Raw genomic sequence first — 72,089 nt, 5'->3', positions numbered from 1 at the left:
GTATTAAAACCTCCATCTTAAATTCACATTAAAAACCTCGTTTGATTATAACCTCATTTTTTGCTTGGTTTTGACGCCCCCTGCTGGAAGGGGCAGAGTTAGGGGGTGGCCAAACATCCAAGCATTTTACTCTCTCCTTCTTCCACTGGTCCCTTTTGCAGTGACTTAAACATAACAACAATAATAATAATAATAATAATAATAATAATAATAATAATAATACTTGAAAAAATAAACCATAACCTCTAGAAAATGTAACACAAATCTCAAAATCAGGCATGTGATCAGCTAAGCGCAAAAAAGCAGGAAAATGTACTGAGCAAGTACAATTATTAATTAACATTAAATAACATGAACTAACAATTAAAACTACTTCTACAGCATTTATTAATCTTGGTTAATGTTAATTTCAACATATGTATACATATACATTGAACTGATCACAAAATTGTGTGGAATCTTAAATATTTCTTAAATTATGTCATTGTAATCATGTAATCACTAGTAAGCAAGCAACGAGAGAGGAGCTGCAAAATCCTAAAATTTTATTTCCAGGTTTAATTTATATTTTGAATAGACTCCAATTTTTAAACCCCATGATGGGGGTTTATGTTTTCGGTTTTAATCGTTTAATGTAATTTTGAGTGTGACTATGGTTTAAAGAGGGTGTACCTGTACCTGAGATGGAAATCTCAAGGAATAATCGTGGTGTTTTCCTTATTACATGACGTTTTGTTCTGAAAGCAAAAAGAAACAAATGAAACACGGAATGTTTGCTGTCATCTGCGCAGTCTAACTGAAGCAAAGTGGGTGTGTTTACTTGCGCGATTAACCAAAAGTGAAGCGCTGCCGGCTGGTGATGCACAAATGGCTTGCATGCGCTACACGAGTCTGTTGGGTATACTGCAGTCTCGTAACATTTTAACTTTTTGTTTAGCCCTCCATTCAGCTCATGAAAACACACAGTGTGATCCTGTGGAAGGATTACATCAAGATGTAGATTGGAATGCAGGTGCAGAATTTATATGAATAAAATAGTCTACTCCTCTCGCCGTTACTGGCGTGCCAGTGATTACCCTTACATTGGCACACATGCCATAGGTTGCCGACCCCTGTTGTACATGTTAACATTAGTTAATGCACTAGGAACTAACGTGAACTAACAATGAAAAAATAATATATTTATTAACCAACATTAACAAAGATTAATATATGCTGTAAAAAAAAAAAAAAACTATATCGTTAATTGTTAGTTCATGATACCTAAAGCATTAACTAATATTAACAAATAGAACTGCTGATCAGCACAAAACCAGCCAAACAGAGCGTAGAATTTAGGAAATCTCTAGCAAACCTTTGGGAAGGGATCATTTTGGATCATCTGATGCTGTCATCTTAGAGTTTTCCCGCACAGCTAGATGGCACCATTAGCTCGTGCAATACTACTGTAACTGAAGCTGTCAAGGCAGGCTGTTTTAAACGTGGAAATTGCATGCAAGGCTACATCGCGATTTCAATGTTCATTCCTTCCATAATGCTGCATTAACGGATATCACACCAATGTCTCAGAGGTCAACGTTTTTAGTTTTTAAATAGTTTTGGATGGGTTTTCCCCTCAACATGTGCTAATTGTAAGTGCTGCTTTGTCTATGCTGAACATTTTCTAATGTCTGGACTTTATCTGTAGGGTTTTATGATTATACATGCAAACGGTTTGATATACTGGCAATGAGTACTTCATATGTGGAGATAAATGTCACGATTTCACTGCACGTATCACGTCAGTAACGCTGGAATTTCAGCTTAACAATCACGATTTTTAACCTGTCTTGAACAGTGGTAACTGTTCAAAGCCGTTTTATATCCATTCATTTTATTTGTCTTGATGAATTCAAATAAACCTCTCTTACCTGAATGAAGTCCTGATGGCAAAAACCAGGAGCCTCCGTCCCGCGCGTTCTCAACAAAGTATCTGCGTGACGCACCGAAAGCACTGAACAGGATATTGTCGAGAACATATGAACACCCGAGGAGGAAATATTTTTTTATGGATTTACACAATTCACGTGGCTCACATTTTTAGGTCGAAAAAAAAAAACGGAATTCTGGATTAATCCGGAAGAATCACATCCCTGCAAAATGTTTTGATTCAACAAACGGCTTCAACAGCGATCATCAAGGACATTATTTGAGGTTCTGTACTTTCAGAATTTGGACATGAACTCCAAACTGCAAATGCAGGAACTGAATTTGGACTTTGTGCTGAGATAAGAGGTGGTATTGAAACATCTTAGCGCAGTGACCAAATTCTTAGGAAAATAGTAAATTGTGCTTTGCACCACTTCATTTACATACAATACACCCACAGTAGTGAAACACTTTCACCCACACCCATTTGCGCTTTGCGCTGGCATGAAAATTACGCTTAGAATTAGCGCTCTCACGAAAATTGGAGAAGACGTGTTGCGCTGCGCACTCACAAAAATAGTCCCTAAAATTATTTTGATTAATTGTGCTGCCCTGAATGATCGTGAAATCAGTGTTATGACCGGCTTTTAAGGAAATGTAATTGACAAATAAAAAGCTAATTAAAATGTATGCGATTTTCACAATATTGCTTAATTTTATATAGCCAGCAAAATAATTGCAATTATATCGAGGATATTCAATATATAGCCTATACCAACTTGTGATCCCAAACAGCTATTTCTGTTTTTGTCTCTTTGAAATTCTCTCCTTAGTGACTATTGACGAATTTCACTGCGACAGCACAAACTCTCCCATAACACCACAGTTTATTCAGCTCATTCACTCTTTCATTGTGATGATTTGCTCTCCTCTCTTAGATTAAAAAGCAATAAGGGACCAAAATGAACTGATTATTTCAGCATCCAGTCATGTGAACTCTGAAAGGAAAAGCTTCATGGGTAATTAAAAGTCCATCAACATGGCTCATCCTTTGAAAGACAGGAGACAAGGAAATACAAATCAGAATACAAAGAATCTCAAAAGGTCTAATGCAAATCAAATCAAAAAGTGTTAATGTTATGTTAACTTCTCGGTTCCCAATATCCCACGCTTTACTCTGAGCCATAATTGCCTTTTATGTGGTCTCTGTAGAGCAGTGACTGTGGTGGCCGAAACACGTTGTCTGACATGTGTTCCTCTTTGAATTCAGTTTTGTTTTATTAATAACATAAGTGCTTCTGGGAGGGCTGCGCACATGGAGGCCAATTGCTAAAAACAAATTTTGGTTGAATGGTGTGTTGTTGCATGCTAATTAGCCCCCCTTTTTTTTTTTTACCACCAATCGCCATGCAGATGGAAAGGCAGAGTTCTGTTTGTAATGTAATTATCTGGTGACACAGAAAGGTGTTGGGTTTTTTGTGAGAACACTTATTGAGGTTTTGTTCAGAATTCATAATGGGCCACCAGTCACACTGGTGTCAAAACAAATAAAAACTTGGGGCTGGGCACAAAAGAAGAAGCAGCATAAATAGAATTACGCATTTGTGATGTGTTTACTGTGCTAATGCATTTAGAATAGGGCTCTGAGTCCCTGTCCTCATTATGGGTGGCGGTGGGGTCAGGAAGTCAAATAGACATCGCAGATTTTGTATGTAATGATGGAGGAGGAGAGTTTAAATTCAGCAGAGGGGGAATAGTGATGACCTGTGGATACATATGAGGACCACTGCTGACCCAGACAGTTTTATAAAACAGTTTGAAAAGGCCTCAACAGAGACATTCCGTTCATAGCAATCTAGAAATAATCATGTCATAACTGAAATGTAACCACACGTGTGTGTGTGTGCGTGTGTGAGTCCTTGTTCCATACGCAGCATTCCAGCATTTAGATAATAGTCAAAATCTCATTCAGCCTCTTTTGTTTGAAGTAACACAATTAGCCAATCATGGCTGTCCTCCATTATGTGGTTTCCCCAGTTACCATGGCAACAGGGCACCTGTGAGTTGCCGTAAAATATGAAAGAAAAAATAACATCCAAATGAGTAACATTTTCTTCATGGTTTTACAAACTGCTCACACACAATATTTACATTTAAAAGTGATTTGAAGTGATTAAAGGTGATTTTTTTTTTTTCAAAAGTTAAAATATAAATTTCTCCTATGTTAGCTTAATATGCAGAGGTAACTATAAATAAGCCATTTGTACAATCACTGAGCACTTTATTAGGAACACTATGGTCCTAATAAAGTGACGTGGTCTTCTGCCGTTGTAGCCCATCCGCCTTAAGGTTCAACGTGTTGTGCATTCTGAGATGCTATTCTGCTCACTACAATTGTACAGAGTGGTTATCTGAGTTACCGTAGCATTTCTGTCAGCTCAAACCAGTCTAGCCATTCTCTGTTGATCTCTCTCATCAACAAGGCATTTCTGTCTGCAGAACTGCCGCTCATCAGATGTTTTTTTGTTTTTGGCACCATTTGGAGTAACTTCTGGAGACTGTTGTGCATGAAAATTCCAGGAGATCAGCAGTTACAGAAATACTCAAACCAGCCCATCTGGCACCAACAATCATGCCACGGTCGAATTCACAGAGATCAAATTTTTTCCCCATTCTGATGGTTGATGTGAACATTAACTGAAGCTCCTGACCTGTATCTGCATGATTTTATGCATTGCACTGCTGCCACTATTGGCTAATTATATAATCACATGAATAAGCAGGTGTACAGGTGTTTCTAATAAAGTGCTTAGTAAGTGTAGGTTGATTTCCTTGAAAAAGGTAAGTACTGTGGCTCTGTGTTGCTATTAATACATTACTCTGTTTATTTGAGCATCTAAACCAGCCCGACATAGCAACATTGGCTTTACCAGTGGCATAAGGTTGGTGTGGGACTATCTGTTTGTTCGATCAGTGGTTGATAGGGGAGTGTGCAGGAAATCAGTTTGAAAAACAGTCATTATTAGGGCCTAGGCTTGTTGTGATTATTAAATAATTGCCTGATCGTGATAATATGAGAGAACCACGATTTTTGTGCACATCAGATTCCAATCATATTTTACTGTTCAAATGAGGGAATTTTTAGCAAATAGTGAAGTGCCATGAACTTACATTTTTCGGTGCTATCGTGCAGATCATAAATGCATATAATGTGAGCACTCCAAATGAAGTCCGACCATCTCACCAGCACATGCGTGCCTCCTGTGATGGTTTGTGCCAAACTCCCTTAAAACCCCAACAACCTGCCAGAGAATTTTGCACTGGCACTCTCACATTTTCTTCAGAAAAAAACAAAATATCTTATTTTTGCAATTTCATTTGGTGATGCTAGTAGTGCAGATATTACATACTTCACCTTTCAAGAAATACATACTACTTTAAACAATACAAAACAAGAGAGGGGTTATTAATATGCAGGGAGATTTCAGCTCAAATGCAGTGATACTGTATATAGGGTCCTTTCTGCAGGAAAAGCCCTCAGACACACTCCTCCACCAGCACTGCTTTTATTAAGAATCTGGACTCCTGCTGTTGCTTTGCAGAATTTTAAACAGCCTACTAAATAAATTGTCAGTCTTGCAAAGGTTAGAGGAAGTAGCTTTTAAATGTTTCATCATGCATTTTGATTGTGGACTCAGCCATAGCTGTTGTGTACCATACATGTTAAGTCTTGGATGTGTCAAGCTCCATTTGTGCAGACACACTGAGCAGTTCCGAGAACAAGCTCTCCCTGCTGTCTGCAGGAATTGTCCCTGGGGGTACTGTGCATGCATGTGTGTTAGTCGGTAAGGTTTTACCTACATTGTGGAGACCAAATGTACCCACAAGGATAGTAAAACCTGAAATCACCTACATTGGTATTGCCGCCAATGGTCACCACAAGAAAGATGGCTTAATAAACACACTAAATTATGTCTTAATGAAAATCTAATAGTAGCAAACTCTAAGGGCTAGCAAAACTTTCTGTGCTAGCATAACAGATCTAAAAATAAATAAATATTTCCTTTTTCTTCTCATTTATCTTTATTTGCATATGTATTATGTATGTTTGCAGACTTCAGTGTCTATGTACAAACAGAAAGTGGCAAAATGTTTATCTAATCAGGATATATTTGATCGCTTGGTGTGAGAAACAGACCAAAATCTAAGTCCTTATTCGCTATAAATCTTGACATCCAAGCTGATTAGAACACAGACTTCAAGACGGTGAGGCTTGGACCCTGCATGTGGTTCCCAGTCCTCAATCCTGGTATCATTATACATCAATTAGACACTGTATTTTCATTTCCTTGTGTTGAATAATTTTTTTTAAATACATTTTAAAAGTATTTTAAAAAACTCAACCCGCAACACTTTAACTTGCATCTGCATTTTTAAAATAGCCCAACTGAGCGTGAAAACCTGGCAACACTGTATCTGGTTTGTGTACAGGTCTCCGTGCATGCGTAAAGGAGATAGTTCACCCAAAAATTTAAATTTATCTTATTATTTACTCACCTTCATGTCATCCCGAATGTGTATGACTTTCTCCTGCTGAACATAGAAAAAAGTAAAAGATGTAAAGGTGAATGTGAAAGAGGAGATTTAGTTTAAAAAAAAAGGACTTAAATATTGATCTGTTTCTCACCCACATCTATCATATTGCTTTGAATGGATTTTATGTGTCCTTTATGTGATTTCTGGAGCTTCAAAGGTCTGACCACCATTCACTTGCACTGTACGGACCTACAGAGCAGAGATATTCTTCTAAAAATCTTCTTTTGTGTTCCGCTGAAAAAAACGTCATATGATTTTGAGATGGCAATAGGTAAATGATGAGAGAATTATCATTTTTGGGTGAACTATTTCTTTAACATTATAGACCTTCTTGCTGTAATCTATGATATCTAAAGGGTGTCAGTTTATTGTGAAACTATGTTTTCTTAACAGCATGAATGGCATTAAAAGAATATTCTGGGTTCAAAATAAGTTAAGCTCAATCGACAGCATTTGTGGCATAATGTTGATTACCACAAAAATTATTTTGACTTTTTATTTTACAATTATGTCCATCCTTTTGTTTAAAAAAAAAAAAAAAGAAGAAGAAGAAGAAATCACAAGTTACAGTGAGGCACTTGCAATGGAAGTGAAGGGGGTACATTTTTGGAGGGTTTAAAGGCAGAAATGTGAAGCTTTCTGTAACATCCGAGGTTGTTACCCCTCCTACCAACCACCAGAGGGAGCCCTCTCCCGAATACTGATCGTCTTCCATTTCTTCTCTGCTCATTTCCTGTTTTCACCATGTATAAATAGCCATTCACCCCTGCGAAGTATTGCCAGTTTACCCTGCCTTACCAAGCGTTTTTCCATGGCATTTACTGTTTGTTCTCATGTTATGACCATTGCCTGTTCTACTGGATTTACTGCTTTTTGGATAACCCTTGATAAATATTCATTTATCCATTAGATTTTCAGAGACTTATTGAATCATTGTGTGGTGGCCTACATTGACGACATCCTTATCTACTCTCAAGACAAGACGGAGCATATACAGCATGTCAAGACGGTCCTATCACGTCTCCAGAAACACCAGCTTTTTGTCAAGACAGAGAAATATGAGTTTCATACCTCTCATACCACATTCCTAGGCTACAATATCAGCCACCAAGGTGTAGAAATGGATGTCTTAAAGATAACCTCAGTTACCAAATGGCCTCAACCTTCCACACTCAAGGAACTACAGCAACTATGTGAGGTCTTTTCAGGTGTGTGTCCAATCCAAGACCCCCAGAGAACTGCCCACAGGGGTTGCACCAACCACTACCAATACCTCAAAGACCATAGTCCCACCTGTCCATCGACTTCGTCACAGACCTGCCAAACTCCAACGGATACACTACCATTCCGTTAATAATTGATCGATTTTCAAAATCATGTAGACTTGTCCCTCTCAAGCGTTTACCTACTGCCATGGAAACCGCTAATGCTTTGTTCCACCAAGTATTTAGAGTCTATGGATTACCAGAGGACATAGTGTCCGATCAAGGTCCACAGTTCACGTCTCAAGTTTGGCAGGCATTCTGCAAGCAACTGGACATCAATGTGAGTCTCATCTCTGGCTATCACCCTCAAGCCAAAGGACAGGTGGAATGTTTAAATCAGGAGATTGGCAAATATCTTCGGAGCTATCGTAGCCGTGAACAGGAGAAGTGGAGCGACTTCCTGCCCTGGGCCGAATATGCACAGAATTCCCTCACTCTTACCTCTACGGGACTAACCCCCTTCCAATGTGTGCTGGGCTACCAACCCCCAATGTTCCCTTGGTCAGGAGAACCTTCTATGGTGCCAGTGGTGGACGATTGGATTAGGCGAAGCGAGAGGGTGTGGGACAGTGCACATGTCCGGCTACAGCGAGCAGTCCGAGCACAACGCTTCCAGGCTGACTGACGGAGGCACCCCCATCCCAACTATCAGCCAGGGCAGGGGGTCTGGTTGTCAATAAGGGATCTCAAGTCGCGGCTAACCCTGCAGGAAGCTCAGTCCAAAGTATGTGGGTCCTTTCAGACTTATCCTTTAAATAAACCCAGTTACTTACCGTTTAGAGCTTCCTGCTAACTATCGCATCTTCCTTCCATGTGTCCTTGCTGAAACCCGTCCACCCGGCATCTGGCTCTGGAAACACAGATTCCGAGACTCTGCCACCATTGGAGGTAGATGGAGCCCCAGCGTATATAGTCAGATCATGGACTCAAGACGACGAGGGAGCCAAATGCAATACTTGGTGGACTGGGAAGGCTACGGACCAGATGAGAGGTCATTGGTAGCTGCCAAAGACATATTGGACCCATCCCTGATCCAATAATTTCATCAAGCCCATCCTAATCGTCCAGCACCATGACCAAGGGGACGTCCCAGCAGAAGAACAACAGGAGTTGTTCATGGGGGCGAGGGGTTCTGTAACATCCGAGGTTGTTACCCCTCCTACCAACCACCAGAGGTAGCCCTCTCCTGAATACTGATCGTCTCCCATTTCTTCTCTGCTCATTTCCTGTTTTCACCATGTTTAAATCGCAAAGAAACAATGGAGGTGAATGGCTAAGTATTGCCAGTTTACCCTGCCTTACCAAGTGTTTTTCCATTGCCTTTACTGTTTGTTCTCATGTTATGACCATTGCCTGTTTTACTGGATTTACTGCTTTTTGGATAACCCTTTGTTTTGTTTGCCTGATTGGACTGATTGTTTGGTATACTGGATTTAACCACCTGCTTACCAGCTACGTCTATCTGCCTGCCGATTTGGATTGTTTGCTTGAGTTCTCTAATAAACTTCCATCTCCATGGCCAGCTCATTACACTTATCATTTTATAAAAGCACTTTCATTAATTCTTCTGTTAAAACTCATGAATTATTTAAGCAGTAAAGTTGGTTAAACCGTCATTTTAGGGTTTTAGGATTTGTTGACATTACACAATAATGGCAACAAAGTTATAGCCAATTTTACAACTTTACACAGAAAATGTTAGTAAGTGATTTTATCACACAAAAATGTTACACACATTGTTTACGTCTTGTGGCTATACTTTTGAAATAGTGAGTATTTTAACTTTTACAGATTGGCCCCATTCATTTCCATTGTAATTGCATAACTGTAACCCAGATTTTTGCTTTTTTTAAAGAAAAGGTAGGCAAGTCAAAATTAATTTTTGTGGTTATATCATGCCACAAATGCTGACGATTGAGATCAACTTTTATTGAACCCGGAATATTCCTTTAAAGGCCTAGACTTAAATGCAAGTGCTGCCACTGAAGTATAAAAAATGCAAAAAGGAGTTTTGCACACGTAAATTGTTTGGTTAAAGAATTAAATTAAAGACACTGATAATGGGTCATATTTGTGTTTTTAATGGGAAAATGGGATTGAATCTGATTATTTCTCATGCTGAATCTTTCTGTTATGGGTTTATATCTTTCTTCCCCACCTACACACACATCTCACACCCAGGTACACATGAGGACCACATGATTGCTTCAAATTAAGTGATTATTTTATTTCAGATTTATTTGTCTCTGTAAAGAGATGTCCTTTCTGCCTCGCTTCCCACCCACAAACATACAAATAGCACACATCTATACACTCACACAAATAATAATGCCATCCCATATTGCCAAGACAGATTAATGCAGCATTGCAGGCAATTATGATGCAAAAATATGACAGCCGCTTTCTAATACAAGCACATAGGTTGACAGGAGCACATGTGCATTACAGACGATATATCTGCAATCCTTTGGGGGATGTGCTTCACTGAGGCGCGTCACAGCAGTGCACTGCAACCACACAGAAAATAATAATAATAAAAAAGAACACTTAACAGAATTAAAATGAATGAGCTTCAATAGTTTCACATTTAAATGTTTTTTGGTGGTGGCTTGACCTCTCCTACACACTTCTGTTATGCTGTTTTCTCTCAGGTAAAATGAAGCAATCCATTAATTTCAATTAATTTAAATAATATATTTTACTCCCACAGATATTCCAGCCCCAAATTATATCAACATTGTCTCTTTTGTTCACCAGAGATCAAAAGAGTAGTGATGAAAAAAGACTTTGATAAACTTGTCAAAATGTCAAACTTCATACTCTTCAGTAATTTAGAGGAATTAGACCTATACACATAATTATTGCAAGTCAGATGCACACTGGAGCCACAAACATAAATAGCTCTCTTCCATTTAGTCAAAGCAGGCCATAATCAAGAATGGTCATCAATTCATCACTGGAAAATTTCTGCATGATTTGATGCTAATTAAAGATGGATGAGATTAGTCATTTATTTATGGGAGCACAGTCTAAACGTGTTTGAGAGAGAGACAGAGTGTAAAAATGAGTGAGAAAGTGATCAAAAGATTAAGTATGTGCATTCATTAAGAATTGTGATTTTGTGGTGTCACTTTCCATGGATTAAATCAAGCAAAGTCTTGGACTAAAACATGCATTAATAAAGAATTTAAAGGGATAGTTCACCCCAAAATGAAAATGCTCTCATTTACTTACCCTAATGCCATCCCAGATGTGTAGGACTTTCTTTCTTCTGCTGAACACAAATTAAGAAAAGTGAATGGTAATCATGCTTTTGAAGTTCCAAAAAGGAGGTAAAGTCTGCATAAAAGTAATTCATACGATTCCAGTGGTTTAATCTGTATCTTCTAAAGTGATCCAATAGGTTTTGGGTGAGAACAGACCAACATATAACTCCTTTCTCACTGTCCATCTTACCATTGCAGTCTCTAGGCACGATTACACTTCCTAGTGGTTGATGCATGCGCAGAGCAATAGATGGCGCTATAGGAAGTGAAATTGAGCTTGAAATCATGATCGCCAGACTGCTGTCAAGATGTACAGTGAAAAAGGAGTTACATTTTGGTCTGCTCTGACCAAAAACCAACTGGATCGCTTCAGGAGACATTGATTAAACCACTGGAGTCTGATGGATTGTGTTTATGCTGACTTTATCTGCTTTTTGGAATTTTAAAGGCCTGGTCACCATTCACTAGCATTGTATAGACCTACAGAGCTGAAATTTTCATCTAAAAATCTTTGTTTGTGTTGTGCAGAAGAAAGAAATGCATACGCATCTTAGATGGTAAGGAATGAGTAAATGATGAGATAACTTTCATTTTAGATTAACTAACCCTTTAAGCTCCATCCATGAAAATGTCAATACATATGTCATGTTAGGAACTGCATACTACCCATACTACTTTTACTGCTTAATAGTCAGAGAAATAGTAAGAGTAGTATGCCATTCCAGACAAGGCCATAGTTTGATTCTGCATTCAGCATTCTGACATCTCACCTTGATGAGCTGTTTCTTATACTATTGTTTGGAGCGTTTCTTTTGCACACTCCCCTTTGGTTCTGTCAGAATGTTTTAGCATCTTACAGCTTATATGTAAAGGGACATAATGAGGTTGAATTATGTATCAGCAGTAAAGTTACTGGGTAAGCGTGTGTCAAATAACTGTCTGTCACGTGTCAAACTAGTCTAAAATGCATGCTGTGACACACTGGGGGTTCAAGGTATGTACTTCTTAATACAATTCCAGTAATTTGGTAGTAAGGTTTTATGGTGTGTTCCATTCAACTCAGAAAGTCAGAATATCCAATGGACAACCTCAAAACTCATTTGGAAATCCACATCTTTTGCAAAGATGTGGGTATATGACATCATGCATACCAGACTGACCTCATTGTAAATTTGGCAACAGATCTAAAGTTCTTCAGCTGAAATTGGTCTGCGTTTACCGAGATTCAAAGTACATTACAAGAAAATGTACAAATGTCATTAAACTTCTTCATAAATGAGCTCACACACTTTTTTACATTTGCAAATGTTTTCAGAAATTATTTATATTTTTCACCACTTCAAACACTATGTTTACAAATTATCTATTAATATCCAGCTAATTAGTAACTAAGGTCTGTAAAAGCCACACATACACTTTTTTTTTTTTTTTTTACCGATATCTTTGCAAATAATTTATTAATTATCAGTTCATAGTTATTTAGTACCTTTATGGGCATTGTACTTTGAGCTATTGTAACAAAGTTTGGGTAAGTTTATGGTTTGTCAAATTTAGTTGTATGCTTGATACAGCCATTAATAACATACCAACAATAACAAGACTTTCTTTGGGTGCAAAACTTTGTGTTTATTGCCTCAATAACACATTTATAGTACATTGTATCCTTGATAAATTAAAATGTATCTCTCTTGAAAATTTGTCTGTTTTCTCTTCTTGATTTATGATGAAATGAATATTCTCTGTTTAAGGATAAAGTGTACCTTAAATGTGTTATTGAGGCAATAAACACAAAGTTTTGCACCCAAAGAAAGTCTTGTTATTGTTGTTGTGCGTTATTAATGTCTGAAAGCATTAATGTCTGTATCAACTTTAAATCTAAATTTAAGACTAATTTTAATAGGATTAATAGTTTTAGATTGGGTACTGCAAAAATATGAAAAATAATTAATACATGATTTCTAAAGAGGAGTAAATAGTAAAATCATGCATGCATACATACATACATACAACAACAAACAAACAGCAAAAGTGTGGCTCTTACAGAACTTAGTTACTAATTAGATGGGCATTAATAAATAATTTATAAACATGAATGGTGTGTGACGTGGTGAAAAATAATAATACTTTCTAAAGACAGTTGTAAATGTAAAAAGTGTTCAAATGTGCAAAACTGATTGTGCTTATTATAGTGATGAGAAACTGTAACTCTTATAAGTGTTAGTTCTATTGTACTGTATGTATGCTATAAAGGGGAAATACTGTATATGCAATAATCAGAGCTTTGTTAGATTTAGACAGCACATTAACATCATTCACAAGTGCAGATCACAATGTTTTCATCTGTTATTAAGAAGCCTGGGTCTCAGCTAATCCTTAAAAAAAAAAAAAAAACATATATATATATATATATATATATATATATATATATATATATATATATATATATATATTGATCACTAATGAGTGTAAGGGCAGAGCAGGATAAAAATAATAATAAAATCTGCCTTGACTCTACATGAGTTTCAGCATAATATACACCAGTAAATTAATATGGGAGTAACCTTCCTAGTTAGAGGGCAAGCACTATAAGAAGGGTTAAACACTTTGCAAGACATGATGATAAGCATTTCTAGATTTACAGTTCAGCTCAGAGGCATTTATTGCCTATTGTCAATTTAATTATTTCCCACTCTTGAATTAAATAAATTATCATCAAAAGTTTTTTTTCTGCCTAGATATTGTCACAAGTTGTGGTGGAGAGGATGACGAAGGAGAGGCGAGAGAGGTGATGTATCTATATGCAGGCTTTAATGAAGAAGATGAAGACATGAGACAACGTGGCATGCCATAAACGAAATCAACAAACGAACACAAGCTTTACACGGACAAGAACTGACAATGAATGAACAAAACTGTATTCAATAGGGCCGTTGACATGTATGTATGTGAAATGCTTATTAGGGTTTAGATGGACACATACTAACAATGTATTTTTATCAACTTTATTAAAATTTCATAAGTTAAGGTTCACTTTGAAAACTCAAGCTATTGCAGCTGTTTCACAGAAATGTAAGCCTAAAAATATCACAGGAGCAAAGCATACATCATCCAGGGACTCTCCTTAACTCTCCACTGAGGAACCTGTTTGTCTAATGAAGTTTAGAGGCTTAGAGTCATTAACAACATCAAAGGCAGAATCTGGAAATTAATAAGGCTCCTCTCTTTCTCTTAGAACTTCCTCTCTTTGAGAAACCTATTAACATGTGCCATCAAGACGTACCTGGGACATTTCAGTCAGCGCTAGTTAATGAAGTACATTACGCTGCTATTTGCAGCCCTCAATTAGCACTGTATCTCATCTACTTGGTTGTAATCTATAGATACTGCAAACCAAAATAGACCAAAGCTCCTGGATATAAAGAAAGTGTTCCACAGAAGCTTTATTTGTATGATAAATGTAAAGTATCTATGAGATAAAACATTAAAGTTCACCCAAAAATGAAAATGTTTTCATAATTTACTCACCCTCATGTTGTTACAAACCTGTATGACTTTCTTTCCTGTGTGAAACACAAATTAAGATGTTAGGAAGAATGTTAGCCTCAGTCAGATCTTTTTTTCCATACAATGAGAGTGAATGGTGACTGACACTGAAATTGTACCTAACATCACTTGTAGTATGCCAAGGAAGAAAGAAAGTCATACAGGTTTGGAATAACATAAGGGCAAGTAAATAATGACACAATTTGTATTATTATTATTATTATTATTATTATTATTATTATTTATTTATTTTATTCGTATGACATTAAGCAATTTGTAAAAGAACACAGCCAGCATTACATGGAAAGTTGTCATAAGTTAAAGATCAAGTCAGTTAGATATTGAACTGCCTCAGGAGTTGCTTCATGTAGCGCCTGGAGACCACCAATAAAGCATCTTTATTTCTGGGGTAAACTATCCCTTTAAGGAGACCTGGTTAGTCAGCATAGCTTGAGTGAGCAACCATATTTTAACTTTTATCTTACTGTCAAACCTTGGATATATATTAAAATACTCTTAGATTTCATGCACAGTATATCTCCTCATAATTTTGAGGCCTCTTCCTATAGGCCCTGTTCAGCAAATTACAAAATCTCTGTCTAGAATAAGATTTGTTGAATCAAAGGGATTGTGAGCTCCTTGTTAGGTTTTAATGTCAAAGGAAATGCTGACTTTATGTGTGTTCTGAAATCATTTGGCATACTTCATTAAACACCACTATCTGACCTACTCTTGTGAAGTCACTTCAAAGGCAACCGCAAATGCTCATTCTCTCTAATGAAGTGCTACCGAGCACACAAGCTCTGTAAAAACACCTGATATTAAACGTGAGCTGAATTACATTAATTAGGAACACCATTTCCCGACGGCTCTGCAGTATTAAGAGCTGGGTTGTATATTCCTTTGTTTGAGTGTCCTACGTCACTTTACACAACCGCTCGTTTATATTTGCGAAATAGGGATATGAAAGTGCGACATTCGGCTGGAGTTGCTGACCATCGATCACTCTCACTTGGTCGAAGGCATGCTTGAGAGTTTCGTCTCGCGACTGCTCCAGTGGGAAATCCCCTTCGGGAAATCCCCTGAGGATGGAAGGGGCTGCAGCCTCTCCCCCCCCTCACGTCATCCTGACGTGAAGCTGATGAAGACGGCCCCGGCTCCGCCTCCCTGCCAGAGCATTGCACATTTCATATCTCACCGCTTTTGTGCAGGATCCATCCGCACATATTCCCTTTAATACATTTCTAAATTCAGGCCAATTAGTCCCCAAAATCAGCGGATGGGTGAGGCGTGAACTAACCGTGGCCTATGATTTGTTCCCCAAAATTTGATCATAAGGGTCACCATGGGGTAATTGTGAATATCCCCATGCACACACTTCACCCTCACCCTTTTGGTTGTGCCCAAAGCCTCACGTTGAACCAAACGTTGGTGGATAGTGGTTTGACTACAACCCGTGTCCACCAATGCTTGGTGAGTACCCCCCTTGACTCTTACCGGTATCCGATCGGGGGCAGCCTGCGAAGTGTCGGGGACCCGGACCACCGTCCCCAACTCAATCACAGTGCATTGATCCCGGAAGTGTCCCGGATCCCCGCAACTCCAACAGACCATGCTTCCACCTGAGGGGGAGAGCGGCGGGGCACTGTAGCTGCTGTGGGCGGTGCAAACCCCCACGCGTGGGTAACTGTCTCCGGTGGCGGGACTCCTCACCTCCACGGGGCAGGAACGGGCTCTGGGAATAAAGCAGAGTGAGAGAGAAGAGGGGAGGGGGAAGAGAATGGGGAAAACATAGAGGTAGGGGAGAGAGAGTGGGAGGGCTCTTCTGCCCTCGGGTATGCCGTCATCTGGTCTTCTGCCAATTGGACTGCTTCATCCAGCGATGCTGGGCAGTGAGACTGGACCCATTCCGCCGTCCTCTCCAGTAGTCGATGGATCAGCTGCTCCAGCGCCACCTGGTCAATAATTCCCTCGACGCCGTGGTCCCACACCAGCAGCCATTTTTGGCAGGCATCTCGAAGATGTTGGGAGAAGGCAAATGGACGGCCGGACTTTTCCAATTCCATGGACTGGAAGAGCTGCCGGTACTGTTCTGGACTTCTGCCAACCCGTTGCAGTATGGTCTTCTTTAGGTCACTGTAGTCTGGTGTAGACTAGCCGCCGGCAGTTGTTGGGGCTCCCCGGACAACAAAGGAATGAGCCGGTCACAGCTGGGGCTTTCCCCTGACTTAGGAGGCTCCGGATCGCCTGCCGGTCTTCTGCCTGAGATCTGAGGATCTTGTGGAACTGACGATCTTGGTCCTGTCAGAGCTCAAGCAGGGCCTGTTGGTGGGAGTGGTGTAGGCCGGCGAGGGACTTGAGGACCTCGTCCAATGGTGAGAACTCCATGAGGCATACCATCTTTGATCTTGATTCTGGGTTTAGGCACCAGTGTAGCACAACTTCATAGCAGAAGGGAAGGAGGACACAGGGAAATGGGTTTTCCAGGCTCAGGTAAGACTTTTAATCGGCCACTTCAATGTTTTACAACTTCACAAACTCATCAGCTTCACAGGCACATAGACTCTTAAGCACATTAGCTTCACAGGCACATTGTTACTTAGACACATCAGCTTCACAAACACAACAGATTAAACGCAACAGCTTCAGGAGCACCATGGCCTTCCTTGTGCCAGACACTCTCTCCACTCTGCTGGTGGCGTGGCTGCTTATATGCCGCTCTCCCCATGCTCACTGGAATTAGAGACAGGTGTTAAACATAATCTAGCTCAGGTGCAAGCGCCCTTACCGCTTTCTCTCTCTCTGGACAGATGCTTGACCACGCCCCCGCTGCCACAATATAATGCAGAAAACAATGCTTGAATTGGTGTCATAACGTAGTTTGTCCAGCACAGCATGCTCCGACTCCATTGTTTACAGAGCTGAGCTGACAGTGGCTCTGCAGACAGGGTGGAGTTAAGCGGTGCGGAGTTAAGTGGTGTCTTCTCAGTAAGTTGCTTACTAGTTTATGAAATATATATTGGAAAGTTAATAAACAATGACCCCATCATTTTCCCTTTTTAATATAACTAATATAACATTAACCCTGTCCCTGACAACCATGTCACTGATGTGTATCATATCTGTTTGCTATGTAAGCCAGCTATAGTTTGTCAGTGCAGTCAGTAATGTTGCAGATTGAAAGGTAAGCATCAGGGCATCTTTTAGCAGCTCAGCAGACAACAGTGCGGTGGTGGTTTGTGTCTTTTGAGTGTTGATTTCACGCTACGTTGTTACCTAGTTGGTGAGATGCAATGCTGGTCCATCTTTTACTATGTGACAACGAGCTTATAGCTAACTAGCTAACCATGTAGCTACTTTCATTGCTTGTCAGCTGAGTGGAAGCTAATGTATAAACATGTATTCACCAAACTGTTTTGTTCAGGATTCGCAGTTTGGTACCCCCTTCAGCCGAACAATTCCAGTCGTTGCATTTACAAAATGTAATATTTAAAAGTCTGATTTTCCACTGTTGAAAGTTTCCCTTAACTTGTATAGCAGAATACAGTGTAACACCGCTGCCATTGTTTATTTCTTGACTCGGCAGGTGTAAATGCTTCTTGTTTTACAACCTGCCAATAATTGACTGGCATTATTAAAATAGTCAGCATTTGACTGACACTAAACAGTACTACTGATGTTTATTTAGCTATTTATTTTATTTTTATTTATTCTTTATTTTAATGGTCAGCAACTGACTGATACTGAACATACAGTATTGATTTTTATTAAGCTATAATTGTAATTTATTCTTTATTTAAATGGTCAGCCATTGACTGATACTGAACATACAGTACTGATTTTTATTTAGCTATAATTGTAATTTATTCTTTATTTAAATGGTCAGCAACTGACTGATACTGAACATACAGTACTGATTTTTATTTAGCTATAATTGTAATTTATTCTTTATTTTAATGGTCAGCAACTGACTGATACTGAACATACAGTATTGATTTTTATTAAGCTATAATTTTAATGTATTCTTTATTTAAATTGTCAGCAACTGACTGATACTGAACATACAGTACTGATTTTTATTTAGCTATAATTTTAATTTATTCTTTATTTAAATGGTCAGCAGCTGACTTATACTGAACATTCAGTACTGATGTTTATTAAGCTATTTATTGTATTTTTATTTATTTTTTATTTTCTCAGTGTTCATTTCTAGAATTTGTTGACAATGTATAATAATAATGTCAAATATTCTTTGATAAAAATATTTGTTTAGAAAGCAGCCTTCTAAGTACCTTTGCATAGTCATATTGGTGCAAAATCGGTGAACAATCCACATAGAAAAGGTCTGTTTTCATTTCAGCTCAAAGATTAGCTATATCGGCCACCATACTGGTGAATTTCCCCCCACTAAAATCAGTATCGGTCTCAAAAATCCCATATTTGTTGGGCTCTACCAATAAGCTCACAGAGTATTTTATAACACGGAAAATAAAGATAACGCTGGTTGCAGTGGATCTACAATCAATGGAAATGAAACCTGCAAATGTGTCCAATCATTTGCCAGTGATGAAGATGGTCTTTATAAAGTTCAACACGTTAGCAGCTTGTAAACGACTTCTGCAGGAAAATACATTTTCCAAACAAAAGAGTATCAAAATATGTATTAGCCTACACGAAAACACATAAAAAATGTACCATGACATTAACATGTTTTTTGGACATGTACCATTACCTAGATGCTAGAGATGTTAATACAGTGGTAGGTTATATGAATATGGTAATCATATAGCGAAGTACCATGGTATTTTTTTAATTACCTTGAAGCACCATGTAAATACAATAGTATATTAAAATGATAATCATATATCATTTTACCATGGTAGTAACATGGTATTCTTTGAAGTATTTTGAAGCACCATGCAAATACAGAATGGTGCACAAATATGGTAATTGTATATCAAAGTACCATGGTATTGCCATCAGAAATCACATTGTTATTGCCCAGATGTGCTCACACACACACACACACACACACACACACACACACACACACACACACACACACACACACACACTCACACACACACACACACAAGAAATTTGGCCTCTGATGATATATCCTGTAATTATGTGTCTACCTGCTGTATTTCTATATTGTATGGATGAATATATAGATGAACAGTATACTGTATGTATGCAGAGTTTTTATACAGGAATGTACCAATAAAATTATGTTTAAATGGGTATGGGTTTGTAGAGGTAGTAGTATAAATATGAAAAATTAAATGTAAAAATAATGACTTAAAATGTTGAACACATGGGTTTGTGTAAGTAGCATGTCTAAATATGAATTTACATGTTTGTATGTTTTTTGTTTTTGTTTTTTTTATGTGCACATACCGTACTGTATACTTGTATACTGTATTGCACTAAACTGTAATATACTGTACCATGGCTTTTATAAACGTCATATGAATACGTCTTTTCGGTGCTTTGTCTATGACGGTATACTCTGTGCATCTGTGGTAGAAAAAATATGAAGTAGCTTAAATGTAGAAAGCTACTTTTAGCATGTACAGTAGCTTGTAGTGTAACTTGCTACTTTCTCTGAAGTGTAGCTTTTAGCTTAGCTTAACTAATTTTTCTGTTGAGTAGTTTGTAGCTTAGCTTGCTATATTTTTTGAGTAGCTTGCCCAACACTGCCAAGTACATTCAAAATGTTTAATGAAATAAAAATCTAGTTAAAGATAATTACTGCATGTTTTCCAGTTTTTCCACAATACAGTGATGAAAAAGCAATATTTACCTACATATATTTTTACAAAACACTTTTTTTCTTTTCTATTTTTTTGTGAACAGGGTGTGCAAAACTACTTCACCCAGTAACATATTGGAATTCAGTTGTTATTTATTAATATTATAACCCAACAATTATTTATTGTTGTCCAGTTTGTCATTATAATATGATACAGTTTTATTATTACTTTGAGGATTTGTTGTATACAATAGTAATATATTCCTGTCTTATTTAATTTACTTTCACCTGGAGTTTATATTCTGATGCTGAGGCTTTATTTTATGTAAGCATTGTAGACAACATTCGTAACTGTAACAATAAACATACAAGGCACGGCAGCCCCTCAGCACACCAGAGCAGAAGGGGAAAAAAAACACTGCCATTTACCAAGCGCTGAAAATTTGCTTGTTGCAGGACAATCTGGAATAATGTTAAACATTGTAACAGTCACCTCTTTGCAACCTTAACTTGTTCAGAACATTAAATCTTTGTGACACCTGCACTAAAAACAATCAAGACACAGTGCAACGAATGAAACAGAACACAGGTGTCTCGGCATGCATTTTTGAAACCTGAAGCTCTTATTAATTTGACACAGCATCCAAAAATGTGCCGGTCCTCCATGAGAAACTGAAGAAACAGCGAGATGCGGTGCAGCAGGTTTACATAGGAAAACAATGGAAAAACAGAGCAGACACATGCAAAAGCGCGTTCCGTGTGAACGGCCCCTAACTCATCCATTCGCACGTATCTGTGAGTGAGAGCGCGTGTGCGAAGCAAGTTCGGATGGCCTATATTTTTTTCATAAATTACAATCCCGAGCCATACTTGGAAAAACTAACCCGTCCCGACCCCGGCGGCTTCTAACCTGAACCGCTCTAAGAGCGCTGACAACAGCGTATTCGCACATATACCCAGAACATCATGTGACCCCTCAAGTGTGTTTTGGGGAGTTTTCCTACTGGGCCGGCAATTTTGTGGTTTGCGTGGTGGTTAAAACCGCTACTGATAGCAGCCAGCTCTAAGGCGTCAGTCATGTTGAATACTTATCAACCATAAAAATATAGTTCTGGATTAGGACCATGGGCCAAAATCAATAGCATTATACGGTATTCAATTTCAACAGCACAGAGTCAGCAAGAGATAGAGAACTACTAGTTGCATTAATTTGTTCCTCCAAAACACAAACATTATCCTTAACATACCAACAAAAGGAATACGAATCTATTACCTTTAAACTGTGGTGGGAAATAGATACAGTAAACTAGTGGATAACACATGCTCTTGATAAATAGGCCTGTTTTCACTCTTCAAATGTAGTATGGAGTATTTCACGCCTACTGTATAACTCGAAGTTTTACAAGTAGGAATGTGTGCAATAGGCTCCTACCTGTTCTCAAAGAAACACTTTACCTACATTCTTGAAAAATGATTTTTAGGTTGCTCATTGTACGTATTGTGCCAGTTTCCTGGTGAAATGAGCACTAAACAAAAATACTTTTTGAGTTTTATACACAAATCACAAGTGAAAGGGCACATTATCAGTGCATAAAAACATACTTTTCTCCCTGTTCCTCAAACAATGCTATTTTATGACATCGAAACACTTTTACTATGTATTTATTCAGCAATTGAATTTTGTAAGTCACATTTGCTTTTTATGACACTATCGGTTAGGTTTAGTTATAAGTTTTAGGGTAGGGAGGAAGGTTTTGTTTATTTAAAAGTCGATAAAGCGTTAACTTCAAAAACCTGATCTGTTCATCATGTTTCATTTGCTTTTTATGACACTATCGGTTAGGTTTAGGGTAGGGAGGTAGGTTTTGTTGATTTAAATTTAGATAGAGCAATAACCTTTAAAAAAATCATCTGTTTGGGTGAAAATATTACTTGCTTTTAGCACCACACAGTGGACATTTCACTTTGGAACTGCTGGAATACGTATAAGGAACCACTTAATATCATTTTGCAAAAATGTTATTTCATGAGATTAGGCTCGCAATAACAGCTTGTTGCGAACCAATGATGAGCGTTGTTCAAATATGTTTTGCCGACCTTTTCAACAAGAGGAACAGCACATTGTGCTAGAAAAGCAAACAGAAAACCCTTGCATTGTTGTTGTTCTGAATTGTGAAATTGATGAGAGGTTGTAATTCCAGGTTTTGTAAGAAAAAAATCATGCTTTCATTGTGTGCAGTGTTGCTTTCATTGTTATTCAAAGCCCAGACTAGGCTGTGGGCAAAATTTTACAACGAAACTGAACACTAAGCACCCTTGTTTTTTCAGCCAAACCTCCTAATTAACAATAGGTAAAAACGGTGAGACAATCTATCAATTTCAAATAAAGGAGGCAGCAACAATTTTGGTATTCATGTTCAGTATGCCTTATGGCCAAGAATTTTTGAAAAGTCATCCAAGACATAAAGGTCTAAAGTGTTTTATATAAAAAGTTATGACGCTGTCTTGGAGAAAGCCCAGCAGCCATGGATTACGCCAGTCCTGCTCTCCTCTTTACAAATGCCATCTCCCCACGTCTCCCCAAAGCCTCCCCAGGAGACCAGGGTTAAACACAACTCTATTACTTGCTCCCAGGGAGGAGCAACGGATGGGGAGCACATCAATCAAGCCAACTTTGGCCCTTTAAAAACGTACTTGGATCTCTTTCACTCCAGCCTTCCTGCTCAAGGAGGTCGGCTATTGTTCAAACATCAATCGCTCACACCTGTCAGCTGGGCTGCTCTACCTCATCTCAGCTGCAATGGAGAGAGGAGGAGAGCTGGTGGAGGAAAAGGGCCGCCTGATGAAGAGGTATTTGATGGGAAGGTGGTAGCTGAAAGAGGATGAAGGGATTGTTAAACTTGGAAGTGGGGCAGATGGGAGCCTTTAGGTCCTCGGGGATTTGGCGAGATTCGGCAGAGAGAGGTTGGTAGAAGGGCATAGTAAAGTTTAGCTTAAAAATAGTTAGTACTAAAGAGGTTTGGTGTGAACAGCTTGGAAAATGTTTAGTGGTTCTGAACTGTTTCCAGAGCATAAAGTTAGAACATAGATCTCCCCAAAATCTTTTATTCTTTTTTCCAATTACCCAATCCCACATACGATAAAGGAATAGTTCATCCAAAAATGAAATTGTCTCTCTCATGTTGTTCCAAACTCATATGACTTTCTCGTTAGGCAAAATGCTAGCCTCACATTATTCACTTTAATTAAGCCTGAAAAAAAAAAAAGTGACATTTTTGTAAAATTACATGCAACCTAGTCTCATAGAATGAACTTTACTAGTTGTATGTGCCACATTCTATGTATCACTGCAAAACTAGAGGTGTTACAACAACTGTGCATTTTATTCACTTTCACACAAATCAGGAGTACATTGGCTGATTATGACTTTATAAACACTTATTTTCACTCTTTCACTCACACACTGCTATGTTATGATATCAAAACAATTTTAATCTAACGCATCATTTGAAAAAAGATACATTTTAATGCTTGTACTACCGACCCAGTTTACACACTTATTACAATGTGATTAGCTTCTGCAGTAGTTCACCTGATAGAGTGTTGGACTTTGGACTCAGAGGACCCAAGGCTCGAGCCCAGCCAAGCATGTAAGTTGAAACGTGAGCTGACAGTGTCATAGAAGTGACATGAATAGATGTGGTTGTTTCAGAAAATGTGCTTTTCATGTCGCATTTGCTTTTAGAACACTATTGGTTAGGTTTGTGTGTTGGTTTGGGGTAAGGATATCTGTTTTGTTATGACACTATTGGGTAGGTTTAGGTTAAAGTTTTAGGTTAGGGAGGAATGTTTTACTCTTTAAAACCTCCATCTAAAATTCACCATAAAAACTTTGTCGGATTATGACACAATTTCACTCGCATTTTCACCTCGCTGGACATTTCCCTGGGAAACTACAGCAAAACGTGTAATGAAGCACATCATTTCGTTTTGCAAAAATGTTGCCACAGTCACGTAATTTTCATGAGATCAGGCTTATGATATTAAATGGTTCCTCACACGTATCGCAGCAGTTCCAAAGTGAAATGTCCGCTGAGTTAAATTTTCTTCCAAACAGATGAGCTTTTTTAAGATTAATGCAATAATGAGAATAAAATAAAAAAACCTACCTCCCTACCCTAAACCTCTAACCTAAACATAATCGACAGTGTTATAAAAATCAAATGTTACAAGTGAAATTTGGATTGTGTTAAACATTACAGGGATTTACAATGCCACAAAATACTCACATCTCACTCTAAAGAGGGAGTTAAGTCTTCTTTGCAATTTTCTGTGCCTACTGGTTCCAGGCAAGAGGAGACACTGTGTGCCTGCCATAAGGGCAAATTGTCAGGCGCCTGCTGTGCCACTTAAGAGAACTGGTGATTCCCTCAGCGTGAGGTAAGAGAGATCTACTCATGGTCAGGTCAAAGATCAGAGTGGAATGCTGGGCTGAATGTATTAGAGGGAAAGATAGACAGCAGAGAGAAGGGGAGGTGGGGGGACAGATGGAGAGAAAAGGATTAAAGGAACACATAAGAAATGGCATCACTGTGGTGACCATCTAACAGTCATGATGGTGCTTGTCAAACAGGGCAGTGCATCATGTGGAGAGAAGATATCTCATTTCATCTTCATTCTCTTCTTTTCTCTATCTGATGTCATACTGAGAGGCAACACGAATCATTCCAAATAAGGGTGTTCACACAGACAGTAACATTTTGCCACATCTCACAGAAGAAAGTCATGCAGGTTTGGAAAAACATGAGGGTGAGTAAATTATGACAGAATTTCATTTTTGGGTCAACTTTCCCTTTAATATAGCCTATACGTCTTCAGACACAAGCACACATTCATACATTCACATTAACATTCATTCATTCATTTATACATCACCTTTCAACATATAACAAATATCTCACTCCACTTTCCCTCAAGTCCAAGTTCCATTCCTTCTCTTTCTACTGTTCAAATCAGAACCTTTAAAGTCATAAGCCTTTGAGGCATTGAAAGTTCATAAACACATTAAAAATAAATAAATAAATAAAACATCCTCCATCTTTGCATTGCATGGACTAATCGCAGCAGCCGGTACACTTTTGTTTTGTTAATAGGGTTCAATTAGGCCCATGGAGTGGTCTGTGCTGAGATAAGATGTCTCCAGAGCCTGGTAGGGGTGGGGGCTAAAGCAGCACTTGTAATGAATGGATGGAGCCTCTGTTGATGTGCAGCGATCATTAAGTAGCTGATAATTACATTGGGTATCTCAGTGCTGTGTGTGTGTTTGTGTGTTCAAGCTGCTGTGTGAGGCAGTGGTACACTGATGAGTTTTGGAAGGGAAGTAATCTGAGTTTCTGCATCCCCCTGATCTTTATTCAAACTCTGTACATTAATTTCTGAGCACGCCCAGTCTCCCTTCTCCTTAGCGATCCATTTTTTAGATTAATAGTAGTGCTGTCAGTTGATTAAAATATATAATTGCAATTAATCACATGATTTTTTTATGGTTAATCGTGATTAATCGCAGATTTTAAAAGTGCTGACATTTTACTCTATATATACTATATATACATACTTTTTTCCCCTGTCAAAATGCATTTAATTCCTTCTTAGAAAAGAAAAATAAATTCCAAAGATAGAAATTCACTAAAATATCACCAATTAAAGTCTAAGTGGGAGGTTCACTAATTTAAAGAACTATTCATTTCTATGCGTATTAAATCTCTTAAACTCATATCATCCACAGTATTAATCGGCCAGCAGGCTGTGGCTATCCACTTTGCTATAGCAATCGTGAACTCCAACAAGCTAACGTGCCGCAGCTTTTCCTCATCATTGTCATGCATCGTGTGTTTGACTTTTAGGTATATAATTATGAAAGGTTTGAGTTTAGATCCCCATCCTTTTAATAATTTTGCATATACTATATGCCTTTTTATACTGTAATGCATTCATACAAGCAGTGTGAAACATTTAAGTCTGTGTGTGTGTCCTGTGTGCCTTGTTGATAAAAGGTAGGCCATGCCTAGGTTATAATGTTCAATAACTAGATTACTTTCATCGAAAACCCCCTGACAAATTATTACAAATTATTAAACATATTATTATGTTCAGCTTTTTCTAGCATCCTTAATTCCTTTAATTTACTCTTTATTGCATAATATCTTAATAAATTGAAAGATTCTATGATTTATTCCGTGTTACTATTTTTGTTTTCTTTACTTTAAACCTGCACTACGTAACTTCGTGCTCTCTAGCGTCATCTGTGGTTGAAATTTAAAATTGCCAGCGATTTGCGGAAGAACACTTTACGTCCGTCATGTTTCGACACTGCTCGGATAAATTTTAAAAAGGAAAAACAGACATAATGCTCTTTTTCAGTTTTAGGCTACATTTTTTTGCATATAAAGGCAATTCTACAATTGATTGCCATTGTTCTCTTAAGTGTGTTGATATTGACAAAGATACAGACTTTAGCAGATCTAAATAATAGGGTTAAATAAACAATAACCCTACTTTGTATGTTTTTATTTTCAAAGTAAAGCTAATCAAAACCTATTTGTTAGTTGAGGATGCAAGGTCATATTTGTTCTTCAGCCAGATCTTAAGGAATGTACGGCCAGACCTAAATATAAATGTAAATTTTATTTAAATACCTCTTTTAAGGTAATTAAATACTATTTTAATGTAAATAAACACATTATTAACCTTTTTGCTCAATTCATAAAAGCATTACCCCTACCAGACAACATACTGTATCCAATTCCAAGCATTAAAGCAGGTAAACAACGAAAATAATACACAAGCTACCCTGTCTAAATTATCTAGTTGTAGACATGTTTATAGTCAATTTCCAACATGTGACTCTAATATTCACAACTAATAGCTAACCTCTGACACCTGCATACAAGTATACTAGACCCATGATTAATGTCATGACTATCTAATTGTTGTTTGCTTGAAGGCAGATCTAGAATATGTTTCATATTGCAACCTATCAGAATCTTAGAAAACCTGTAACAATTACATTTTGCATACGCTTATAAATGTTTTTTTTTTTTTTTTTTTTTTTGTTTGTTTTTTTTTCTGTGTTTTAAGTTAGTTTGCTCACTGAACTCATCTTCAGTCATCTTCAGTCTTTCTGATTGTTGCCACTGGAATTGTGGACAATGGAAAACAATTTATCTTCAGTAAAGACTTTTGAGTAGTTATTATACATTACCATATTGGGGACCAAGCTGTCACCCCCTACAGATAAGGCGACTGCAAAGTACTTTTATTTTTATATTTTGTAAAGTCCCATCTGGATTTGTTTTGTACAAAAAATCACTAGATCATTGATAAAGAATTGCTATGATGTGTTTCCGGTGTGTCTGTCAGTTTGATGACCCCGGACACTTTGCAAAGGTCCCAGCCTATTATAACCAATGTTTAGAACACACACAAAGATTATTGTCAGAATCTAATGTCAAATTGGTAAATGTGTTAATCGCATTAAAAAAAAAAATAACTCGTTAAACATTTTTAATTAATTGCATGCGTTAATGTGTAAATTTCGACAGCTCTAATGAATACTTGACACTTTTACCTTTTAGGATGTGTTCACACTTGTAGTTCAGTTCTCTTGGTTCTCTTGGTCCGGACCAAAAAAGAAAATTATACATTTAGTCCTGGTTCGCTTAGCATTCACACTGGCATTTTTAACAACGAACATAAAGATACAAAACAAAAGGCATAAGGATAAGGTCACAACCTGATTGGACATCTTTTATGACGTATATTTTCAACAAACAATGCTGGCTGCTGGGCTAAATGTGCTCGTTGGACCCACTTTCCCTTAACCTATCACTAAACACTTTGAACACGAGCATTTTTGTGCGTTTTTTCCAGTATACTGGAAATATACTTGTTGGACCAAATGTTAATAAGGAACTTTACCTCCTCATTGCTCCATGTTTGCCCTCTGCTCATTTTGTTTTACGTACACCGCTCTTACCGCTCTTTCTATGTTATCAAATCAGGTGATTTTTAGAGTTGCATCTTGTGACATCACATCCTGTCATTGGTCCATTTAGACATCTTTGGTCCATGCTGCGTTCATATATCAGTCGAACCACACCAGAGTTTGTTTGGAAGCGGACCGAGACCTACTATTCAGGTGGTCTCGGTCCGCTTGTTTGGTGCGCACCAAGGTTCGGATGGCAGTGTTCACACTTGTTCAAATGAACCGCACTAACACAGCAATCACACCAGAGTTTGTTTTAAACGAACCAAACCTGCCAAGTGTGAACACACCCTTAAAAGATTTGTTTTAATCCACCTACAGTATGGCAAGCAACCCTACTCAGTGGTAGAAAAAGTACTAAATTTCCAAACTTAAGTAAAAGTACAAATACCACACAAATGTATTACTTAAGTAAAAGTAAAAAGTACCTGATTTAAAAAAAAAAACAACTCAAATGAATCAACCTGTAATACGGTTCATGTACATGAATCCTCTGAACAAAAAGATTGACTAAAATTAATCAGACTTCCTAATGCTTCATATGAGAGGGAGAGGAAGGTTTAGGAGAGCTTCAAATACAGTACATGAATCATCCAAATGATCCAAATCATCCAAATCATCGGACTTTCTAAAGATTCATATGAAAGAGCAGTTTAGGAGAGCATGTTTGATCAGTCTTCTTGAATAGTGTGCACCTAATCAAGTTAGTGAAAGCATCAGGAATATTTTCAGATTCCAGGATATTTTACAAATGGAATTTTGTTTTTCCAGGACAGACGGCCAAGAACCGGGACGATCCCGGGAAAACATGGATGGGTGGCAACTTGACATGTGCACTCTTTACAGCACACGTAGACATAAACACACATGTGAAAGTTTGAAAGCTGCTGAAAAACAGTGCAGGGGTACGAAATTAAGTCAATACTCAGTGCTACCAGTCCTAAAGAACAAAAAGCACTCAGCAGTTTTTCATTCATCATCATTCTAAAGCAAAATCATGTGGTCAAAAACGACTACTGTAATTATTCCACAGCATCCATTCCACAGAGTCCTCAATTGTTTCTGTTTTTGTATTCTATGGCTAATATATAGTGATGAATAAATTTTGACCGTCAGGTATGTACACAACTAGGGTCAATTATATCTTTGTGTGTTTGGAATTGTGTTTAGTTCAGCATGCCTCGCTGGTCTAATACAAATTTCGTGACGAGCGCATGCACAGAGTGTCTTGTTTTCGTTCTGGCTGCTGTCAATCAAACACACTGCTTTCTGTTTATAAGCTGCTCTCTTATCGCAAATAATAAAAATACGTTTTTAATCCAGGTAACGAGAAATGAGAATGTAGCAAAGTAAAAGTTGCAACAAATTTAAATTCTCAAGAAAGAGAACATTTTGAAAAAAGCTACTTAAGGACAGTAACAAAGTATCTGTGCTTCGTAACTTTACACCACTGACCTTAGACAGGACTTCCCAGAGTACCTTTACTGATCATCTGATGGATATTGCACTGAACTGGCAAGCCCCTGGCCAAATCGCAAACTTCAGTGAGATTGTCTAAATTCATATGTAACTTGTGGGAGTCAAAATCAGCTGCAAATTAGACCAGACTTTATGCCTATACACTGTAAGTCTTGCTTTGCAAAACTATCCAATACTTAATCTGACATATATGATGCATAAGATAATCATTAGGCCTAGATATCTGATAATCCACATCGGTGTTTAGTGCTGTCTTCATTTTGGTGATTGGATGTTAAAGTTTGGTACAGGAATACTGAACCTGAAACCAGGATTTATATTTGTTACCAGAATGCAAACATTGGGCTGAGGGCAACAGCGGGGTTGCAGAAGTAAAAATGAAACTCATTTTCTACAAAGATAAATAGATTTTTAGATAATGTATAAACCTTTAAGACAGCCATACCATGAGCTCCAAGATTTTTAAGGAATGGTACCATATATGCTTCTGTAGAAGCCAAGCCAGGGTTTGCCATCTTTTCGGCATATGGGAAAAGAGTTTTAGCTCTTCAATATGGTATGGGTGGCTCCCTCATGCGTTTCACCGTCTGGCCAGGAGGTGGGGTGGGTTGGGTCACATTTGAGTGTCTTGCCTTCATTTGGACAAAATACAGGATGTTCCGGCTAATATGGAACAGTTGGCAACCCTAATGGAAACAGAAATCATGGCAACAGAGCTCAATAGCAAAGAGCTCAGGGTCAGTCTCCCTACATTCAAACTTATATATTTTTATGTCTCTGAATATTTGTCAAAAACTTAAAACCTAATCAATTACAATAAGCCAATTGTTTTACTGTATATTCTACCATATATATATTTTTTTCAGTTCAGATTAAAATTCTTTCCCTTATAAAAGAGGGAACAGACTTGTTCCTTTGTCTTTTTACTGATTTTCATGTCCTTTTTTTTATTTTTTTATTTTTATTTATTTATTTATTTATTTTTTTTTTTTTTTGGTTCAAATCAAAGTTTATAATGTTGTGATTAATCTTGGAGCTGGTTGGTTAAGTTCATGGCTTGGAACTCTTTATTGAGGATTTTTTTTTTTTTTTTTTTTTTTTTTTTTTAAATGCTTATGGAGAAAACAAATAGCAAAAATACTTCCGGAACCAAGGCAGGTTTGTATTACAAGGGCCGTCACTGGAGTGGTACCCTCAAGGGGACGTTTTTTGAACCTCTAAATAAAATTGGTAATTGTTGTTTTGGGTTCATATTATTGAGTACCTTTAAAACATTAAAATAAATAAATAAATAAATAAATAAATAAAAGTTTGTCTCTTTAAGGGTACAAATATTACAAAAACAGGGGTACCACCCCAGTGATGGCTTATTTTCTGAGAGTGCATTGTTAGAGTTGGCAATGACGTCTAATGTAATGCAGTGGATTGTGCAGGTAACAGAGGTATATGCATTTTCTGTCCTGAACCACAGTGCTATGGTAGACACAGCTAATTGAATAGTGCTGGCTAAAGGGATGAAGATAAAAAAAAAAAAAAAAAAGCATTTCAGCCAGCTACAATTAGACAGGGAAATGATGCATGAAATGGTGGGAGAGTGAATGAAGAGAAAAAGATGGAGAGAGAGAGACCGCAGCCAAACTAACTAAGATAAACAATGTTTTCAGGAGTGAACAAAGGTATGATGAAGTGGGATCTCTAGCTAAAATGAGAAAATCATGATTGAACAGAAGTTAAGGATGAGGGAAAGATGAGAAGATACTGTATGACTTTGCTGAATGTCATACTGTGTCACCAAGTTTAAAAATGTCAAGAAACTGCAGAGTAGGGTTTTAGTTAGCACCTCAAAAGACTGACAAGTTTTCATAGAGGACTTTGAACCTGAAGTGCATCTGAACTTTTCATCATCTGAATTTGTCCTTTGCTAATACTGTAGCCCTCAACATGGGAGAAGTCAAGCTTGTTTTAAGTTTGTCCCCATCATATTTCGTCCTTTACTGTACTGTGATACATCTCGAGTGAACTGTGGGGAGCTTTTAAAATGGCTTTCTGTCATCATGGCCCAGCCCTGTAACTCTGGAGATGTGTCGAGTCTTGTACAGGTACAGAAAAGGGGCTTTCTTTTGTCCTCTGCATATGAACCAATCTCCGACTGTTCTCTGATGTTGTCACACAAGTCATGCATGAGGAGATATGTTGTGCCAGCTGCAGTCACACTTTGAAAAATATCAGTAGGAATAAATGCTTTCCAAATGGCTTCGGTAGGATATACTTTATATCTGCATTTAGAATGATCTAATAAATTAAATTAATAAACAATTAGCTAAATGCTCCATGGCAAACACTTACATCTTTAAACTTTAAATCCTTTTGTTTGGGAAATCCCAAAAATATCTGAGATTCAAGGTCAGCCTTTTAGAAACAAAAAATGTCAATTCAGATTAGCAAACTGATTTTCAGATTGGTTTTAAAGCAGCATGACACAAAAGCAAAAGTTTCCCATTGCCAATGGCATTGTAAAAATATTCTATTGCGTATTTGTATGTCGCCCATGGATGATTCATTTATTCTGCTATTGATTAGTATAAGTAATATATTCTGCTATAGGAACTAGTAGCTATGTATGCCTTGTTTCAGAAATTCCCTCAATGTTTGTGTCATGCTAAGCGTGATGTGGGTGAGGAATTCCCCATATAGGGGGGACATTAAAAATAGATGGGATATATAGGAAAGCTTGGATGTACAAGGACACTAAAGGCCCCAATATACTTCCTACGACATCAAAGAACGAACGGGTGTGACCTAATTTAGAAAAAAATCTGGACAAAGATCAGTTTTTGTGTTCGTTCATAACAGCTCACCTGGGCGAACTTTTAGGAAAAATTCTTACCAGCTGCTAAACACCTTCTTACTACCATTGGTCCACATCATCAGTAGGTGTGACCTGAAGCCCCATCTACCTTGAGGCAGACAGTTAATTCTGTTTATCTTTTTCAGTCTGTCAAAATCAGTCAACAAGAACACACCAGCATGTAGAGTTATTAGCGAGCTGGTGCAAATTTACCTAGATCTGTACGATCATTCACGTAGAGAAATTTTCCAAGACCATGCTATGCGATTTTTTTTTTTTTTTCTCGTTTAATTAGTCTACAAAAGAAATCAAATCTAATCAAATTCTCTCAAGTGCCCATTCACTCATGTGCCATCTGCAGCGAAAGCCATTCACACATCTGCCCAAAAGTAAACCTTACAAAAACTTGCCGCAAATTCGTCACTGATTATTTTCACGTGCAAATGAGCTTTGCTGTAAACATGCAGCAAGTTGTACATTGTTGCCAAAGGTTTACTGCAGGTTCACCACTACCGGTGAAGAGCTGCAAATTTTTGCAGCGAATCACAAGCTATTTTGCATGTGAAAATAATGAGTGGCAAATTTGCTGCAAGTTTGTGGCTAGTTTTGTCAGAACTCTAGGTTTTTTTGTAAAGGAAACCTATCACCATTCTTTTGTCTTTATTCTGCACATTAACACTTTTATACACTCATCTTTGCTGTAGTATCAGTGTCATCATAAATTACAATAACAGACTGCAACCGGTGCATATTATGGCTGCGTATAGCATGTTAACGCATTAGCGTCATGCATTCACAATGTAAACAAGACAAATTAAATATTTTCTACAGCGTATATATTACTTTGAATCATCATTGAGTGGTTAAAACAACTTCTTTTACTGACCTCATGTGAATTATACTCATAGAATGAGACAAACAGTCTCTGATAACACATTATTTAAGGTTTTACAAGTAGCATCCTCATATTTAAATGCAGGCTACTTCTAAACACCTCCCACAACGGTGTGACAGATGTCTGAATGTTCGCAAACAGTATACTGTTGCTTGGCTGTTTAGAACTTCTTTTTACCCCTCAGCGGAGAATGAAGGAGAACTTCTCCGGAAGTATATTGGGCCTTAAAAGAATAGTTCACCCAAAAATGAAAATTATCTCAATATTCGCTTACCCTGATGCCATCCCAAGTGTGTATGACTGTCTTTTTCCAGCAGAACACAAATGAAGGTTTTTAGAATAAGAAAGAGCTCTGTCAGGTCCTTATAATGGATGTACATGGGTGACAGCACTGTTAAAAAGTCACATTTAGGCAGCATAAAAGTAATCCGCACGACTCCAGTCGATCACCGAATGTCTTCTGAAGCGAATCAATAGGTTTGTGTAAGAAACAAGTCAATAATTAAAAAGTTTTTAACTTTAAATCGGCACTTCCATCCAGGTCTCTGATGCAGTTTGAAATGGCTGAACTCTTGCGTGACATTTGTTCTTCTGTTGTAAATAAGCGGCGCTTCCGAATTCTCACGTGAGCTCGCCGATGTGCTTACATCACACTTTACATCAGCTGCTGGCGGGAAGTGCTTTTTAAACGTTAATAACATTTTAATTATCAATTTATTTTTTACACAAACGTATTGATTTGCTTCAAAAGACAAGGAGTCGCATGGATTACTTTTTTGCTGAAATGTGACTTTTCCGTCAAAGTGCTGACACACGTGTACTTCTATTATAAGGACCTGACAGAGCTCGAACTTCTAAAAATCTTCAATTGTGTTCTGCTGAAGAAAGACAGTCATACACATCTGGGATGGCATCAGGGTAAGTGAATAATGAGAGAACTTACATTTTTGGGTAAACTATTCCTTTAAGTCCTGTTTACTTCATGATGTACAATGCATCACCAACATGTTTTGTGGACATTGTATATACTGTCAAATTGCATCAGTGTAAGGTAGATTACTCAGGGGTGGAAAGAGTACTAAAAAATAATACTCAAGTAAAAGTACTGATACTTCTTAAAAAAAATTAGTTTAAGTAGAGTAAAAGTATTACTCAAATAAGAGTAAAAGAGTAGCTCATGAGTAGTGAGTATTAGTGATGGGTCGTTCATGAATGATTCGTTCATTTTGAACAAATCTTTTATGTGACTCAGAAGAACAAGTAGTCTCAGAGAGTGATTCGTTCATTTTGTGTTGACCGTGCATGTGCATTGCACAACCTCTGTTCGTTTGTTACGTGAAAACCGCAAAGGCGCTGTACAGGAAACAGAAATGATTAGTTCACCTTTCAACTCTTTTGGTCCGAGTCGTTCGTTCTTTTGTCACGTGACAGCCGTATACGCTATGCATTGCACACACAGGAAACAAAAATGATTAGTTCACCTCTCGAGTCCTCTGGTCCGAGTCGTTCGTTCTTTTGTCATGTGACAGCCGTATATGCTATGCATTGCACACACAGGAAACAGAAATGATTAGTTCACCTCTCAAATCTTCTGGTCCAAGTCGTTCTTTCATTTGTCACGGGACAGCCGTATACGCTAGGCAGATACAGCTGTCACGTGACAAAAGAACGAACGACTCAGACAGGAAGATTCAATCCAGAGGTGAACTAATCATTTGTTTCTCATAATTTGTCCTTGGCTGCATTATACATTTTTCCTTATTGGGACAATAATCAAAGTTTGTGTAAGTAGACGTGTCGGGGGGATTTGGCTATTGAAAATTTAACATTTTAAATTAATTCTGCTCAAATGAACAAAATGAACTAAATGACTTGAAGGAGACTCAAAGATTCAAGTTAGTAAAATGATCCAATCTTCCCATCACTAGTGAGTATTGAGTATTGAGTTGCGAAAGCTATGCCCCTTTATAATAAAAACTCTATGCTGCAATTTAAAAATGTAGCATACATACCGTAATTTACATTCCCTTTTATGGCTGTTTGCCAGAAAGAATAAAAAAATATAGGTATTTAATAGGTGTTTGTGACTGACAACTTTTAAAATACATCACTTATCTATGATACTGCAAACACTACATGAATCTTATGGAAAAAATAAAAATAAAATGGTAACATGATTACATAAATGAAAAGATGAAAAAGCTATTTTCAGTGCAATGATCCCCATTTTATATCATAATGTATGAAACAATTACATTAAAATCAGTTTATGTGTGATGTCTAAATTTCCCTTAATGCCAACAAAGAGAGTTACTGTTGCGCATAAAACGATGCAAGGAATGAAAAAAAAAAAACACTAAAAAATCAGGGTCACTTGGCACGTCATGTCCCGCACAGTAGAGGGGGTAGGGCATTTGTTTGGTACAGGTGCCACATCAGGCTTTAAAGGAATAATTTACACAAAAATGAAAATTCTCTCATCGTTTAGTCACCCTTATGCCATCTCGGATGTGTATGACTTTCTTTCTTCAGCAGAACACAAATTAAGATTTTTAGAAGAATATCTCAGCTCTTTTGGTCCATACAATGCAAGTGAAAATTTGACAAAATTTTGAAGCTCCAAAAATCACAAAAGTCAGCATAAAAATTGCCTAATCCATGTGACTCCAGTGGTTAAATCCATGTCTTCAGAAGAGATATGATAGGTTGGGTGAGAAACAAATCAATATTTAAGTCAATTTTTACTATACATTCTCCTCCCTGCTCAATCAATCTCCACTTTAACTTTCACTTTCTTCTTCTTTTGTTTTTGGTGATTCACATTCTTTTTCTCTCACCTATACCTATCATATGTCTTCTGAAGACATGGATTTAACCACTGGAGTCATATGGATTACTTTTGTGCTACCTTTATGTGCTTTTTTGAGCATCAACATTTTTCTTAATTTGTGTTCTGCAGAAGAAAGTCATAGACATCTGGGATGGCATGAGGGTGAGTAAATGATGAGGGAATTTTCATTTTTGAGTGAACTATTTTTTAAGTAGCACATGCAGGGCCACATTGTCCTCCTTTTGAGATACAATGTTCCACTTTGATTTAATTATTGTATCTTTTAAGCCCAGCAATAGTTGTGTTCTCATTCTAATGCATGATGTACAATTTTCTGAAGTTTGTGACTGGTGGAATGTTCTGCCTGAAGTATTGCTCTACAAAGGTTGATACTTTTCTATCAGGCATTAGAAAAAACTTGATAAAGACTAAGCATAATTATAAATTATTTTATCATCTCTACTTTCCTGGTAATTTATTATACAAATTAATACATAGTCTACATCAGGGGTCGGTATTATTAAAAAAAAATTATATATATATTATTACAAAATATTATTATTAAAAATGTCACTGTTTTATTCTATTACATTAATACTTTTAAGGCTACTCAAGTTATTCAGCCAAAAGTAGTGAGTGGTTTTCTTGTTTCCTTGTTATTATTGTTTGATTAATAGCCTTTATATGACATAGCCTAATAGACAGTGCTCAATTCGGTTACATGTACACTTCAAGTCCGACATTTTAATGCAAATACGCTTTTTGTCCCACTGTTTACATTCACTTTAGACCAAACCGACTGCGTTTACATTAATTCCTCACCAAGACGGGCATTGGCGGAATTATAAAGTGTATTTGAACGTTTAGGCACGTACCCGCATTAGCGCACAAACATTAGTCGCCTGTCAATCAAACAGCACACAGCTACAGACGTCAGGAAATAAAAAGTCAATCTTTTATATTTTATCTAGATCAATCAACCAGTGGTTGCCTTGCTATCACGGTCGATGTAATGAACACCCCTGTTCTAGATGTAGAACATAGGCTAAGTATAGAAAATTACTCAAAAATGAATCATCAATATCGAGGACATCTCTCTCTCTCTCTCTCTCTCTCTCTCTTTCAGATAAACATCAAGACCGTTTTTATCTCTCACATCAACCCAATAATCTCAGTGATAGATAGCTAATTTACAGGCTACATTATAGACACACAGAATCTAGTAAGCAGAAATATGAAATTTACCTCGATATGTTTCTTAAAATTAAAGGCAGGATTAATGCTGATATCTGGCTTGAGCAAGTTAAACTCACATGACACAGTCAAGCAATTGGCCTTTTTCATTGTGAAAATCTCTTTCAGGTGCGGCCGTGATGTTCAGGTGTTGAAATGTGTTTGAGGCATCCTCCACATCTATAACAGTTGGTGCCGATCTACAGCTGCTGGTCAAGTTTTTTACATGTGATGTGATTTTACGGGAGTCACGAGACTCTCCCTAGCCGATCACGTTGATAGATAAAAACAAAATCAGGACAGGGAAGTAGGAACACAGATGGTGGGAAAACAGTGCATTAAAAGTACAGTTACAGCACTTAAAATGTACTAAAGTAAAAGTATTATTTTTTTAAACTACTTAAAATACAATTCCTGGGAAAAACTACTTAATTACAGTAACGTGAGTATTTGTAATTCGTTACTTTACACCCCTGAGATTACTTCTGAAATGTAATCTGGCACTGATTACAAATTACACTCCTAAAATGTTGGCGCCCCCTTGTAGGCACCCCTATTTCTTAATACACTGTTGTTTTTGCTCCTCTGCCTGCATTGCACCATATTATTTTGATGTGTACTGTCTGTCCGCACACTGTGCCCTCCTCTTTGAGGCTACTTAATTTGGTCATTTAAAAATAACTTTATTTCTTTATGTTGAAATTACGTAAATAAATTATGTTTTCTAACAAAGAATTAATTAACTAAACCAAGAGGAAAAAAATCTGTTGATGTAACTTACTGTAATAGATTCATGTGGAACCGATTTACAGTACATGATTAAATCATGCAAATTCAAAGCATTTTTTTTTTTAGTGTATCATTGATGGACAATGTCCTGCCTTGTTTTTTTTTTTTTTTTAATAGTATTTCATTTTATTACATTTGTTTTGTTTGTTTGTGTCTATATTATGGGGACCATATGTCCTCACATGGATAGTAGGATGGTAAAATCTGAAATCTCTGACATACCAGCTATAAGGAAAACAGCTTAATAACCTGTTACCTTGCGCCCCCACTTTGTTGAAAAATGGGGGTAAATGACATACCCAAAATAAAAGGTTTATTACTCATGAGTTCCTCTGACTACACACATAATCAAGGTATCTTTAGAGTGTTGGGCCTCATGTATTCAGATAGAAGACAAAGGTAGGCCTAACACAGTCGTAAAACCTAACTCAGGCCTCCACATACCAGGTCATAAATTATAGTGATAAAAATCGCGCCAAAATCAAACAAAGGGAGTCCAAAACAGACTACAAATCCCATGAAGCCTTGCTCACTAAAGGATCAAACTCTCAACTCCTATTGGATGAGGCACACGACAGAACGTCCCTCAACCACGACATCATCAGGAGTAGAAATACCAGCAACTTTGCTCGCCGTGTGTAGACGCAGCTCATCGCTGCTCTCAGGTGTAGTCTCGTGGCACAAGGAAGTAACGTCCGATTTGAAACTGTGGCCATACAATCTCCATCTCGCTGGATGAGTTGAGATTACTCTGTGTTCCACCGAACACTCTTCATCCGTTTGCCTGCAGGAGTGAAGAGAAAAGATTTCTCTTCCCTCTTCAATCAAGTCAACGTCGCTGATTTCTCCGCCAGCCCACCGAGAATCAGCAGCCGTACCGCCCACTGACAGAGTGAGGAAACGGCCTCCCGTCATCACCCGAGCCTCGAGAAAACGAGTCGGAGTTAAAGGACGGATGAACACACATTCTGCATCCTCATGCGATTCAAGTAAGAGGTTTACGTCTGGGCAGAGATAGAATATTATAGTGTGTTATTCTTGTGTACCAAGGTTATTGCTTGTACAGTTTACGGACCGCCATGTCCGCTCATTATTAATACTCAGGGTATTAATTATCAAGAATTTGATTTGCTGTATTGTGGTCCAACCACATTGGACTGTTGTGCATTTCTGCCATCGCGGGTGAGACCAGCAAACTGAGTTTATCCATTTAAGAATCAAAGACCGGGATGGTTACGAGCCGTCCACCGCGTCTCTGAGTGATAAACTAACAGCTGCTTCCTCTCCCACGATCGCGAAATCGGCTTTGTGGCCGTCACTTTATTCTCTCTCTCTCTCATACTAACCACACACACACACACACGCACGCGCAATCCCTCACAAACATTCTCAGACACATTTTTGGCTAGTAGATAGCTTTGTGATAAAGCTCAGCTTTGTCCCTAAACTATCGTACAAGCGGATACACGCGGTAACTGATAGACGCCATTGACTGGTTTCTCTCCGCCCACATTCGCGGCCATATTTTCTGGCCGGAAGTCTCGCGTGACATACTCTCCACGAGAGTCACGTCCGCCATTTTGTGCGCGTCCCTCCTTACACACACACACACACACACACACACACACACTCGCTCTCACACACACACATACACCCTCATGTGTTATAGGATTATTTTGATTTCCATATCTAATCATATCACTGTTTAGTTTGTAGTTGTAAGTCGGAAGTTTATTGACTGCATTGTATTGATTATTAATTGATATTACTGCATAAATAAACTTTGTTTATATTACAAAGAGAAGTGTTTTGGTTTGTTTTGCATACACCTGTGTCATGCTGACGGGAGGTCAGTGCTCGGATTCAAGCCTTCATTCATTGTTTTTTTTTCCCGAAAATCGATATTCTTTGGATGTCGATTTTCCTAAGAAAACAATCTAATATTGAGACTGTTATACTATCTGGTTATTAGTCCCTGATTCCAGGGTGGTGCCCCGTCAAAATTAATCCTTATTAATATTCTATTGATTTTTGATAATTGATAATTATCTTTATTTTGAAGGATCAGTAAGCTAGTGTTAATTTTAATTAATGTATCATAGATGTTAATGATTGGTGATTATCTTTGATAATTGTTGATTTAAAGGATTAAAAAAGCTAACACTGATTCTCATCAATATTCTATTGATTTTAATAATTAATAATTATCTTTGATAATTATTCATTATTGCTAATAACCAAACCCGCTCCTAAACGTAGCGCACTACATTTACTGGAGCCCCATATGAGGTTTTAAATGAGTTAGATTCAATTAATTAATTTAAATATTAATTAATAACTAAAGAAATAATTATTAATTATTTCTGATTGTAACACTGATCTAAACAACCAGTAAAGCCCTACAAAAGCTAACACTTGACTGAGGATACCCTTCTGTCTAACATCTCCTTTTGTGTTCCACAGAAGAAAGAAAGTGATATGGGTTTGGAAAACCATTAGTGTGAGTTAAATATGACAGAACATTCATTTTGGGGTGACCCATTCCTTTAATGAAGATTAGTAACTTTAGTCTTTTCATGTGAAGACGAGGATCTATGGCATCAGTCACATTCTAAATGCTTCATAAAACTGTGTGTGATGCAATTAAGTTAAAATCAATTTTAGATCACTGATAGGATAAACAAAAAACAATCATGTTACATCAGGGCAATAATTTGATCCTAATTGTTTTTATAAAGCATGTCGACTTTTTGGTTCTTATGGGATAATCCCTTAACACTTATGGGAGTCCCCAACGCAACCCCCAAATTTGAACACCGGCTGAGAGTGTACTTTTTTTTTTTGCCACTGCAATGTAGGAAGTGTGGAATCAGTTGACTCTCTCCGATGACAGTTGTGTTCAGATTTTTTAAAAACACACTAGGGGTCTCAGCAGGTTGAAAATGAGAGGAGTGAAGAAAGAAGTTTGAGACTGAGCTGTTGCGGCTCTCTCTTAAAATGGAGCTTACCCTGTAGCTTCAGCATAGCACACAATTAGATGAGGTGATGGTGACTCCAGCATACAAGTTAACCTGAAAGGTGTGTGGAAGACCAGGAGCTTGACAGGGATGTTCAGATATATAAGAAGAAGTCCATTGGTAGTCGACTTGGATAGAGGAGGACAGGAAGGACTTGAATTGGGATTCAGTTGTGGGAGCACCCACTGTGAGCAACGGTGCGAGCGACCGAGTTTGGAGGGCAGAAGCAAGAAAATGTTCTGGAGTGCAGAGAAAATGCACCTGGAGCAATGCAGAGGATTGTCAGAGGATCACGTGCACGGTAGCATCCCCGACCTGTAAAAGGAATGTCAGATACGTTCTTGCGTGGGCCTCTCTAAAATGAATTTTGAGATAGGGTGGGTTGAGTTCTTCATCCTCAAAGGTTTAGATCAGAAGCTTTACTTTAGCAGACAATTCCTCTCCATGTGCGTGGGGACAGTGCTTGGAGAATTGTCAAACGGATGACTTAAGGAGCTGTTTATACTGTATACAGTAACTTTAGCATTATGGCTGGCTATATGTGGGCATGTTTGAATGACATTCCAAAGTTATTGTTTGAATCTCTATAAAAATAACATTTTATCACTCTTTTTGCCAGAGTGCTGATCTATCTTTGATGTTTGATGGGTCCCTTGCAAAAAAAGACTGAAAGGCACAAAATTCAGAAACAAGCTATTTTGGCTTGCAAAATTTTGGCTGAAGACTACAGAACTTAAATGCAACACATCATACGTGCATTTAGTACACAATACAGTTAAAGGGGTAGTTCAACCATAAATATAAATTCTATCATCATTTACTTACTTTCATGTTGTTTCAAACCTGTATGACTTTCATTCGTGGAACACAAAAGGAGATTTTAGGCAGAATGTTAGCATTTATTTTCTTTGCATCTTTTTTCCATACAATGAAAGTGAATGGTAACATTGTGCCTAACATCTCCTTTTGTGTTCCAAGTAGGGTTGCCACCCATCCCCTAAAATACAGAATCGTCCCGTAAAATATAGAATTGTCCCGTAAAATACGGGATCGTCCCGTATTTAAAGATGAAATTATGCGTCCCGTTTCGAATCAGTACAGGACGCAATTTGTCCCATATTTAAACTGGTCCAGTGGCATCACCGCAAAATTGTTCAAGATCATTAAAGCTGCACTACAAAACTTTGTGCTCTCTAGTGAAATCTGTGGCTGAAACTTAAAATAGCAAACAATTTGCGGAAGAATACTAAACGTGATTTGTGTTTCGGCACTGCTCTTCTGGTGGATTTATCTCATGATTTGAGCTTACCTGGACATTGCCTGTGTGTGATCATGACTGGAGATATTCAGAGCTGTCATAACGTGCTATTTTCATGTTGATATAATGTTATACGATTCAACATTTAAAACTGAAATATTACTTGCTTTGATGAAAATAAACAACACTTGTATTCACATATTTTGAATGAAAGAATTTTACACTTATAGCGCTTTTGTGACACTACACTCAAAGTGCTTTTACATAAAGAATAGGGGACTCAATCACTACCAGTATATTTTAATATAATTTTTAAAGTGTTTTATCTACTATTAATGTTTGTATTATATTACACTTACCAATTTAAGAGGTGATACTCGTGATATGGCTGATACGAGTTCAATGGAAGACTTTATTATTTTTATTAGAGCCCAACCGATATGGGATTTTTGAGACCAATACAGATTTTAGAGGGGGAAAATTCACCGATTACCGATATGGTGGCCAATATAGTTAATTTTTGAGCTGGAATGAACACAGACCTTTTCTATGTGGATTGTTCACCGATTTGACTATGCAAAGGTACTCAGAAGGCTGCTTTCTTAAACAAATATTTTATCAAGGAATATTTGACATTATTATTATACATTGTCAACAAAATCTAGAAATGAACAATGAGAAAATAAAGAATAAATAAAAATACAATAAATAGCTTAATAAACATCAGTACTGTATGTTCAGTATCAGTCAGTTGCTGACCATTTAAATAAAGAATAAATTCAAATAAAATAAATAGCTAAATAAATATCAGTACTGTTTAGTATCAGTCAAATGCTGACCATTAAAATAAAGAATAAATTCAAATAAAATAAATAGCTAAATAAACATCAGTAGTACTGTTTATTATCAGTCAATGGCTGACCATTTAAATAAAGAATAAATTAAAATTATAGCTGAATGAAAATCGGTACTGTATGTTTAGTATTAGTCAGTTGCTGACCATTAAAATAAAGAATAAATTCAAATAAAATAAATAGCTAAATAAACATCAGTAGTACTGTTTATTATCAGTCAATGGCTGACCATTTAAATAAAGAATAAATTAAAATTATAGCTGAATGAAAATCGGTACTGTATGTTTAGTATTAGTCAGTTGCTGACCATTAAAATAAAGAATAAATTCAAATAAAATAAATAGCTAAATAAACATCAGTACAGTATGTTTAGTATCAGTCAGTTGCTGACCATTAAAATAAAGAATAAATTCAAATAAAATAAATAGCTAAATAAACATCAGAACAGTTTAGTATCAGTCAGTTGCTGACCATTTAAATAAAGAATAAATTCAAATAAAATAAATAGCTAAATAAACATCAGTACAGTTTAGTATCAGTCAGTTGCTGACCATTAAAATAAAAAATAAATTCAAATAAAATAAATAGCTAAATAAATATCAGTACTGTTTAGTATCAGTCAAATGCTTACTATTGTAATACTGCCAGTCAATTAGTGTCAGGTTGTAAAACAAGAAGCATTTACTCCTGCTGAGTCAAGAGATAAATGGCAGCAGCGATGTTACATTGTATTCTGCTATACAAGTTCAGGGTCAACTTTCAACGGTGGAAAACGTCATGGTTACTAGTGAAACCTCCGTTCCCTGATGGAGGGAACGAGACGGTGGTGTCGATGTAGTGACACTAGGGGTCACTCTTGGGAGCCCGAGACACCTCTGGTCTTTGATAAAAGGCCAATGAAAATTGGCGAGTGGTATTTGCATGCCACACCCCCGGACATACGGGTATAAAAGGAGCTGGTATGCAACCACTCATTCAGGTTTTATGTTGAGGGGCCGATATAAGGTCCGGCCATTTCAGCGGGTAGTTCAGCGTTGTGGCAGGAGGGACACAACGTCTCGTTCCCTCCATCAGGGAATGGAGGTTACACCAGTAACCATGACGTTCCCTATCTGTCACTCACTCAACATTGGTGTCGATGTAGTGACACTAGGGGTCCCTATACAAAACGCCACAAGGCTGAACTGTGTTATGTGAACTGGTGGTGTGTGGTGGGCAGACTTGCTGTGTGCCTCATAGCCAGCACACCAGGTCGACACGTAACCTCCCCCAACACAGTTATGAGTGTTGAACGGCCCTTTTTGGGGACAAGTCGACTACCCAAGGATAGAGACAGGCTTAACCCAGTTGTGGCCTCTTTTCCCCTTCTCTTTTTCCACTCCCTAAAAAAGAAGGGGGATTATCCGACTGGGCCGCCAGGTCTAGTCGGGGGGTATCCCTCACAAGGGGAAGACACTGTGGAGACCAAACCTCGCCCCAAGAGAGGGGGGGAATATTTAAGTGGAAGAATATGTCACATGGTCTTTCCAACCATGTGGAGTGCCTTCAAGGTAGAGCCTGTCCAATGGGGGAGGAGTTACTACAAACATGGAGACTGGGGCAGAGAGGCTCTGACCAAGGAAGATGCAGTTTGCCAGAAGGAAAACGAACTAGCGGAAGATATAGATCACATGGGGTTAGCCTTACAGGGAACCGCCACATGTGGAGCACCTACCCCAGAACAGGGCTCTTAGTTAGCGCGTGTACTGGGCCGGCAGTGAGTCTCTCCAAAAACTCGACTGCCACAGGGCTCGGAGGAAGTCAACCAGGGAACAACTTTTGTGAACACTACTGGGAATTAACGGTGCATGTCTTCAGCTCAAAAGGAGGTGGAAGGTGCTATGTGCAAGCGATACACCCGGCCAGCTATCCCGGGCTTATCCGCTTGTGTTGCATGCCACTACCTGGGATGAAACCGGTTCCACCCGGAGGTTGTAGAACCTTGCAAAGGTGTTGGGTGTTGCCCAGCCCACTGCTCTGCAAATGTCTGTTAGAGAGGCACCTCTGGCCAGGGCCCAAGAAGCCGCTACACCACGGGTAGAATGGGCTTGTAGCCCTACCAGGGGCGGCATGTTTTGGGCGAGATATGCCATAGTTATGGTGTCAGTGAGCCAGTGGGCAATCCTCTGCTTAAAGACAGCACTTCCTTTCCACTGTGCACCAAAGCAGACAAAGAGCTGCTCAGAGACTCTAAAGCTCTGCGTGCGATCCAAATATATGCGTAAAGCGCGCACAGGACACAGCAATGACAGGGCTGGGTCTGCCTCCTCCTGGGGCAGCGCTTGCAGGTTCACCACCTGGTCCCTAAAAGGGGTGGTGGGAACCTTGGGCACATAGCCCGGTCGGGGTCTCAGGATCACATGAGAATAACCCGGACCGAACTCCAGGCACGTTTCGCTGACAGAGAACGATTGCAGGTCACCTACCCTCTTGATGGAAGTGAGTGCAGTCAGGAGGGCAGTCTTCAAGGAGAGTGCCTTAAGCTCAGCTGACTGCAAAGGCTCAAAAGTGGCTATCTGTAGACCCTGAAGAACTACGGAGATATCCCATGAGGGAACGAGGCACGGTCTGGAGGGATTCAGCCTCCTGGTGCTTCTTAGGAAGCTGAATGATCAGGTCGTGCTTCCCTAAGGACTTATCGTAAACTGCGTCGTGGTGTGCTGCTATGGCGGCAACGTACACCTTCAAGGTGGAGGGGGACAGCCTCCCTTCCAGCCTCTCCTGCAGGAAGGAAAGCACTGATCCGACTGTGCATCTCTAGGGGTCTTCGTGTCGGGAAGAACACCACTTAGCGAATAGACGCCACTTCAAGGCATACAGGTGCCTCATAGAGGGGGCACTAGCCTGAGTGATTGTGTCTACCACCGCGGGTGGTAGACCACTTAGGTCTTCCGCATCCCATCCAGGGACCAGACATGGAGATTCCAGAGGTCTGGGCGCGGGTGCCAGAGGGTGCCCCGTCCCTGAGAAAGAAGGTCCTTCCTCAGGGGAATTCGCCAGGGGGGAGCTGTCGCGAGGAGCGTGAGGTCCGAGAACTATGTCTGGGTAGGCCAGTAGGGTGCTACTAGGACGACCTGCTCCTCGTCCTCCCTGACCTTGCACAGAGTCTGTGCAAGCATGCTAACTGGGGGAAATGCATATTTGCGTAGGACAGGGGGCCAGCTGTGTGCCAGCGCGTCTATGCTGAGGGGAGCCTCAGTGAGGGCGTACCAGAGCGGGCAGTGGGAGGATTCTTGGGAGGCAAACAGGTCCACCTGTGCCCGTCCAAATCGACTCCAAATCAGCTGGACCACCTGAGGGTGGAGTCTCCACTCTCCCCTGAGGGAAACCTGCCGTGACAGCGTGTCCGCTGTAGTGTTGAGGTCGCCCGAGATGTGAGTGGCTCTCAGCGACTTTAGTGCTGCTGACTCTGGTGGAGGAGACGGCGGGCAAGTTGTGACATACAGCGAGAGTGCAGACCGCCTTCACGGTTGACATATGCTACCGCTGCCGTGCTGTCCGTCCGAACTAACACGTGCTTACCCTGCATCAACGGCTGGAACCTCCGCAGGGCGAGCAGAATTGCCAGTAACTCCAGGCAGTTGATGTGCCAATGCAGTCGCGGACCCGTCCAGCGGCCAGCGGCTGCGTGCCCATTGCAAACTGCACCCCAGCCTGTTTTGGAGGCATCTGTCGTGACCACGACGCGCCTGGAGACCAGTTCTAGGGGAACACCTGCTCGTAAAATGAGAGGTCGGTCCAAGGGCTGAAAAGACGGTGACAGACCGACGTAATGGCCACGCGGTGTGTCTCGTGGCCCATGCCCGTCTCGGGACTCGACTCTGGAGCCAGTGCTGAAGTGGCCTCATATGCATCAACCCGAGCGGGGTGGCCACCGCCGAGGATGCCGTATGCCCCAGGAGCCTCTGAAAAAGTTTCAGTGGAACTGCTGTTCCCTGTTTGAATGCCTTCAAACAGGCCAGCACCGACCGCTCGTTCGTAAGGCGCGCCGTCAAGGAGACTGAATCCAACTCCAAACCGAGAAAAGAGATGCTCTGAACTGGGAGGAGCTTGCTCTTTTCCCAGTTGACCCACAGCCCTAGTCGGCTGAGGTGTGAGAGCACCAGGTCCCTGTGTGCGCATAACACATCTCGAGAGTGAGCTAGGATTAGCCAGTCATCGAGAATGTGTTGAGAATGCGAATGCCCCCCTCCCTTAATGGGGCAAGGGCAGCCTCTGCGATCTTCATAAAGATGCGAGGAGACAGGGACAGGCCGAAAGGGAGGACTTTGTACTGATACGCCTGACCCTCGAACGCGAACCGCAGGAAGGGTCTGTGTCGAGGAAGGATCGAGACATAAAAGTATGCATCCTTCAGGTCTACCACCGCGAACCAATCTTGATGCCGGACGCTCGCTAGAATGCGTCTTTGCGTCAGCATCTTGAACGGGAGTCTGTGTAAAGCCCGGTTCAGTACTCGCAGGTCCAAGATTGGCCACAACCCACCTCCTTTTTTCGGTACGATGAAGTAGGAGCTGTAAAACCCTATCTTCATCTCGGCTGGAGGGAAAGGTTCTATCGCATCCTTCCGTAGGAGGGTAGCGATCTCCGTGCGCAGGGTGGCAGCGTTTTCGCCCTTGACCAAGGTGAAGTGAGTACCGCTGAACCTGGGCGGGCACCTGGTGAACTGAATCACATAGCTGAGTCAGACGGTCCGGACCAGCCACCGTGATGGATTGGAAAGCGCAAGCCACGCGTCCAAATTCCGCGGACGTCGGACGTACCGGCAGGTGGGGCCTCGCAGCGGGGCGGAGCACGAGGTGCCACAGCACGTCATGGCCGTGCTGAGTCTAGGGACATCGAAGCACTTACCTGGCTCCTTGTGACCACCCCCAGAACGGCCTGGGAAGGGGGAGGAAGAGGCCTGTCCTCGTAACCCATGGAGGCTGCCACATCGGGGGTGGCTGTGTGCCACAGTTGGGCGCTCAGGGGCAGAAAGGGCACCGTTGGAGTGCCAATCCTGCAAGAAAAAGCCCGTGGACGGTAGTCGTGGTGATGACCGTACACACCGGGTATGTGATCCAGGGAGGAAGGAAGCCGCTCTTTTGCTGAACTGTTGGGTACCGCAGCCACTTGGGTGTGTGGCGAAATCAAACAAAAAGGTAACAAAAGATTTTCCACCCGGCCCTCCACCGGGGTATGGAGTGGTCTTCCTACTAGCGCCACATGAGTGGGTTCCCTCGTCCCTGGGTTGCCCGTCTCAGGGGCGCTTCGAGAACCTCCGTGGGTTCTTCGGCGCCATCTGGGAGACGGGTGGCGTTGGCTTCCTGCGGTGGGCTCCACGCCGGGGCCGGGCCGAAGGGGCGGGCTGCGGCGGAGCCGGTGCAGTCACCGCAGGGGGATGCCCTTGGCGACGAGCAGACGGGGTACGGGATCTTGAGCCACGCCGGGGCAGGATGTGCCGGATTGCCTCCGTCTGCTGCTTCACCGTCGAGAACTGCTGGGCAAAGTCCTCAACATTGTCGCCGAATAGGCCCGCCTGGGAAATGGGGGCAGCAAGGAACCGTGTCTTGTCGACCTCGCTCATCTCGACCAGGTTAAGCCACAGGTGGCACTCCTGGACCACTAGTGTGGCCATCGTCCGCCCGAGAGACCGCGCCGTGACCTTCGTCGCCCGGAGGGCGAGGTCGGTCGCCGAGCGCAGTTCATGTATCAAATCTGGGGCGGAACTACCCTCGTGCAGTTCTTTCAGTGCCTTGGCTTGGTGGACCTTCAGGAGAGCTATGGCGTGCAGGGCAGAGGCAGCTTGTCCAGCAGCACTGTAGGCTTTAGCCGTCAGGGACGACGTAAGCCTACAGGGCTTGGACGGGAGCTTAGGGCATCCACGCCAGGTGGTGGCGCTCTGCGGGCATAACTGCACCGCGAGCGCCTTATCCACCGGGGGAATCGCCGTATAGCCCTTGGCCGCCCTGCCATAGAGGGTAGTGAGAGTGGGGGAACTGCGGAGTCGGGGCCGGGCAGTGAAAGGTGCCTCCCACAACTTCATCAGCTCCTCATGCACTTCAGGGAAGATTGGCACTGGAGTGGGGCGCGGCTGTTTTGAGTGGCGCCGCGAGCCCAGAAACCAATCATCAAGCCACGAGGCTTCAGGGGAGAGCAGAGGGTTCCACTCTAACCCGACGCTCGCGGCCGCCCGGGAAAGCATGTCCGTCATTTCAGCATCGGCCTGTGACTGGGCGATCATCCCCGAAGGGGGAAGCCCAGCTGAGGCTTCTGCATCCGACTGGACAAGCCCGCTCTCTGATGCTGCGCTCGAGAGCTCATCATCTTCGCAAACTCCGAACAAGAAGCCAGACTCACCGTGCAACGAGCCAGCGAACTCATCCGGACCACGTGAGAGTATTCCGGACCGAACTCCAGGCATGTGTCACTGACAGAGATGTGCCCCGTGGCACCATGCCCATCTCGGGACTCGAGTCTGAAGCCAGTGCTGAAGCAGTCTCATATGCATCCGCCCGAGCGGCGTGACCACCGCCGAGGAGGCCATATGCCCCAGAAGCCTCTGAAATTGCTTCAGTGGGACCGCCGTTCTCCCCCTGAACTACTTCAGCAGTTCAGCACCGACCGGGCGTGCTTGCTCATGAGGCGCGCCATCATCGAGTCTGAGTCTAACTCCAACCCAAGAAAAGAGATGCTCTGAACCGGACCCGAACCCCCAGTCGGCTGAGGTGCCTGAGCACCAGGTCCCTGTGCGCACACAACAAATCCCGAGAGTGAGCTGGGATTAGCCAGTCATCGAAATAGTTGAAGATGTGGATGCCCACTTCCCTTAGCAGGGCAAGGGCTGCCTCTGCGACTTTCGTGAAGACACAAGTTGACAGGGACAGACCGAAGGGGAGGACCTTGTACTGGTACGGCCGGCCCTCGAAAGCAAACCGCAGGAAGGGCCTGTGTCGAGGTCAAACAGAGATGTGAAGTACGCGTCCTTCAGGTCTACCGCCGCGAACTAATCTTGATGCCAAATGCTTGCTAAAATGCGTTTCTGCGTCAGCATCTTGAACGGGAATCTGTACAAGATCCGGTTCAGTAGATTGGCTGCAACCCACCGCCTTTCTTTGGTATGATGAAGTAGGAGTTGTAGAACCCCTTCTTCATCTCAGCAGGAGGGACAGGCTCTAGTGTGTCCTTCTGCAGAAGGGTCGCGATCTCCGCATGCAGGGCAGTGTCGTTCTTGCCCTTCACTGAGGTGAAACAGATGGCATTGAACATAGCTGAATCAGACAGTCCGGTCAGCCATCGCAACGGGTTGGAGAGCGCATGCCACGCCTCCAAACTCCAGGCGAGGGGGATCATGGGGATAATCGCATCTGACGTACTGGCGGGTGGGGCCTCGTGGCGGAGCCTGAGACGCCATGTTGAGGGGGTTCGGGCCCCGAACTCGTGGCCGTGCTGAGTCTGAGGACATCGAAGCACTTACCTGGCTCTGGATACCCATCATAGGACCGGTCAGGGACGGGGGAGGAGGGAAATCGTCCTCATAGTCCATAAAAACTGCCCTGGCTTGGGTGTGTTTGTGCCACAGCTGGGCACGCAGGGCACCATGCCTGCCGTAAAGGTGCGGTGTCCGGCGGTCATGATAACGACAACCGTGAACACTGGATGTGTGATCCAGGGAATGAGGAAACTGCTCTTTTCTTGACAATGTGGGCAAAATCGAAAGAAAAGGAAACAAAAGATTCTCCTCCCGGCCCTCAACCGGGGGATGGAGTGGTCTGTTTACCATCTCCAATGCAGCGGGTTTCCACGTCCCTGGGTCGCCCGTCTCATGAAGCCTTCCTTGGGTTCTTGGCGGCGGGCCGTGAGATGGGGGCGTCTGCTTCCTGCGGGTGGCTACATGCCAGGGCCGGGCTGCCGGGGCTGGCTGTTGTGGAGTCAGTGTTTTTGCCGCAGGGGGACGCCCTTGGCAATGAGCAGATGGGGTGCGGGATCTTGATCTGCACTGGGGCAGGATGTGCTGAATAGCCTCCGTCTGTTTCTTAACCGCCGAGAACTGCTGGGCAAAGTCCTCGACGGTGTCGCCGAATAGGCCAACCTGGGAGATGGGGGCATCAAGGAACCGTACCTTGTCAGCCTCCCTCATCTCGACCAGGTTGAGCCAAAGGTGGTGTTCCTGGACCACGAGGGTGGACATCACCTGCCTGAGAGTCCGTGCCGTGACCTTTGTCACCCGGATAGCGAGATCAGTTGCTGAACGCAGCTCCTGCATCAATCCCAGGTCAGAACTACCCTCATGCAGTTCTTTTAGCACCTTGGCTTGGTGCACCTGCAGGAGAGCCATGGTCTGCAGGGCAGAGGCCGCCTGTCCAGCGGCACTGTAGGCCTTAGCCACCAGAGACGACGTAAACCTACATGCCCTGGATGGGAGCCTCGGGCGGTTCCGCCAGGTGGCGATGTTTTGCGGGCACAGGTGCACCCCAACCGCCTTATCCACCTGGGGAATCGCTGGGGAATGGGAGATCCGTGTTGGGTTACCCGGCGGAGTGGCTCCCATCGGGATCCCCAAATTGCCCCCAGTGCTAACCGACACGATCTCATACCCGTAGGTAGAAGGACTGAGGCGGGGAGCCGCTGGCGTGGCTTTCCCTCTGACGAAAGAAAGCCGCAACTGCAAAGTTGCCATGGTCATGTTCTCGCAGTGAGGACATGACCCGTCCACGAATGCTGTCTCCGTGTGGGCAGCGCCCAAGCACGTAAGACAGCAATCGTGGCCATCGGAAGCGGAGAGTTAACGACCGCAACCAGGAATTAAACACAAACAGAAGGGCATGTTAAAAAGACACTCTCCGTGAGTGCCACTCTTTTAGAAGGGAAAATATACTCTTTCAGTAGAAGAATATACTCTTTTTAGCTGCTGAAGCACCCAAGGGGCGTTCTCTGCACTCCACCGGTGCACGAGGAGGAGAAACTGCTGTAATGTGCTGTAAATCCAACAGCTTTCGAGGTGAATGGATCGGCAGAGTAATTCAGCTCACTGAATACAACCACTCAGCTCCAAAGAGAAAATCTGAATGAGTAGTTGCGAGCCAGCTCCTTTTATACCCGTATGTCCGGGGGAGTGGAATGCAAATTCCACTCGCCAATTCCCATTGGCCTTTTCTCAAAGATCAGAGGTGTTTGCAGCTCCCAAGGGCGACCCCTTGTGTCACTACATCGACACAACGTCGAGTGAGTGACAGATAGGGAACAAATCAATATTTTCATTTTTTGCTAGACATTCTTCTCCCTGCCCAGCAGTGGGCGATATGCAGATATGCAGGTGATTCACCAAAAACACAAGAATGTAAAAGTGATCTGTTTCTCATCCACAATTATCACATCACTTCTAAAGATATTGATATAACCACTGGAGTCTTATGGATTACTTTGTTGCTGCCTTATTTGATTTTTTATTTTATTTTTTAGCTTTAAAATGTTGGCACCCATTCACTTGCATTTTATGGACCAAAAGAGCTGAAATATTCTTCTAAAAATCTTAATTTGTGTTCAGCAGATGAAAGAAAGTTATACACATCTGGGATGGTATGAGGGTGAGTAAATGACAGCCAGCAGTCAACACAAATTTGAGTGTTTGAAACATGTAGTGACTCCCTCAAGTTTGACCTTCAAAGTGCAAGAAAATATATAGCCTGACAAGCTATTAAAATCAATCACACTTGCACACAGCTTTGAAATTCTTACTACTACACCTAACATACTTTAAAACAGCTTTCAGCCCTAGCTTACATCAGGGAATGACAACACTATTTATGCTAGGCAGAAATGTTAGCTTTAAGTTGATAAAATTGCTCGCAGAGGATTTAGGATGAGTAGAGTTTGTGAAATGATTCGCCAAGGTGCCCTGTCAACGTCTGTCCAAGAGGCTATGTGGAGAAAACTGCCTTTAAATTATCTCTAATAGAAGCCTGGCTCTGCCTGCTAATGTCTGCTCTATGGAAGAGGGCCTGTGTTGTGGAGAATCAGTGCTGAATAGCCCTATAAGTGCTAAATGTGACATGATAGAGAGGGATTTGGACTCAAGGAAAATCAACTCAAGGCGTTTTACAGAGAAGCCTGACCACTGCCAGCCACAGCAAATAGGCTTTGAAACACAGAAGGGATAGCTCTAGGGGCAAGATACTGTAGTTTTGTTGTTCAAATTTGTACAAGGTAAACATTCACTGACATAATTTTCTTAATCAGTATTTATTTTATTTTCTTGTCTTGTTTTCCAGTATAAATATCTAAACATCCTTAAAACAAGATATATTTACTTGAGAAGAAAAAATGAGTGTGCTGTTGGGCCTCGTGTATTCAGATAGAAGACAAAGGCAGGCCTAACACAGTTGTAAAACCTTCACTCTTTAGTTTGTAGTTGTAAGTCAGAAATTTATTGACTGCATTGTATTGATTATTAATTGACATTACTGCATAAATAAACTTTGTTATATTTCAAAGAGAAGTGTTTTGGTTTGTTTTGCATACACCTGTCAAATGCTGGCAGGGGATGTCAGTGCTCGGATTCAAGCCTTAATTAGTTCCTTTTGAATGTCGATTTTCTTAAGAGAACAATCTAATATTGAGACTGTTATACTGTCTGGTTATTAGTCCCTGATTCCAGGGTGGTGCCCCGGCTATATTAATCCTTATTAATATTCTGTTGATTTTGATAATTGATAATTATTTTTGATAATTATTAATTATTGCTAATAACCAAACCCGCTCCTGAACGTAGCGCACTACATTTACTGGTGCCCCTTATGAGGCTTTAATGAGTTAGATTCTATTATTTTATTTAAATATTAATTAATAACTAAAGAAATAATTATTAATTATTTCTGATAGTAACACTGATCTAAACAACCAGTAGAACCTACAGCGCCATGAGCTATGACCGTGTGCAACATCTTATAAAAATTTTGGGAGAGCGCTAATTCTCAGTGCAATTTTCGTGCCAGCGCAAAGCGCAAATGGGTGTGGGTGTATTCATGCAAACTGTGGGTGTATTCTATGTAAATTAAGTAAGAAATAGGTAATTGCGCTTAGAAGTTTCAAAAGCGGGTCTGTTTGCTGTGCCTAAACTAGTCTAGGTTCTAAACTAAGTCTAAACTAGGTTCCTGCATTTGCAGTTTGGACATTCCACCAGCAGGTTGTAATAAAGTTAATGTCCAAACTCTGAAAATAGAGCAGACAACTGATTATTAGAACAACATCAAATTATGTCCATGATGATCACTGTTGTAGCTGTTTTATGAAACAAATATTTATGAGATTTGTGTTAAACTCTCTTTAGGTCATGGTTTATATTTTCAATTATTATTATTATTATTATTATGTTTATATTTACAATTGTATTTATGATCTTATTTGTATTGGTATTTTTCCACCTGTTGTCATAGTGTGATTTTTAAGTCATTGCAAAAGGGGCCGGAGGAAGAAGTTGGATAGAGTAAAATGTTTGGATTTGGTATGATTTTTTTGACCACTTCATTATTTTGATTATATTTGTTTTTTTTCATTTAAAGTATAATTTGAATTTAGAAATAATTTTGCTTAAATTTTTTCATGTTTCAATATGCTTCCGGTAGAAGAGAAGTGCGTTCTAACACAATCACTGTTAGTACTAGACATGATTTGTGTATCAATAGATGAAAATGATTAATAATATTTACATTCTTTTTTTTTCAATTAAATTTTTTTTATTGACTCATAAAAATATAACAAAGAAAAAACACAACATATGTATATACACTGAGTCAACATTTAACATTTAACCCCCACTATTACCCCTCCCCAATCACCAACCCCACCCTGACCCCTAACGAACCCCCTGTGGTCACAAATAGAATACACACACACACACACACACATATATATATATATATATATATATATATATATATATATATATATATATATAGATATAGATATAAAATTATAAAATATATATAAAATTAAATAAACATATATAATTCAAACTAAATCTCTCTCTGCACAGCCCCTCCCTGAGAGTCCTCCAAAAACACCAAATACCTGCCCCACTTCCTATCAAACAAATCTCGAACCCCCAGCCTTCTGCTTGACATCTCCTCAAAAGCCGCTACCCTCCCCATCTCCACACACCATTCCAGAAATGAGGGAGCCCCGTCGGACTTCCATCCCCATAAAATAATCTGCCTGCCAATCATAATACTAGTCAGGACCCAATTTTTTATGTGTTTGTCCCCCAAATTAATGATCACCCTATCACCCAGAATACAGAGTCTGGGGCAAAATGAAATGCGAGTGTCCAAAACGTCACATGAAACTCTGAACCTTCAATCAAAACTCTTGGATCTTAACACACCCCAAAAAAACACGGGTTGTGTCTCCATCTTCTGATTGGCATCGTCAGCAGGTGGTTGTGTCTTTAAGACCAAGCCTATACAATCTAGAGGGGGTCCAATAGAATCTATGTAAAATCTTGAATTGCATAAGGCGAACCCTTGCATCTCTGGATGCAGACTTGACATTTTTTGAAAATCCTAGCCCACACTCCCTCCTCCGATACCAAGTTTAAATCTTTCTCCCATAATCTCTTAAGAGAAGTTAAAGTTCTGTCCCCCAGACTCTGAATTAGCAGGGAGTAATACACTGATGCCTCATGACCTTTTCCAAAAGCAGTAATCACATCTCCCTGAGTATCTGCCACTTTAAGGGGGTGTATGCTACTCCCAAAAACAATACAGAGCAGGTGGTGCAGCTGTAAATACCTATAGAATTGAGATCTGGGAATCCCAAAATGTTGAACCAAATTTTCAAAAGATCTCATACTCCACTCTCATATAGGTCACCAAGTGTAGTAACCCCCCTCACAATCCAGTCTGACCAGCAGAAAAGAGACTTATTAATACATAATTTAGGGTTCAGCCATATGTTTGAGGCAACATTTAAATAAATTTCTGAATTAAATACTCTGGACACTTTTATCCATACCGAGTGCAAATGCAAGATAACGGGGTGTAACTTAACCTCTCCGGTTAATTTGATAGAAAGGCTTTGCAATGGTGAAATAGGGGTAAGAACTTCCTGTTCAATACCAAACCAGGGAGGGGCTCTCTCAGGTGGAAGCGACCAATAAGCCAAATGCCTGAGACCGAATGCATAATAATAAAATAAATTCTTGGGTAGGCCTAGCCCACCTTTGTCAGTCGGCCTATGTAACTTACTGAAATGTAATCTGGGATGTTTACCATTCCAAATGAAGGACTTTGCTATGCTATCAAATTGCTTGAAATAAGAGAGGGGGACATCTACAGGGAGAGATTGTAGCAGGTAGTTAAATTTTGGAATACACTTAATTTTAATAACATTAACCTTCCCAATCATAGATAAATGTAATGAAGCCCACCTGTCCACATCGCTCGAAAACCTTTTTATTAAGGGTTCAAAATAAACTCAAATTTGTCTGATTTGGTTAAAGTTAACTTAATGCCCTGTTTGGGCCACTGGAAGGTGCCGGCTGGAAAGCCGTTACTGGGCAGTACGCTGTCAGAGCCAAAGCTTCGGATTTAGGCCAATTGACTTTGTATCCTGATAACTTAGAAAAGGAATTAATAATTCTGTGGAGGCAAGGCATAGATCTAGTAGGGTCGGAGACAAATAATAAAATATCATCTGCGTAAAGCATAAGCTTATGCACCATACCTCCCGCCATCACCCCTGGAAAATCATCCTCCTTTCTTATCGGAGGCTACTAATGGTTCCAGGGCCAGACAGAACAATAAGGGGGAAAGTGGGCAACCCTGCCGGGTGCCCCTATCCAGAATAAAATAATCAGAAATTGATCCATTTGTTTTTACTGCCACTACCGGGTGTCTATAAAGTAACTTAACCATCAAATAAAAGTTTTCCCGAACCTGTATATTTCCGAAATCTTAAAAAGATAATCCCATCCTACCATATCAAACACCTTTTTGGCGCCAAGTGAGATTGCAGCAACCAGAGTCTGATCATTCACCACTGACCACATGATATTAATGAAACCCCTAATGTTATCAGAAGAGCTGCGGCCCAGAATAAACCACACCTGATCTATATGTATAAGAGATGTTATAACTTTACTTAATTGGTTAGCCAGAATTTTTGACAATATTTTTACATCTAGTTGGATCAGTGAAATTGGACGGTAACACTTACACTCGCTTGGATCTTTGTCCTTTTTAAGAATCAGACTGATCCGGGCTTGCGTCATGGTTGGCGGAAGCTTTCCATTCTTTAATGATTCCGTATAAACTTCTAACAAAAGTGGAGCCAGTTCTGTATCATAAGATCTAAAAAAAGTCAGCAGCAAAGCCATCTGGCCCCGGAGCCTTGCCTATAGGCAAGGCCTTAATTACCTCGCCAAGCTCCTCCAAGGTTATCTCAGAATAAAGATAATTTTTTTGCTCGATTGTCAGTTTAGGGAGTTCTAATGGTCCAAAGTTCATAATATCTTCATCAGTGGAAGAAGATGTGGAACTATAAAGATCAAGATAAAATTCTTTAAAAGCATTATTAATATCAATGGCCAAGGTAAATATTTCACCACCAGCAGATTTCACTGAGAGAATGGTAGAAAAAGACTCTTTCTGCGTTATGTATCTAGCCAAATGCTTCCCTGATTTGTCCCCCGACTCAAAGTATGACTGTCTTGCCCTGAAGAGACAAAACTCCACCTTCCGTGACAAAATAGTAGTATATCTGTATTTCAATCGGGTCAATTTTCTGAGCCATCAGACGACATTCGGCACTTCAGCTCTGCCTCGGCACTTTTAATATTCCCTTCCAACTCCACGAGTTCTTGTGCTTTGGATTTTTTGATGAATGAGGCATAATGTATGATCCGGCCCCTAATAACTACCTTAAGTGCCTCCCAAGCCAAGCCCACAGAGGATACTGAGGACCAATTGGTCTCCATATAAACATTAATTTCATCCTTTAACATTTGTTGAAATTCAGGATTTTGCAAAAGGGATACATTAAAGCACCAACTATATTATTTCATTTCCTCCATATGTGGCAACACCTCTAAACTCACCAGGGCGTCATCTGAGATTAAGATGTTTCCAATTGAGCAATCAACCACATATGAAATGAGGGACTTATATATAATATAAAATCTATTCTAGAATAAATCTTATGGACTGATGAAAAAAATGTATAGTCCCTACCAGATGGGTTCAAATGTCTCCAAGTATCTGAATGGCCAAGATTTTTACACATCCTGTTAAGCATCAATGTTGCTCTAGGGGGCTTGCACACTTTTGCTTCACTATGATCAAGGACTGAGTCCATCAAAAGATTAAAGTCTCCTCCCAATATTATATCATGAGGGGTGCCAGCGGCTTGTAACTTCCCTTCAAGATCTATAAAAAAGCCCTAATCATCAGTGTGAGGTGCGTAAATATTAGCCAAAATCAACCTTTGCTCCTGAATTTCTGCTAATACCATAATGACTCTTCCTAATTTATCTTTACTCTGTTTGAGACATTTCAATTGTAGATGTTTACTTATCAATGTAATGACTCCCCTGCTCTTACTCGAGCAAGCACTAAAGAAAACATGCCCACCCCATATCTTCACAAATTTTTCAGCTTCCTGCAGGGAAAGATGTGTTTCTTGAAGAAACAGTATATCATATTTCTTACGTTTAAGAAAAGAAATAACCTTCCTTCTTTTTATGGGGTGCCCCAGCCCATTCACATTCCATGTGGAGAGAGATAATCCACTCATATTAACATTTGACATATTAGAAAAAATAGATTGTGTGTCAAAAACAAGATTATAAAGACCACATTCCAATATTAGTGTAACAATCAAACCCCAAACTTCGCCAACCGGTGTCCATCACTCTAAACTCAAACCATGTATGCCTATGAGAGTCCCCGCGACAACTTTGCTGTTGGATTGCTCAAGTCCGGTGATTCTATACAAATTTTGTGAGACAGAATTACATAGCATAATATAGTCTATAAAACAAACTCCAGCCAATAAGCGGAATAAACACAAAAAACGTGTAGATTCATCCACGTACCTGTCCCGAAGGTTTGTTCTTCCACAGAACAAGCTCCAGCTGCTAGTGGAACCAGCACAAAAAAGGGGCTGTTCAGTTCTTTGGGCAGTCAAACGAATTTTCAGTAAGTCGGCCCATTTAGCCGATACATGAGTGCAACAAAACACCCAATCACTACAATGTCCTGCAAGAGATATTCCACAAAACAAACTCCAGGCCACAGGAGGCATAAGCACCAAAAATGTGCAGATTCATCCACAAGCTGTCCCGAAGAAATGATATTACACAAAACAAACTCCAGCCTCTAGGTGGAACCAGCAAAAAAAATAAAAATAAATAAATAAAAAAAAATTAAAAAAAAAGGCGCCGAGCTTCCTCAGACAGTCAAGTGTATGTTCAGTGAGTCAGGCCCACTAGGCAGCAACATGAAAATCACCAAATGGCTTACTCACTCTATTGTTTTTATGAGCATGTTGTGAGCATGTAAATTCTCTACGGCCATCATTAGTATCTGTTTGGCCAGAAACATCAGAGCAAAAGTGACCTTCCATTGATGTAAGAGTTTCTTGCATTCCTTGAGTCATTCATGTTTCTCTCTTGTCGAATTTGCAAAGTCTGGGAACAAGAAAATGCTGTGGTTCTTCCAAGAAAGCTTTCCTTTACTCCTTCCCTTGCGAAACACGAGATCTTTTTCGGATGATCTCAGAAATTTGGCCAGAATTGGTCGGGGCCTCTCTCCCTCCGCGGATCTCCGAGCCGGGACCCTGTGAGCTCGCTCGATTTCCAGCCTATGGCCTGTTATGTCGAGCAGACTCGGAAAGAGCCCGTTTAGGAATTTTACAATATCTCTGCCTTATTCATGCTCAGGAATTCCAACAATTCGGACGTTGTTTCATCGATTACCAGAGCCCAATGATTTTGAATTCTATGATATATTGTTTTCATAGAACAGTTAAGAATCAGGGTGTATAAAATCTCACCGGTTTATAACACAAATAGTAATAAAACTGGCAAAGTGCACAGAGCTCGCCATTCACACGTCTGACCCTCGCATGGCGCTATGCGATTCCATACTTACAGTCTTTATTATTTAATGGAGCATAAATCCAAATCCTGACAAAAAACAAAAGAACCTCAGTCAATATTTCTATTCTTCTAATTCATTGCAAACAGTTCCTTTACACTACCAACTTCTTATGAATGTGATGCCTTTGTTTATATCGCTGGTGCTTGACAGGGAATGGACTATATAATAGGATGCAGACAGTGCCAGAGAAGAACTTCAGAATTAAATTGCACTTGACCCAGCCCATTAACACTTTACGTGCGATTTCGCCAAACCCCCTTGCGCTTAGACTTGGCACATGCTTGCACGAAAATACCAAAACTTTCTGGCCATGCCCATTGACTTTGCATGTATGACTAATGGCAAAGTGCTGTGCTCAGCTCTAGCGTTCTTAAAATAGGGCCCCAGGTCTTGTTTTCAGACAAATAAAAAAAATTAAAAAAATAAAAATAAATAAATGAAATTTGAGTTTTATACTTAAAACAAGAAAAAACTTAACCATAATGTTCTGTTTGCCAATATTAGTAAAGGCATTAGGTATCATGATCTAATAATGAACACTATTTTTAACAGCATTTATTAATCTTGTTTAATGTTGATTTGTAAAGGTAAAATTATTTATTGATAGATCATGTTAGTTCATAAAGCATTAACTACTGTTAATGTATACAACTTAATTAAAAAAAAAATATGTATAAATTACGTGTTGTACTGAAATGTGTTGAAATTATATTAATCAAGAAAAATAAGCACTGTAAAAGTGTTGTTCATTGGTTGTTCATGTAAACTAATTGAGTTAACTAATGTTAACGAATCATATGATAACATAATGTTAACCTTATTGTAAAGTACTATAGAAAAGGCTATGTGCCAATGGGGGAAAAACTTGTTATCCCATTGAATTAAGTTTATTTTTCATAACCCAATGGCAAATTTAATATTATTATTAATATTATTATTATAAGTATTAGTTTAGAAATTTTTTCCTTGTTTTAAGCATAAACCTCAAGACATTTATTAGATTTATCTGAAAACAAAACTTAATATTTCATATAATTATGCTTCTCATGTAAATTTATCTTGTTTAGATAGTTTACTAGAAAGAAAAAAAAAATACTGAATAAGAACATTCTTTTTTGCAGTGCAGATAAGTGTGAAAAATGCATGACACAGAAACATATACATTTCTTGGTAATTTTGGTTTTGGTTTGATTTGGTCAATTATATTTCTGTGGTTTGCAAATATACACCTCCACTTCATTTGCCCTACTCATTTGCCCCCTTTATGATATTGCATTAAACCCAAATCAGCAACTACCATCGATGGACTTTCAATCACACCCAATGTTTGGAATATCACCACTCCCTTCTATCTCATTTTTCATCTTTTCGTCCATAACCCAAGTCCAGCCCTCTCCTCCTCTTAATCTAATCCTCTGCAGTTTAATATACTGCCCACAGCGCTCTTTCACAATGCCTTTAAAAGTAGGTTTTATGAGACTGCAATTTCATTCCAGTGGAGGAGCCGGTAAAGTAAATCCTATTCGCCTGTCGTCACATGGCGATACATTAACATGACAAAAGTGGCGGCTGCTGTGGATTCGTGTAGTATGCCGATGAGTCAGAAAGTGAGAGAATGAAAGAGAGAGCATAGCAGAAAGGGGAAAATACAAAGAAATTAACCTGAAAAAGTCCTTGAGTTTTTTTGACTTTCAACTGAAAATAATGTGAGATTTGTATCCATCTTTGGTTAAGATGCGCAGATGATATAAACTGGTGGCAAAGTGAGTGTGTGCCTGTGTGAGAGAGGATGACGCTTTGAGGAATGACATTTTTTTTTTTACATATTCTATTGCGCATAAATAGGAAAGGCTGACAAGCAAGTAAAAAACGAAATTCCTCAGACTGCACGCCCACACTCCGTTTGATGCATATTGCACAGGACAATGGAAAGGACTTTCTTGATATAGAAATACTCTAATCTCATTGGCTAATGGAGTCAAGGCACACAGTCTGCCTGTAAACAAAGTTGTGTTTACAAGGTCCAGTGTTGCTAAAATATAGGCAGTTTTAAGGAAGAACTAATCTCTGGATATGCCAAAGTTTACCAGGTTAGGAGCAAATCAAGTCAAAGATATTCAGAGTTTTGTCTGAGGCACACAGTAGCAAGTAAACTAGATATCCACAAGCAGAACAATCCATCCATTCATCTATTCATCCATCCAAAATGTGTGTGTGTGTGTATGTATGTATATATATATATATATATATATATATATATATATATATATATATATATATATATATATATTTACTGGCGGCCAAAAGTTTGGAATAATGAACAGATTTTGCTGTTTTGGAAGGAAATTGGTACTTTATTTCACCAAAGTGACATTCAGCTGATCACAAAGTGTAGTCAGGACATTACTGATGTAAAAAACAGCAGCATCACTATTTGAAAAAAAGTCATTTTTGATCAAATCTAGACAGGCCCCATTTCCAGCAGCCGTCACTCCAACATCTTATCCTTGAGTAATCATGCTAAATTGCTAATTTGGTACTAGAAAATCACTTGCCATTATACCAAACACTGCTGAAAGCTGTTTGGTTCGTTAAATGAAGCTTAACATTGTCTTTGTGTTTGTTTTTGAGTTGCCGTAGTATACAATAGACTGGCATGTCTTAAGGTCAATATTAGGTAAAGAAAATGGCAAAAAAGAAGCAGGTTTCTCTAGAAACTCATCAGTCAATCATTGTTTTGAGGAATGAATGCTATACAATGCTTGAAATTTGCAAAAAAACTGAAGATTTCATACAAAGGTGTACACAACAGTCTTCAAAGACAAAGGACAACTGTTTCTAACAAGGACAGAAAGAGATGTGGAAGGCCAGTTGTACAACTAAACAAGAGCATAAGTACATCAGAGTCTCTAGTTTGAGAAATAGACGCCTGACATGTCCTCAGCTGACAGCTTCATTGAATTCTACCCGCTCAACACCAGTTCCCTGTCTGTCACTCACTGTTGTGTCGATGTAGTGACACTAGTGGTTTGATCTTGAGAGCCCCAATCACCTTTGCTTAAAATAGAAAAGGCCAATGAGAATTGGCGAGTGGAATTTGCATGCCACTCTCCGCCCCGGACATATGGGTATAAAAGGAGATGGCGTGCACCACTCATTCAGATTTATGCTGAGGAGCCAATAGAGAGTCCCGGCCATGTCAACGGCTGGTTCAGCGCCGCGGCAGGAGGGACACAACGTCTCGTTCCCTCCATCAGGGAACAGAGGTTACATCAGTAACCAAGATGTTCCCTGTCTGTCACTCACTCAACATTATGTCGATGTAGTGACACTAGGGGTTCCTATAGGAAACTCCGCAGGTGCTGAACCATATCATGAGGTATGGAAGAGTGGACACGGACAAGCTGCTGCATGCCTCGCAGCAAGTGCTCAACCAGGTCGTGACCTTCCAGTGAGTTAGGTAAGGTGTTTCTCTAGTCCTGTTAAGGGGGGAGGAGGCACTTACCCAAGGTGGCTACCAGCGGTGCCTTTCCTGATTTGCTGTCAAGCAATTTCCCGCCAAGCACTTTCTAGAATAACGCTGGGAAATGCTCTTCCCTCTCCAGGAGGGGGAGCACTACCTAGACCACATCCTACTGGAGGGAGGTTAACATGTGGAGAATACCTCACATGGACTTACCAACGGGGAAGTTCACATATGGAATGATACCACCGGAGGACCCTCTCTACAGAGAGGGTATGCAGCTACAGTGGCCGAGGCAGAGAGAGCTCTGGCGAGGGGAAACACAGCATTCACCTAAGGGGAAACCAAACATTGGAAACTCATCATACGGGATTACCAAGGGGTTATCACCATGCATGAAGCACTGAGCCCGAGCACATGGGCTCACCTGAAAAGAGACATACCACGAGTACTGGGCCTGGTGCCAAAACTCCTCCGCCGAGTTCGTCACCAAACAGTGCTTAAGAATTAAAGAGGCATCTGGGGTTCACCGGATACGGGGAACTGTTGTGGACAAAAAGGCACAAAGGCGCATATTATCACCTTTTGAAAAAAGGGTAAGGCGCGATGCAAGCGATACACCCAACGGGTATAAAAGGAGATGGCGTGCACCACTCATTCAGTTTTTCTTTGGAGCCGAACGCATGTGTGTTTGTCCCTATTATCCTTTGCTTACGCTGCTGGATTTCTACGGTGCATATCAGCGGTCACCCTCGCACGGTGGAGCGTTGTGTTTCCCCTGGGTGCATCGGCGGCTGAGTCCACGGGTGCTAAAAGAGTATATTCAAAAGAGTATAGCTCCCCCAGGTAGAGTGCGCTGTAGCAGTGCATTTATGCCCACAGAGTGCAGCCACCTGGCGCAACCGAACAAGGCTCCCTTCCAAGGCCTGTAAGTTCTGTTCCTCTAATGATGAAGGCTTACAAGGCCACGGATCAAGCCGCTTCTGCCCTGCACACCATGGCCATCCTGCAGGTCCACCAGGCCAAGGCACTGAATGATCTGCACGAGAGTAGAACGACCCAGGGCTGATGCAGGAACTGCGTACTGCGACCAACATTGCCTTATGGGCGACGAAAGACACGGCGCACACCCTGGACCGGATGATGTCCACTCTTGTGGTCCAAGAGCGGCAACTGTGGCTCAACCTTGCGGAGATACATGACGCCAAGGAAGTCTGCTTTCTCGATGCGTCCATCTCCCAAGGGGGGCTTTTTGGAGACACTTCGCCCATCAGTTCTCATGAGAAAGCAGACCGACGCGATTAAGCACACCTTTTCACGGCGCGACTCAGCCGCCTTCAGGCCTCCGAAGTCCCATGCCCCGTCTGCTTCTCGCCAGAGCCATTCCCCTGCGGTGCCGGCCCTGGCTACTGAGAGATCCTCCTGTGGGAAGTTGGCTCAACCTGTCCGTCAGCCAGCCCCCAAGGACTCCAGACGGGCTTCGAGGTGGCCCTAACACGGGCAGCCCAGGGATGAGGCGACTGCCTCCGACCGGTCTGGCCCAGCACGTGGTGATTATTCCATCCCCGAGTGCCTCCTGGGCCTCGGCACCCACATGCTCATTAAAATAGCAGTCTCCTCATTTCCTGGGCCAGTGCACTCGTGACGACCAGGCGCTGGAAGTCTTTCCGGTCACTCAGGCGAACAAGTACCTCCCGTTCCCTCATTCTTCATCGAGAGACAGCTGGCGGACAGGTAAGTGTTCTGGTCTCTGGGGTCGCTCGCCCGCCCCAGTCACCAGCCACCATTGCGGGCTTGCGGAGCAGCACGTCCCCCCTGGGCTGTCTTCCTGGTGGGGCACCTGCTCTGCCTTGCCGCGAACCACCCTGTCTGGGCACAGTAAGTCCAGTCGTCCCCTTGGTGCCACTGTCACGGGGGCTGGAGGCCTGGTTAGCACTCTCCAGCCCCTAACAGTGGGTCATCAGGACGATTCGCCTCGAATATGCGATCCAGTTCGCCAGATGCCCGCCCAGGTTCAGTGGCATCCTCTCCACTACGGTGCAGGTCGAGGGTGCTTCCATCCTCCGGGCGGAGGTTGCCACCCTTCTGGTGAAGGAAGCAATAGAGCACATCCCCGTAGCCAAGTTGTGCAAGGGCTTTTTTTGGACCTGGCATTTCTATGGGCAGGTGTTCCCCTAGAGCAGGTCTCAAGGGGCATCGAACCTCGAACTCGGGCTGAGGCCTTGACTCCTTTGGTACATCAACTGCTTAGAGTTACAGGTGGTTTTGTTGGCCCTGAGGAGGCTTCGGCCATTGATTCAGGGCAAGCATGTGTTGGTCCAGACCGACAGCACAGTGACGTTGCATACATAAACCGCAAAGGCGGTGTACGCTCGCATCGCATGTTGCAACTCACCCGCCGCCGCCTCCTCTGGAGTCAGCAGACGTTGAAGTCTCTGCGAGCCACTCAACTTCTGGGCGTCCTCAATCGTGCAGCAGACACGCTCTCACGGCAGGTAATGCTCCATGGGGAGTGGAGACTCCACCCCCCAGTAGTCCAGCTGATTTGGGAGAGATTTGGGGAGGTGCAGGTAGACCTGTTTGCCTCCCAAGAGTCCTCTCACTGCCATCCCTGTCCGAATCCTTGGCCCCCCTTGGCACGGATGCCTTGGCACACAGCTGGCCTCGGGGGCTGCGCAACTATGCATTTCCTCCAGTGAGTCTCATTGCACAGACTCTGTGCAAAGTCAGGGAGGATGAGCAGCAAGTCCTGTTCATTGCACCATACTGACCCAACTGGACTTGGTTCTTGGATCTGATGCTCCTGGCAGTAGCACATCCCTGGAGCATTCCCCTGAGTTAAGACCTTCTCACTCAGGGGCAGGGCACGCTCCAGCACCCATGGCCAGACCTCTGGAATCTCCACGTCTGGCCCCTGGATGGGACGCGGAAGACCTAGCGGGTCTTCCGCCAGTGGTGGTAAATACGATCACTCAGGCCAGAGCCCCCTCTACGAGGTGGCTGTATTCCTTCAGGAAGGGCTGGAGAGATGGCTGTCTCCCTCTACCCTGAAAGTGTACGTGGCTGCCATAGCAGCTTACCACGATACACTGGACAGGAGATCCTCACGACAGCGCGACCTGATCAACAGGTTCCTCAAGGGCACGAGGAGGTTGAATCCTCCTAGACCACGCCTGATTCCTTCTTGGGATCTCCTACCTGCCCTACAGAGAGCCCCCTTTGAGCCCTGGAGCAGGCCGAGCTCAGCACTTTGTCTCTGAAGACGGCCCTCCTGGTGATGCTCACTTCCATCAAGAGGGTGGGGGACCTGCAGGTGCTCTCTGTTACCAGAGAATGCCTGGAGTTTGGGCCGGCACAATCTCACGTGATCTTGAGACCCCGGCTCGGTTACATGCCCAAAGGTGAACCTGCAAGTGCTCCCTTCAGAGGAGGAAGACCCAGCCTTGTCATTGCTGTGTCCAGTTCATGACCTGCACGTCCATCTGGACCGCAAGTAGAGCTTTAGATGCTTGGAGCAACTCTATGTCTGTTTTGGAGGACAGCAGAAGTGGAAAGCTGTCTCCAAGGAGAGGCTAGCCCATTGGATTGTGGATGCCATTTCTCTCACATACCAATCTCAGGACTTGCCATGCCCCTTGGGAGTCTGGGCGCATTCCACTAGAGGTGTTGCGTCCTCCTGGGCACTGGCAAGGGGGGCCTCTCTAGCAGACAAATGCAGAGCTGTGGGTTGGGCTACACCCAATACTTTTGCAAGGTTTTATAACCTACGCATAGACCCGTGTTATGCGGTAACAGCAGGTAGACCGGGTGGACAGTTGGGTGTATCGCTTGCATTGCGCCTTTCCCCTTTTTCAAAAGGTGATAATATACGCCTTAGTACCTTTTTGTCCACAACAGTTCCCCGTATCCGGTGAACCCTGGATGCCTCTTTAATTCTTAAGCACTGTTCGGTGACGAACTTGGCAGAGGAGTTATGGCACCAGGCCCAGTACTTGTGGTATGCCCCTTTTCAGGTGAGCCCGTGTGCTCGGGCTCAGTGCTCCATGCATGGTGATAACCCCTTGGTAATCCCGTATGATGAGTTTCCAATATTTGGTTTCCCCTTAGGTGAACCCTGTGTTTCCCCTCGCCAGAGCTTTCTCTGCCTCGGCCACTGTAGCTGCATACCCTCTCTGTAGATAGGGTCCTCCAGTGGTATCATTCCATATGTGAACTTCCCCGTTGGTAAGTCCATGTGAGGTATTCTCCACATGTTAACCTCCCTCCAGTAGGATGTGGTCTCCGTAGTGCTCCCCCTCCTGGAGAGGGAAGAGCATTTCCCAGCATTATTCTAGAAAGTGCTTGGCGAGAAATTGCTTGACAGCAAATCAGGAAAGGCACCGCCGGTAACCACCTTGGGTAAGTGCCTCCTCCCCCCTTAATGGGACTAGAGAAACACCTTACCTAACTCACTGGAAGGTCACGACATGGTTGAGCACTCGCTGTGAGGCATGCAGCAGCTTGTCCGTGTCCACTCTTCCGTACCTCATGATATGGTTCAGCACCTGCGGCATTTCCTATAGGAACCCCTAGTGTCACTACATCGACATAATGTTGAGTGAGTGACAGGCAGGGAACATCTTGGTTACTGATGTAACCTCTGTTCCCTGATGGAGGGAACGAGACGTTGTGTCCCTCCTGCCGTGGCACTGAACCAGCCGCTGACATGGCCGGGACTCTCTATTGGCTCCTCAGCATAAATCTGAATGAGTGGTGCACGCCATCTCCTTTTATACCCATATGTCCGGGGCGGAGAGTGGCATGCAAATTCCACTCGCCAATTCTCATTGGCCTTTTCTATTTTAAGCAAAGGTGATTGGGGCTCTCAAGATCGAACCCCTAGTGTCACTACATCGACACAACATCTCGTTCCCTCCATCAGGGAACAGAGGTTACATCAGTAAACAAGACGTTTCATGCACAACAGTAAAGAGAAGACTCAGGGGTTCAGGCCATATGGGAAGAATGCCAAAGAAAAACAAAAAGAAAAGGTTAGAATGGGCAAAGAAACACAGACATTGGACAACAGATATTTGGAAAAGAGTGTTATGGATCTTAACCCCATTGAGCTTTTGTGGGATCAGCTAAACTGTAAGGTGTGTGAGAAGTGCCAGACAAGACAGCCACATCTATGGCAAGTGCTACAGAAAGTGTGGGGTGAAATGTCACCTGAGTATCTGGACAAACTTACAGCTAGAATGCCAAGGATCTGCAAAGCTGTCATTGCTGCACGTGGATGATTTTTTGATGAGAATTCTTTAAAGTAGTTTAAGAAGTACTGAAAGAAATTTTCAAATTGTAATAGTAATTTTTCACGTTATTAATGTCCTGATTCTACATTGTGATCAGTTGAATGCCACTTTGGTGAATAAAAGTACCAATTACTTTCCATAAGAGCAAAATCTGTACATTATTCCAAACTTGTAGCCACCAGTGTATATATATATATATATATATATATATATATATATATATATATATATATATATATATATATATACTACTGGTCAAAAGTTTTGAAACACTTGACTGAAATGTTTCTCATGATCTTAAAATTCTTTTGATCTGAAGGCGTATGCTTAAATGTTTGAATTAGTTTTGTAGACAAAAATATAATTGTGCAAACATATTAATTTATTTCATTATAAAACTAAAATTTAATAAAAAAATTTTTTTGTAATTGATGACTTGGACCAAATAATAAAGAAAAGCAGCCAATAAGTGCCCAACATAGATGGGAACACCTTCAGTATTGTTTAAAAAGCATCCCAGGGTGATACCTCAAGAAGTTAGTTGAGAAAATGTCGAGTACATTTCTGCAAATTCTAGGCAAAGGGTGACTACTTTGAAGATGCTAAAATATAACACAGTTTTGATTTATTTTGGATTTTATTCACAACATAATTCCCATAGTTCCATTTAAGCTATTCCATAGTTTTGATGACTTTACTATTATTCTAATATGTGAAGAAAAAAAATATAATAAAGAATGAGTAAGTGTTTCAAAACTTTTGACCGGAAGTGTATATCCCTAAATTATGTCTGTGAAATAATCAGTATGTAATACTTTTGGACCTATATTTTTACTATACATTTAATAGGCTACATATTTTTACATTTCTGTGCAGCCATTCACAGACCTACACTGCTGTGCAATTATTTGAATCAGTTGTTTCCACGGCAGTCTAATATTGTGGTATCAGCTATTTCCTATTTCAGATATTTGCTTTTTTTAAGATAAGAATAAGCTGCAAAGGAACAGATTTTTTTTAGTAAATAATGTTTTTTCACACAAAGATATTGTATGGCTTCAGAAGACTTAAGGCTGGTTTATACTTCTGTGTCGAGTTTCTACTAAGCTTCACGTATTGGCCAACACATTGGTTTGCATAGTTCTGCATTGGTGTGTCTGTCATTTTGTGAGTACACAGCCAAAATGCTATTGTATTGAGAAAAAAATGCCTTTATTTCTGAAAAAAACTGTGCATTTCATAAATAAAGGCAATGCAATTTGTGGATTCAAAAGTATTTATTAAATTATTAAAGCATTAAAAACAAGTTCTTCAAAGTATGTAGTATTTAGGTAGGCTACATATTATTTATTAAACATGTTGCCTGCCATGAAGAGAGAATAAATCAGACATATATTGTATGCTTGCTTTTGAGTCACTTAAATAATAATAAATAAATATTGTGGCATACTTTGATGATCCATACTGAAAAAAATAATCAGATTAATAAATAAATGCTTGCTTGACCAACACACAAGGGTGTCGTTTTAAAGCATATAATTTTTACAAAGCATTTAGGCAAAATAACCAACTATGAACAGATGCTTTTTAATCTGCTTACAAATTAGAAGTGTTCCATTTTCATAACATATGAAATATGATTATTTACTGTTAACCTACTGTCAAGCATACGGTCAAAACCTAAAACAGATCAGAAAGTTCTTGAGAAGAATACGACAAGTATTGTTTCAATCACATATCAGAATCAGATATATTGAGTGAAAGACCTGAGAAAAAAGCACAGAGTTTTTTAAGTTGTAAACAGATCTGTCTTTTGTCACGTTTTCGTTTATTCATGACATAAACAGAATATAAAAACAGCAGATGCTCACAAAAAAACAAAATTGTCCAAACACAATGTGACACAATCACTGATCAGTGGATACATACGATGCATAGATAAAATAATCTTAGAAAAAATGCTACGATACCTCAGATAATTTCTTGTCATCCTGGGGGGCAGTCTCTGGTAACACAGTGGACCAATCACAGCTCTTGTGGTCTGCGTTGATGTGACAAACAGTTACATTTTTGAAGAGGTGCACGTCAGGCTATGGCATAGGCTACGCCATAACCGTTGTAGTTACATGTAGCCTACAGCGTGAATTCTCATTGAATAAATCGGCCTTTAGAATGTAGCTCACACTTTTTTATCTTGTTTAATTTGGCTACATCCACACTAATCCATTTTTGTTTAAAAACTTTGTTTTCAGTTTACTAATGTCATAATGTCCCAAATTATGCAGTAATGGAGACCGTTTTCGGTGTAGGAAAACAGTTCTAGTGTGGACGAGAGGAGCAAATTTAGCGAAATCTAGTTTTCAAATCAAAACTTATTTGCGTGGATCTGGCCTAAACCATCCGCTTTTGTTGAATGGAAAAGAGCAGCTTGGACTTTCCGCTAAATATATTTTGTGTTCCGTATAAGAAAAAAAAATACAGTTTTCAAATATCATGGAGGTAAGTAAATGATGAAATTATTTTTAATTTTTGGGTGAACTATCCCTTTACCTAGAAATGAGAGAGTGGACAGAGTTAGATG

This window comes from Myxocyprinus asiaticus, chromosome 2 (genome assembly GCF_019703515.2).
Source record: "Myxocyprinus asiaticus isolate MX2 ecotype Aquarium Trade chromosome 2, UBuf_Myxa_2, whole genome shotgun sequence".
NCBI lineage: Eukaryota > Metazoa > Chordata > Actinopteri > Cypriniformes > Catostomidae > Myxocyprinus > Myxocyprinus asiaticus.
Note: the sequence above shows the minus strand (reverse complement) of the source record.